General features: G+C 46.0%; 2 pseudogenes; both read right to left on the reverse strand.

Annotated features, from left to right (window-relative positions):
• Positions 1-429: 429 nt before the first annotated feature.
• LOC139419340 (CD5 antigen-like) lies at positions 430-18,406 on the reverse strand (annotated as a pseudogene).
• Positions 18,407-33,496: 15,090 nt separating this feature from the next.
• LOC139419341 (scavenger receptor cysteine-rich type 1 protein M130-like) lies at positions 33,497-57,800 on the reverse strand (annotated as a pseudogene).
• Between the last annotated feature and the right edge of the window lie 14,289 nt (positions 57,801-72,089).

The raw sequence follows: 72,089 nt of genomic DNA on the forward strand, positions 1-72,089 counted from the left end.
AAACCCCATGTTACCCAAAACCCCATGTTACCCAAAACCCCATGTTACCCAAAACCCCATGTTACCCAGTACCCCATGTTACCCAGAACCCCATGTTACCCAGAACCCCATGTTACCCAGAACCCCATGTTACCCAGAACCCCATGTTACCCAGAACCCCATGTTACCCAGAACCCCATGTTACCCAGAACCCCATGTTACCCAGAACCCCATGTTTCTCTGGTGGTAAAAACCAAACTAAATGAATAATGGTGGTTGCAGTCACTCCTTTTAGATTTTTTCCAAGGTTCTAGAAAGAGAAACTAATTCTGAACTTGTTATTAAAATTAGAACCACCTCAAGTTTGTCACCACATTTTAAACACCAGTCCACTGCTGACCATCGATTTAAAACACAAAACTGACTTAAGATCAGCGTGTAGGGTCAGCTTCATTCTACTCCTACTCCGTCCCCTGGGCTGCTCTCTCCTCTCCCGGTCCAGCTTCAGCTCTGGAGCTCAGAGAGACCATCTCCATGGCATTGACATAAAGATCCATGCTGCTCACCCTGTTCACTCTCTTCTGCCTCCTGGTGGGCTAGGGAGACACAGCACCAACAGTCAGACATTTACTCTCTGGTATCTGCAATTCTCTCCCCCTCACCCTCTCCCTCTAGTTTAAATGACTTGTAACTTCTGAGTAAATGTCTTTACCTTGTAGTACAGGTAGGAGGTGGTGATGGCTGTCAGTAGGATCAGCAGCACTACAACGTGTCTGATGATGAAGGCTGGCAGAGGAGAGGCTGCAAACAGAAACACCTTTGATGAGGGGACTGATCATCATCACATAGATCTGTGGGAAATCTGTCAATGACAAAGTTATAAGTCTGGTTCGTGTTCAGTTACCTGTGATGGTGAGGGAGAGGAGCTCACTCTCAGAGGTGAAGTTATGAGAGAAAACATAATTGTCATAAACACAGCTGTAGTTCCCTTGGTGGGAGTCATCTGCAGCAGGGAAGAGGAAGGCAGCAGAGTGATTGACAGCTGGCTGGGTCTGGGTTCTGTTGGAGCCGGTGAATGTGAGGAGGAAGGAGCCTCCTGGGTACTGTGGCTGAGTGGAGCAGGTGATGGTGAAGTTGTAGCCCCTGAACATCTCGGGCCCCTGGTGGCCCCTGAAGACCCCTCCCATTGGGTCAGTCAGGAAGATATCAGGCTGGACCAGGAGATCTGTAACAATAAAAGAGAACAAGAAAAACCTCTTCAACTAGTTTCCTATAGATATGACAATAACATCAGCATGTAACAGTGCTAGCCACCCTCCCTCACAGGGCAACATGAGTAGTGGGCCTACAGTCACTGAGACAACATATGTTGATATCAGGCTGAAGCAGGACATCTGGAACAAGAGGAGAGAAAAATAAAACGTAGCTCCTCAACTACTTTCCTCATTTAGATATGACAATAACATGACATGTGACAGTGGTAGTGAGTAGAGACGTTCACTGAGATAACACTCAAATACAAAAGCATTCTGGGATATTTAAGTTGTATTTGATTCCTACTTGACTGAGTGATCTATTTAGTAAAGCAGACTGACAAGTTAAACAGTCATCATGAGAGGTGCAGAGGAAGTTGTATGAATGAAGGAAATCAGTTGAATATAATGATAATATCTTGATATTTCCTGAGCAGATCACTGTGAGTCCAGGAAGGCGATATAATACATGGACAAAAGTATGTGGAACTCAGCAGTGAGTTTTACAACAGAGGATTATTTTTAGGCTCTACGTGGTTCAACACTCGGTGGTCCGTTCTGTGAGCTTGTGTTGTCTACCACTTCACGGCTGAGCCGTTGTTGCTCCTAGACTTGCCACGTTAAGTCACTGAGATCTTCAGTAAGTCCAATCTACTGGCAATGTTTGTCTATGGAGATTGCATGGCTGTGTGCTCAATTTCAAACACCTGTCAGCAAATGCTGTGGCTGAAATAGCCGAATCCACAAATGTCCACATACTTTTGGCCATATAGTGTATCTTGTTATTACCTGAGCAGATCACTGTGAGCCCAGGATGGAGTTCATACATTCTTCTACACTCCCTCAGTGAAGACTCAGACCCAGGACAGGAAACTCTAATCCCTCCAGTGGTGTTTCCAGGTAGTTCTGAAACAGTGGAGCCACAACCCAGCTGTCTACACACTACTGCAGCTACATCCCTCTGGTTCCTGTCGTCAGTTCCCACAGTCCTCCACTCTCCCTGGTCGTACCACTCCACTCCACCAGCACAGCGACTGCCTCCTCCCACCAGCCTCACATCATCAGGCTCTGAGAAAAGAAAAGAGTGAGACAGTAATCTTACTATTTCTCACTAAAACACACCTATATTGTCTCTCATATTCTTCACTCCAGGTGAGAAACAATGTTGATTGAGTGACAAACTGTTTCTTACCTGAGCAGGTGAGTCCAACAGCATTACCAAGTGGGCAGGTGTTGTGTTTTCTGTCTGAGGTGTCACAGTCCAGGAGAAGGGACTCATTGCCTTTACACTGGAACTCTTTATCCCAGGTCTGACCCTCACCTCCTCCATAGAGCCCCCCCTGTAGAGCTGCAGGAGCCCCACAGCCAAGCTCCCCACAGACTATCTCTGCATCCTGCCGGTCAAAGTCAGCTTCACACACTGAGGCCCAGGACTGATTGGACTTCACCTCCACTCTCCCAGAGCAGAGACCAGCTCCATCAACAAGCCGCACAGACTCTGGAGAAAAAGAGTTGGTTGAACATTCAATCCGTTTTGTTGATGACACTGTCAAGGACTAAACACAAATATGTTGGATAAAAGATTGTAGTTTGCTATGTTTGATACTGTAAGAGGTAGAAATGGGTTCTTAGTCACTCAGGATCGGGTTGGGAATAATGCAGGCAGGAGACAGGAATAAGTTCACTTCACTTTATAGAAAATAAACAGCTGGACATCCATCAGGCAGCTTCACTTCAGTACCATCTGAACTACAATGATCTGCCCATGAACATCTCCCATAAACCAATATGACAAACACAAATATAATGTTTAAATACATCTGACATCTCTCTCTCTATTTAAATGAAATAAAAACACATAAAACATGATACATGGTAATATTGTATAATGTATAAATAAATCTCTCAATATGACCCGTCTCTTACCTGAACAGGTCACATGATGATAATATTTACCATCACAGACACCAGGTGCTCTACTGTTGTCACACTGTCTAATAGAAGACTCATTTCCCCTGCATCTACTATATAGTGTGACTCCTCTTCTTCCATCTTCAACCAGACGTCCTCTAGATTCAGCTACAGGATTCCCACAATCCAGCTCTCTACACACAACCTTAGCCTCTCTCATTATTCTCCACCACCAACTAAAACATAGACCCAACCACTCTCCTCTGTAGAAGACTTCCACTGTCCCAGAACAGGAAGTGGTCCCATCCACCAGTCTGACTGAGAGTTCAGCTGTAAACAGCAGAGAGGAAAACACAGTGGGGAGGACAGATGATGACAGTGATTCTGTTATTCTAACAGCAGTAATGCTTTGTGGTTGACAAGTATTAGTAGTTCCATAAAACACTACTTGTTATTGGGTTTTAGAATGGTTTGTATGGACACATGAATTTCTCCATGTGGGATAATAAAGTTGACTAATATTGAACTGCTATAATCACTGTAGATTTATACTCTACCTACCTGGTGGACTGACACTTTGAGCCTGGAGATCTGAGGAGAAAGAGAGAGACAGAGGAGAAAGAGAGACCGAGGTTAAATGAACATCAACATGAACTTTCATGATGTGATGGGGAAGACAGTCTTATCATGAGGTTTCACATGTGTTTGGTTACATAGTGACCAATGTTCTTCTGAGGGATAAAACAGCAAACATTAAGAGTGTTTACTTATCAGACCCACATATATATTAAATATACTATTCATATACTTTTAGTACTCACACATGAATCATATCCTGTTTGCAGGTCATGTGTTGTTTTGAGCCAGCAGTAAAAACACACTGACAGGACAGTTCCTCTTATGGCCACTAGGTGATAATCTGGTGTCACAGACGCAGGACTGTAGACTAGAAAGAAGCATTGTCCCAATTATCTCTCATTTCTCCTAAAGTGTGCACATGTTCCCTTCACTGAAATGACTGGTAACTAAATATAGTGGAAAAACCCACTTGATAACAGTAGAGTCCTCTGAGTGGAACGGTGGGAGACAAACAGTACCTCCTCTCTTTTCTCTTCCTCTCCCCTTCTCTCATCCTCCTCTTCTCCCCCCTCTCCTCCCCCTTCTCATCTTCTCCTCGTCTCTTCTCCTCTTCTCCCATCTTCTCCCCCTCTTGCCTTCTCCCCCTCTCCTCTTCTCACCCTCTCCACTCCCCTCCTCTCCTCCCCCCTTCTTCTCATCTCCCCCTCTCTCTTATCCTCTTCTCCTCCCTCTCCTCTCCTCCCCCTTTATTCCCCCTCTTCTCCCCCTCTTCCCTTCTCCTCTCCTCCCTACTCTTCTCCTCCTCTATTCCCCCTCATCTTCTCCCGCTCTCCTCTCCTCTCCCCTTCTCCTCTCCCCTCATCTCCTCTCCTCTTCTCTCTTTTCTCTCCTCTTCTCCGCCGCTACTCTCCTCCCCCTCTCCTCCCCCTCTCGCACTTCTCCCACCTCTCCTCTTCTCATTCCTCTACTCTTCTCACTCCTGTCCTCTTCTCCCCGTCTCCTCTCCTCTTCTACCCCTCACCTCTTCTTCTCTGCTCTTCTCCTATTCTGCCCATCTCCTCTTCTCCCCCTCTCGTCTCCTATTCTCCTCCTCTCATCTCACCTCTTCTCCACCCCCCTCTTCTCGTTTCCTCCTCTCCCCCTCTCCTCTCCTCCTCTCCCCCTCTCCTCTTCTCTCCCTCTTCTCCTCCTCTCCCCCTCTCCTCTTCTCCCCCTCTTCTTCTCTTCTCCCCTCTTTACTCTTATTCTGCCCCACCTCATATTCTTCTCCAATTCTCCCCCTCTCCTCTCCTCCTCTCCTCTCCTCTCCTCCTTTCCTCTCCCCCTCTTCACACACTACATTGACACTCTCACACCAGACCCACACACATCCATAAACTACATAGACCACACACACACACACACACACACACACACACACACACACACACACACACTTCTGCATTGATCATTTACTTCTTCTGCTCTGTTCTTTGTGTGTGTGTGTGTGTGTGTGTGTGTGTGTGTGTGTGTGTGTGTGTGTGTGTGTGTGTGTGTGTGTGTGTGTTTGTACTGTATGTGTGTGTGTTTGTGTGCTTGCTATTGAGCCCACTGTGTTCCCACTGCCCACAAACTGAGGTGGAAACTGAGCAGCACTTCCTAACCTCCTGCCAAATGTACAACGATATAGGAGACATATTCTGTCAGACTACAAAGACCCCAAAATAATTTGAAAACAAATATAATATTGACAAGCTCCCGTATCTGTTAGGTGAAATACCACAGTGTGTCATCATGTCAGCAGAATGTGTGACCTGTTGTGATGAGAACAGGGTAACCAGTGGAGAACAAACACCACAGTAAATAAAACCTAGGACTAGATTTATCACTTTAGTTCATATCCCTTGACATTTGTACTTCTACTTTTTGTCCACACAGCTCACGCGCTCCTACACACACCAGCTGGCTGAGAGGGCCCTAGTGGAGCTCTCCTATAGACACCAGCTGGCTGAGAGGACCTTAGTGGAGCCAGCTGACAGTGAGTGCTCTAGTGGAGCCAGCTTGGCTGAGAGGGCCCTAGTGGAGCCAGGTGGCTGAGAGGGCCCTAGTGGAGCCAGGTGGCTGAGAGGGCCCAGGTGGAGCCAGCTTGGCTGAGAGGGCCCAAGTGGAGCCAGGTGGCTGAGAGGGCCCTAGTGGAGCCAGGTGGCTGAGAGGGCCCTAGTGGAGCCAGGTGGCTGAGAGGGCCCTAGTGGAAACAGGTGACTGAGAGGGCCCTAGTGGAACCAGGTGGCTGAGAGGGCCCTGGTGGAGCCAGGTGGCTGAGAGGGCCCTAGTGGAGCCGGCTGGTTGAGAGGGCCCTAGTGGAGCCAGGTGGCTGAGAGAGCCCTAGAGGAGCCAACTGTCTGAGAGGGCCCTAGTGTGCCCTAGTGGAGCCAGCTAGCTGAGAGGGCCCTAGTGGAGCCGGCTGGCTGTGAGGGCCCTAGTGGAGCAGGCTGGCTGAGTGGGCCCTAGTGGAGCCAGCTAGCTGAGAGGGCCCTAGTGTAGCCAGCTGGCTGAGAGGGCCCTAGTGGAGCAGGCTGAATGAGAGGGCCCTAGTGGAGCAGGCTGGCTGAATGGGCCCTAGTGGAGCCAGCTAGCTGAGAGGGCCCTAGTGTAGCCAGCTGGCTGAGAGTGCCCTAGTGGAGCGGGCTGGTTGAGAGGGCCCTAGTGGAGCATGCTGGCTGAGAGGGCCCTAGTGGAGCCAGGTGGCTGAGAGGGCCCTAGTGGAGCAGGCTGGCTGAGAGGGCCCTAGTGGAGCAGGCTGGCTGAGAGGGCCCTAGTGGAGCCAGGTGACTGAGAGGGCCCTAGAGGAGCCAACTGTCTGAGAGGGCCCTAGTGGAGCCAGCTAGCTGAGAGGGCCCTAGTGGAGCAGGCTGGCTGAGAGGGCCCTAGTGGAGCAGGCTGGCTGAGAGGGCCCTAGTGGAGCAGGCAGGCTGAGAGGGCCCTAGTGGAACAGGCTTGCTGAGAGGGCCCTAGTGGAGCAGGCTGGCTGAGAGGGCCCTAGTGGAGCAGGCTGGCTGAGAGGGCCCTAGTGGAGCAGGCTGGCTGAGAAGGCCCTAGTGGAGCAGGCTGGCTGAGAGGGCCCTAGTGGAGCAGGCTGGCTGTGAGGGCCCTGGTTGAGCAGGCTGGCTGAGACGGCCCTAGTGGAGCAGAATGGCTGAGAGGGCCCTAATGGAGCCAGCTGCCTGAGGGGGCCCTAGTGGAGCCGGCTGGTTGAGAGGGCCCTAGTGGACCCAGGTGGCTGAGAGGGCCCTAGTGGAGCAGGCTGGCTGAGAGGGCCCTAGTAGTGCAGGCTGGCTGAGAGGGCCCTAGTGGAGCAGACTGGCTGAGAGTGTCCTAGTGGAGCAGGCAGGCTGAGAGGGCCCTAGTGGAGCAAGCTGGCTGAGAGGGCCTTATTGGAGCAGGCTGGCTGAGAGGGCCCTAGTAGAGCAGGCTGGCTGAGAGGGCCCTAGTGGAGCAGACTGGCTGAGAGGGCCCTAGTGGAGCAGGCTGGCTGAGAGGGCCCTAGTGGAGCAGGCTGACTGAGAGGGCCCTACTGGAGCAGGCTGGCTGTGAGGGCCCTAGTGGAGCAGGCTGGCTGAGAGGGCCCTAGTGGAGCAGGCTGGCAGAGAGGGCCCTAGTGGAGCAGGCTGGCTGAGAGGGCCCTAGTGGAGCTCTTCCTTTACTATTTCTCTCCCCTCCCCCATCTCTTCCCTTCTCTCTCTTTCTCTCTCCTCCACATTTCTCTCTCTCTCCCTCCCCTTCTCTCTCTTTCTCTCTCCTCAACATTTCTCTCTCTCCCTCCCCTTCTCTCTCTTTCTCTCTCCTCCACATTTCTCTCTCTCCCCTCCCCTTCTCTCTACCCTCCGCTTCTCTCTCCTTCTCTCTCCTCCACATTTCTCTCTCTCCCCTCCCCTTCTCTCCGTTACCCTCCTCCCTCCCCTCCCCTCCTTTCTCACCGTCCCTCCTCTGTCCCCTCCCATCCTCTGCTCTCCCCACCCCTCCTCTCTCCTCCCTATCGCTCTGCTCATTTCTTTTGCGCACACGCTCTCTCTCTCTCTCTCTCTCTCTCTTGTTCTCTCTCTTGTTCTCTCTCTCTCTCTCTCTCTCTCTCTTGTTCTCTCTCTCTTCATGACGTATAGTGTTGGACCTGTTGATTTTGACTCAGCTCATAGACCTCTATCATCTCCACCCCTCCCTTCTCCTACTCTAACATAACACCAATATAATATATAATACATAATATATACTCTCATTTACATTGAGACAGATACAATCAATCATTGACACACTGAATATACAACAGTCAGATGCATGACACCATCACAACTTAACTGACATTAGTGCCTGTCCCCAGATGGACAGTTAGACTACAGTAAAGGACATTTACAGGTGATCACATCATTGTCCTGCTTTGAGACACATTTTTACTGTCTGCTTCCAGTTGCATGTTATTTTACTAACCCTGCAAATTATAATATATCTTACAATATCAAATCATATCTCAGTAACTGTCACAAGTGTATATCACTGTAACAGCATCCTACCTGTGCTCCACAACAGGGTCATCAGTACCACTGCAGGTATCATGTCTGCTTCTAACTGGGGCTCCACAGTCTGCTGTCATAAAGAGTGGACTGAAGAGTGAAAAATACTGCTAGGCTATATGACTTCTCTCTCATTACTTTCTTACTTCTATGATGTGAGATTAACTTCTTAGCAACTTATCTTGGATCAGTGGTTGAACACACTACAGCAAACTGATATGTTAAAAAAACTCCACAGGAAACTGCTGACAGAGCAGCAACGTTTCACATAGTGTCCTATAATATCACCTCTAACTTTCTACTGCTTGAGTTCACCTCTTATAGAATATTGGCTTAATGTTCCAGCACCTAAATATAAACAGTACCAGCACCCAAAATGAGTACTGATGAGGTCTCATGTTAGAGCAGGAGAAGGGGGGATGTGGTGTAGAAGCTAGAGGTCTGTTACCCAAGTCAACTCAACAGGCCTGATGCTATATGTCAGGGTCAGGCTGGGCCAAGAGAGGAACAGGTTACTGGTTATGATGACATCACTGGTGAGAAGTCAGTGGTAAAAATATGAAGAGGAGAGGAGAGGAGAGGAGAGAAGAGAAGAGGAGAGGAGAGGAGAGAAAAGGAAAGAGGAGTGGAGAGGAAAGAGGAGAGGAGTGGAGTGGAGAGGAAAGAGGAGAGGAGAGGAGAGGAGTGGAGAGAAAAGGAGAGGAAAGAGGAGAGGAGAGGAGTGGAGAGGAAAGAGGAGTGGAGAGGAAAGAGGAGAGGAGAGGAGAGGAGAGGAGTGGAGAGAAAAGGAGAGGAGAGGAGAGGAGTGGAGTGGAGAGAAAAGGAGAGGAGTGGAGTGGAGAGAAAAGGAGAGGAGAGGAAAGAGGAGAGGAGAGGAGAGGAGAGGAGTGGAGTTGAGAGAAAAGGAGAGGAAAGAGGAGTGGAGTGGAGTGGAGTGGAGTGGAGTGGAGAGAAAAGGAGAGGAGAGGAGAGGAGAGGAGTGGAGAGAGAAAAGAGGAGAAGAGAGGAGAGGAGAGGAAAGAGGAGGAGAGGAGATGGTGGAGAAGGGGAGAGGAAAGAGGAGTGGGGAGAGAAAAGGAGAGGAGAGAGAAAAGAGGAGAAGAGAGGAGATGGTGGAGAAGGGGAGAGGAAAGAGGAGAGGGGCTTGAAAAGAGGAGAGGGGTAGAAAAGAGGAGAGAGATAAGAGGAGAATGGGAGAAGGGGAGAGGAGGTACTGTTTGTCTCCCACCGTTCCACTCAGAGGACTCTACCTTTTGTTATCAAGTGGTTGTTTCCACTATATTTAGTGTACCAGTCATTTCAGTGAAGGGAAGGGAACAAGTGCACACTTTAGGAGAAAGGAGAGATAATTGGGACAATGATTCCATCTGGTCTCCAGTCCTGCGTCTGAGACACCAGATTACCACCTAGTGGCCATAAGAGGAACTGTCCTGTCAGTGTGTTTTTACTGCTGGCTCAAAACAACACATGACCTGCAAACAGGATATGATTCATGTGTGAGTACTAAAAGCATATGATTATAGTATATTTATTATATATGTGGGTCTGATAAGTAAACACTCTTAATGTTTGCTGTTTTATCACTCAGAAGAACAATGTGTCAGGACATACGCCAGAGATGAGAAGCAGGTACGTGGAATCAACATTTAATCAGGAACAGACAAAGACAAGAACAGCGTCAGCACACGGGTACAAAACCACAAACCACAATTAATGCTGAAGCAGAGAACAGATCAGGAACCAGACAGATGTAGGGAAGGTAATGACAGAGGTGACTGAGTCCAGGTCCAATAATCGTTGATGCGCGTGACGGGGGGAGCAGGTGTGTGTAATGATGGTGCAGGATGGAGAGTAATGCTGGTGAGCCTGGGGCCTTCGGGCTCCAGGGGGTGGGAGGGGGGGTAGCAGGTGTGTGTAATGATGGTGCAGGATGGAGAGTAATGCTGGTGAGCCTGGGGCCTTCGGGCTCCAGGGAGGGGAGGGGGGGATCAGGTGTGACACATTGGGCAAGATGTAACCAAACACATGTGAAACCTCATGATATGAGTGATAAGAAGTGTTTAAAAAGGTGAGTTCTGAACCCTGTAGACTACTGCACTACTTCTGAAGAAGACCAGAGTCATTTCAGAATGAAGACTGCTATAGTTCTGATGGTGTTGCTGTTCTGTCTGTCTGGGGCCTGGACTCAGGGAGAGAGTGGAGGGGTGACTAGTAGTTCTCTCTGTCTGTCTGTCTGTCTGTCTGTCTGTCTGTCTGTCTGGGGCCTGGACTCAGGGAGAGAGTGGAGGGGTGACTAGTAGTTCTGTCTGTCTGTCTGTCTGTCTGTCTGTCTGTCTGTCTGTCTGTCTGTCTGTCTGTCTGTCTGTCTGTCTGTCTGTCTGTCTGTCTGTCTGTCTGTCTGTCAGTCAGTCTGTCTGGGGCCTGGACTCAGGGAGAGAGTGGAGGGGTGACTAGTAGTTATCTCTGTCTGCCTGTCTTGTCTGTCTGCCTGTCTTGTCTGTCTGTCTGTCTGTCTGTCTGTCTGTCTGTCTGTCATAACATACTATGTTGTTAGAAACATATATAGGAGACATCATTTTCTCTCAGCATACAAGGACCACAAAATAATTTGAAAAATAATATGTAATATTGACAAGCCCCTGTATCTGTTACCACATTACCACATTGTGTAATCATGTCAGCAGAATGTGTGACCTGTTGTGATGAGAACAGGGGAACCAGTGGACTAGATTTATCACTTTAGTTCATACCCCTTGACAATTTTACTTCTACTTTTTGCACACACAACTCACACTCTCCTACACACACCAACTGGCTGAGAGGGCCCTAGTGGAGCCAGGTGGCTGAGACGTCCCTAGTGGAGCCGGCTGGCTGAGAGGGCCCTAGTGGAGCCAGGTGGCTGAGAGGGCCCTAGTGGAGCCGGCTGGCTGAGAGGGCCCTAGTGGAGCCAGGTGACTGAGAGGGCCCTAGTGGAGCCAGGTGGCTGAGAGGGCCCTAGTGGAGCCAGGTGGCTGAGAGGGTCCTAGTGGAGCCAGGTGGCTGAGAGGGCCCGAGTGGAGCCAGGTGGCTGAGAGGGCCCTAGTGGAGCCAGGTGGCTGAGAGGGCCTTAGTGGAACCAGCTGACTGAGAGGGCCCTAGTGGAGCAGGCTGGCTGAGAAGGCCCTAGAGAAGCCGGCTGGCTGAGAGGGCCCTAGAGGAGCCGGCTGGCTGAGAGGGCACTAGTGGAGCCAACTGAATGAGAGGGCACTAGTGGAGCCGGGTGGCTGAGAGGGCCCTAGTGGAGCCAGCTGGCTGAGAGGGCCCTAGTGGAGCAGGCTGGCTGAGAGGGCCCTAGTGGAGCCGGCTGGCTGAGAGGGCCCTAGTGGAGCTAGCTTGGCTTAGAGGGCCCAAGTGGAGCTAGCTTAGCTGAGAGGTCCCTAGTGGAGCTAGCTTGGCTGAGAGGGCCCTAGTGGAGCAGGCTGGCTGAGAGGGCCCTAGTGGAACCAGGTGGCTGAGAGGGCCCTAGTGGAGCCAGGTGGCTGAGAGGGCCCTAGTGGAACCAGCTGACTGAGAGGGCCCTAGTGGAGCCAGGTGACTGAGAGGGCCCGAGTGGAGCCAGGTGGCTGAGAGGGCCCTAGTAGAGCCAGGTGGCTGAGAGGGCCATAGTGGAACCAGCTGACTGAGAGGGCCCTAGTGGAGCAGGCTGGCTGAGAGGGCCCTAGTGGAGCCGGCTGGCTGAGAGGGCCTTAGTGGAACCAGCTGACTGAGAGGGCCCTAGTGGAGCCAGCTGGCTGAGAGGGCCCTAGTGGAGCTCTTCCTACTATTTCTCTCCCCTCCCCCATCTCTTCCCTCCCCTTCTCTCTCTTTCTCTCTCCTCCACATTTCTCTCTCTCCCCTCCCCTTCTCTCTCCCCTCCCCTTCTCCCTCCCCTTCTCTGTCTTTCTCTCTCCTCTACATTTCTCTCTCTCCCCTCCCCTTCTCTCTCTTTCTCTCTCCGCCACATTTCTCTCTCTCCCCTCCCCTTCTCTTTACCCTCCGCTTCTCTCTCCTTCTCTTTCCTCCACAAATCTCTCTCTCCCCTCTCCTTTTCTCTCCGTTACCCTCCTCCCTCCCCTACCCTCCTGTCTCCCTGTCCCTCCTCTGTACCCTCCCATCCTCTGCTTTCCCCACCCCTCCTCTCTCCTCCCTCTCGCTCTGCTCATTTCTCTTGCACACACTCTCTCTCTCTCTCTCTCTCTCTCTCTCTCTCTCTCATTCTCTCTCTCTCTTCGCGACATATAGTATTGGACCCGTCGATCTTGACTCAGCTCATAGACCTCTATCATCTACACCCCTCCCTTCTCCTACTCTAACATAACACCAATATAATATATAATACATAATATATACTCTCATTCATTTACATAGAGACATATACAATCAATCATTGACACACTGAATATACAACAGTCAGATGCATGACACCATCACAACTTAACTGACATTAGTGCCTGTCCCCAGATGGACAGTTAGACTACAGTAAAGTACATTTACAGGTGATCACATCATTGTCCTGCTTTGAGACACATTTTTACTGTCTGCTTCCAGTTGCATGTTATTTTACTAACCCTGCAAATTATAATATATCTTACAATATTAAATCATATCTCAGTAACTGTCACAAGTGTATATCAATATAACAGCATCCTACCTGTGCTCCACAACAGGGTCATCAGTACCACTGCAGGTATCATATCTGTCTCTAACTGGGGCTCCACAGTCTGCTGTCATAAAGTGTGGACTGAAGAGTGAGAAATACTGCTAGGCTATATGACTTCTATCTCATTACTTTCTTACTTCTATGATGTGACAAACTTAAGCAGATAAGATCAGTTAAACACACCTACAAACAGGAAACACTGACATTAGAAAAACTCCACAGGAAACTGCTGGCAGAGCAGCAAAGTTACACATATAGTGTGTGCTATAATATCACCTCTAACTTTCTACTGCTTCAGTTCACCTCTTATAAGGGTTTACTGGACAACTTGAATAAGGTCTGGATGTCTTATATTGAAAACACTACAACAAAAGGAGTCTGTATTGAAAAGATGCCCACTTCCTGTTTTCAATAGCTGCTGGGTTGTTCAGTCCTGCCCTGGGGGTCTGCTGTCCTGTGGGTTGTCACTCTGGCCTTGACCTAACACACCTGTAACCAATAATGAATGTTTCACTCAGACCCTAAAGCTGAGTGGGATGTGTTGGGTTGGTGCTCTGCAGGGCAGTGGACACATAGGGACAGTACAAGGAGACCCAGCTATATTGTGTGGATGTTAAACAGCTCTACAGTTCTACTGGGTCATATGAGATGAATTATATGGAGGATGTAATGTAGTGTATATTGTGTGGATGTTAAAGAGCTCTACAGTTCTACTAGGTCATATGAGATGAATTATATGGAGGATGTAATGTAGTGTATATTGTGTGGATGTTAAACAGCTCTACAGGACTACTAGGTCATATGAGATGAATTGTGATGTTTCTGTGTTAATGTATGTTTAGGTGTTTCCAATCCTTTCCCTTGGGATAAATATGTAATCAAAAAGTAGGAATGAAATTGTGTTGGAGAGAGAGTTAAGTTATGTACTAGACTGGTGAGGGTCAGGGAGAGAGTTGAGTTATGTACTAGACCGTTGGGTTTCTGCGAGAGATTTGAGTTGTGTACTAGACTGGTGGGGGCCAGGGAGAGATTTGATAAATATACTAGAATAGTGGGGGTCAGGTAAAGAGTTCAGTTATGTACTAGACTGGTGAGGGTCGAGGAGAGATTTGAGTTGTGTACTAGACTGGTGGGGGTCGAGGAGAGATTTGAGTTGTGTACTAGACTGGTGGGGGTCAGGGAGAGAGTTGAGTTATGTACTAGACTGGTGGTGGTCAGGGAGAGAGTTGAGTTATGTACTAGACTGGTGGTGGTCAGGGAGAGAGTTGAGTTATGTACTAGACTGGTGGGGGTCAGGGAGAGATTTGAGTTATTGACAAGACTGGTGGTGGTGAGAGACAGGGAATTGAGTTATGTACTAGACTGGTGGGGGTCGGGGAGAGAGTTGGGTTACGGGGCACGGAACCCCGTGTCACGAGGAGTGATGGGGCGGAATCAAAGAGCAGATGAGGAAGCAGGGATAATGAACCAAATGTTTACTGTAAACAAAGAGATACGGAGTGCTGAACCGGGGAAACTTGGATGAGTAGCAGGAAAACCCGGTTGGAGTTGGCTGAGTTGAACAGGGTAAGCAGGTCTGGAGGGGAATCCAATGTAGTGGTAGGGAGGGAAATCCAACGCAAGGTGGTGTGGTGGTGAGCTGTGGAACGGTAGACAGGAGACAGAGACAGAGCGGTAACTGTAATGAGAGGATTAAACGGTATACGGCAGGGAAACAGGCTCTTGAGTCGTAACTAAAGGCTAGGCTAATGACTGACTGAGCAGAGATTACGATCTGGCAGAGTGGTGGCAGGATTGGGTATTTGTAGAGGTCTTGATTATGGAACGGGTTGCAGCTGGTAGGGATCTGCTCTGACTCCAACACATCTGTCTCCAACCACACAATCACACAAACAGAAAGGGAGGGGGAGAGAGAGTGTACTGGGGAATGGCTGCAGGTAAATGTCAAGTAATTATTTAATCAGTTTTCATAAATTCCAATTATATTTATCGGTCTGATACCCAGAGATTGTAAAGTTCTGGTCTTAAATAAAACAGACAGAATTCCCAGCTCACAATTGATCAGGTCCCAATTTATTTGCGAGAGCTCTCAAGTTTTCACAATTACAGTCCTTCTTATATCATCCTAAACTACGCACAGACATAGACACAAACATGGATTTTCACATGAGTCTAACCACAGTTTATAACCCCTAAACTGACCATTCCAGGCTCCCCCAGACACCATAACCCTGGAGGAGCCCTCCACGTCCTCTCTTATCTCCACGTACATTCCTTTCTTCCTAGGTCCATGCCATGTAACCCTGGAGGAGCCCTCCACGTCCTCTCTTATCTCCACGTACATTCCTTTCTTCCTAGGTCCATGCCATGTAACCCTGGAGGAGCCCTCCCTGTCCTCTCTTATCTCCACGTACATTCCTTTCTTCCTAGGTCCATGCCATGTAACCCTGGAGGAGCCCTCCACGTCCTCTCTTATCTCCACGTCCATTCCTTTCTTCCTAGGTCCATGCCATGTAACCCTTTTCTAATGGACAAACATGATTTAATACTACAAGAAAGACAGGGTAGAATTCTTGCCAGTTATAGTGCAGTATACCTCATTTAGTCATTATTGATAAAAATCCCATAACAATCCACACTTTTGACTAAATATTATACTCACTAGCACACATCTATTTTTATTAGATAACCCTCCACACTTTGATTAAATAGTAAGGATTACACATCTATTTTTATTAGATAACCCTCCACACTTTGATTAAATAGTAAGGATTACACATCTGTTTTTATTAGATAACCCTCCACACTTTGATTAAATAGTAAGGATTACACATCTATTTTTATTAGATAACCCTCCACACTTTGAATAAATAGTAAGGATTACACATCTATTTTTATTAGATAACCCTCCACACTGAATAAATAGTAAGGATTACACATCTATTTTTATTCAAAATCAACCTAACAAATATCAATATAGGTACTAACATTGACTGCTCTGGACCGACATCAGAATCATAACTCTTCTTATCAGGATTTTCGTTATAATCTTCATTAAAGAAACAGTCTTAACATCAAAACAAGGAAACCTAAACATAAAACATGGTCCCATCAAACATAGGCTCCTCCTCCCAATTAAAAGACACAGAGCCTTCTCCTATGCTGGGAAGTCTGTATTCTTCATCCCATTGGTCAGAGCTTTGAATTGTTCCGTATCTCACCATCTGTCGAGTCATCAATCTCTCCAGAGTCCTGGAAATGAGAACTTTCACACACGGAATCAAACCACATCTGCACAAAACGAACACAGTCACACAGGTGAAAGTCGCCCACAACACCGTAATCATGACATTTTTCCATTTGCCAAACATACTGTCAAACCAACTCGTCAGAGAAGTTTCCACCCCAGAGTTTTCTGCCAATTCGTGAGCTAAGGTGGTTAAACCAGCCAGGGCCTTGGTCACTGATCCATCCGGGGCTGTGTTATTTGGGATGAACGTACAGCACATCGACCCGAATAGCACACAAACCCCCCCCCCCCCCCCCCCCCTCACTGCCAATAACATATCTAACGCGATTCTATTCTGCCAAGCTGATTGCTTTAGTCTGCTCTGCCAATCTTTTTATTGCATCTCTGATATAATTGATGAAGCGCTGTTGATTATAATACATATAATTAATCCAGTCCACATTCTTATTGAGAGTGGACCACCAGAAAATACTTGACTCTAATCCTGACAGGATCTGATTTCTAGCTTTGAACTCGTCTGGCACCCCCCGTGGAACCCCAATGTTGTCAATATAAACTCTATCATCAAAAGACCTAGACGGAGTACTTCTTTTCTCCCGTTTGGCCAACTTCATGTCATGGTGTTGAATGAGTGTGAAAGGCATTCCCAAATGAACTAGTACACATATCCCTGTCCAATTAACAGGTCAACTCGGCCATAACGACATTCCCCCACACAACCACCAGATGTCAGCCCTGGGCCTCCTTATCTTACTGAAATCCCCAGATCTCAACCAGCTTGCCAGATCGCTCAGGTTCTCATCAGTAGTAACATTCTCTGTCCTATTGCAGGTACTGACTTCCCCTACATATTTCCCATAAGTACAATACTGGGCCAAACAGTAATAGTCTCATCTTGCCACTGTGAAAGGAGTAAGCCTAGATTTCAGAGGAACATGTGGATATAAATAGTGCAAATCTGTACAACTGTTATTATCTGTCTTTCCTGCTTCCATGAATAGCTTTACCATACATGCCATTCCCTTAGGTGAATTCATTCCATTTAATGGAAAAGGGATGGTTGTCAACTGAGGTTTTGCTGTGGCACAGGCATAGCATTCTTCTTTAGCTACTGATCTGGCCGTATATTGAATCCACTCTAACCAGAGGTTGGAATCTCTAAACCCAGTCTCCAACTCTATCACTTCTTTAAAGTCTTTTGTCTCAACTATTTGCACTGGTCCTTGGCCCTGGATGATTAGACTAGGAATACCAGTTGTGTTAGGGAGACTGATTAAACTCCGGCTGCCCATAGTATCCTTCCCAGCTTTTACCTCTGTGACCTGGAATGGTACCATAGTATCTGTTAAAGACTGATCAAAACCAACATACCATAATCCAAGATCCTGGATCTTTACAGTTTTAATGGTAATTCGTACCTTTATACAATACCACCCCTGCTCCGGAAAACAGCCCAAAACTCCCACCTTTACTAAACTCCATCTGTTCCCATATTGAGTGTGTGGGTTTGCATAGCCACCCTTCTCAGTGTGAGCTATGACTTGATTCCATTAACTACACGGTGATTTACACAAATACCTTCCCCAGTGACCCAATGTTCTAGACTGCCAAGGAGTGAAGGACCCCAATTGGTCTACATAGAACACAACTGAGATATCCTTCCCCAACTTACTATTCAGTTTCAGTGACCTTTTAAAATGCTTTGGTAAAATCGAATTTCCCTCGTCTACCATATGAGTCCAGTTACCCTTTTTGGCCTCCTCGGGGGGTTCATGCTGTATCAGGAATATGGCTCCCACAATCAGACAGCTCAGGATGGCCAGCCCACCTGTGAACCCTCTCCCAGAGAACACATCATCAGCAAGAGGCCAAGACATACTTCCACTTCTATGAACGCTCACAGCAGGGAAAGGTCGGGTATAAGGGAATCTTCAGTAGGAGTGTAACCCCCGTATCCTGTTGATTACGGTTCTGCTCCTACCCCTATGACTGTTCGCCAGTGTCAGTGTGTCCTACCCTCTTACAATGTGTGATGTGCACCCAGGTTGCTCTATCAGCTATCCTCACCGCGAAGGCAGTCACCAGGAGTACTTGGTATGGCCCCTCCCACCGTGGCTGCTTCCAGTTTTTTCTCTTTAGTGATTGGATCCAGACCCAGTCTCCCGGTTGAATCTGGTGTGCCACCTCCTTCTGTAGTTCTCCTGTTGGGCATAAAACCTTTGACATACTGGTTTGGTTAATGAACAACCTTTTCGTGTGATCAACCATTCTGCTTTCTACTTCTATATCTGCTTGTTCCAATTGTCCTAATTGGGGCATCCTATAGGGTCTGCCAAAAACCTTCTCAAATGGAGACAATCCCTCCCTATCAGGGGTTATCCTAATAGTCATCAACACTATGGGAATTTGCGGCAGCCACCACAGTCAGCAAACGTAGTGGCATGGCTTGAGCAACCTCGTCTAAACGGGAGGAATAATAAGCAATACGTTTATTTTCCCCCGTGTTCCTGAGTCAGCACTGACGTCATGTACCCCTCTCTACAGTCTACTGTCTGTGTGAAGGGACGATCACATCTGGGATCCCTAGAACAGTGCTAGACATCATGTACCCCTCTCTACAGTCTACTGTCTGTGTGAAGGGACAATCACATCTGGGATCCCTAGAACAGTGCTAGACATCATGTACCCCTCTCTACAGTCTACTGTCTGTGTGAAGGGACGATCACATCTGGGATCCCTAGAACAGTGCTAGACGTCATGTACCCCTCTCTACAGTCTACTGTCTGTGTGAAGGGACGATCACATCTGGGATCCCTAGAACAGTGCTAGACATCATGTACCCCTCTCTACAGTCTACTGTCTGTGTGAAGGGACGATCACATCTGGGATCCCTAGAACAGTGCTAGACATCATGTACCCCTCTCTACAGTCTACTGTCTGTGTGAAGGGACGATCACATCTGGGATCCCTAGAACAGTGCTAGACATCATGTACCCCTCTCTACAGTCTACTGTCTGTGTGAAGAGACAATCATATCTGGGATCCCTAGAACAGTGCTAGACGTCATTAACTTTTTTATGTTTAGAAACGGTTTCTCAGCTTCTTCCGTCCACTCAGTCTTATCCTTTGCTGCCATAGCTTTACCATAGATTAGCTCACTGAGCCTCCCTGTATGTAATGCAAAGTGGGGTATCCACGCACAACAATAGTTGATCATTCGCAGAAAACTCATCATCTGCTTCTTGTTGAGTGGTTTTGGTGCTTCCATAATGGCTGTCTTCCTGGTGGAATTAAGTGTCCTCCCTTCTCGTGTTTGCGTCCTAAATAAATGACCTGTTCCTGCCAGAGCTGTAACTTCCCCTTTGTGGCTCTCTTCTGCCAAGAATACTAACAGGGCCAGTGTGTCCGCTTTACAGCCCCCCTGAGAGGGATTGGCCACCAATATGTCATCCACATATATCAAAATCTGGCTTTCATTCGGGGGGTCAAACTGGCCTATGTTTCGGGTTAGGACTTGGCTAAAGTTTGTTGGGCTTTCCGTAAATCCCATTGGTAGTCTCGAATACACCCATTTTTCTCCCCAAAATGTAAATCCGAACCACCCCTGACTGTCTGTGTGTACTGGAATGCTCAAAAAAAGCATTTGCTAAATCTATCACTGTGAAGTACGCTTTTCTGGGTTTCAACTGATTCAATAACGTATGGGGGTCTGGCACACATGGAGCTCGTGGGATAATGTTATTATTCACCCCTTGTAAATCTGCTACCATCCTCCAATCTGTACCAGGTGCTGCCTTTTTCACAGGGAAAACTGGTGAATTACAAAACGCTTTGTCCACTGGGACTGTCACTCCTCCTCCTCTCAACTGCTCAAAGGTGGTTATAAAGGTGGGCATAAAGGTGGCATAAAGGTGGTTATAAAGGTGGTTATAAAGGTGGGCATAAAGGTGGTTATAAAGGTGGTTATAAAGGTGGGCATAAAGGTGGTTATAAAGGTGGTTATAAAGGTGGTTATAAAGGTGGTTATAAAGGTGGTTATAAAGGTGGGCATAAAGGTGGTTATAAAGGTGGTTATAAAGGTGGTTATAAAGGTGGGCATAAAGGTGGTATAAACGTGGGCATAAAGGTGGCATAAAGGTGGGCATAAAGGTGGCATAAAGGTGGCATAAAGGCGGGCAATAAAGGTGGTTATAAAGGTGGTTATAAAGGTGGGCATAAAGGTGGGCATAAAGGCGGGCATAAAGGTGGTTATAAAGGTGGGCATAAAGGTGGCATAAAGGCGGGCATAAAGGTGGTTATAAAGGTGGTTATAAAGGTGGGCATAAAGGTGGCATAAAGGCGGGCATAAAGGTGGGTATAAAGGTGGGTATAAAGGTGGTTATAAAGGTGGGCATAAAGGTGGCATGAAGGTGGTTATAAAGGTGGTTATAAAGGTAGGCATAAAGGTGGCATAAAGGTGGTTATAAAGGTGGGTATAAAGGTGGTTATAAAGGTGGGCATAAAGGCGGGCATAAAGGTGGGTATAAAGGTGGTTATAAAGGTGGGCATAAAGGTGGCATAAAGGTGGTTATAAAGGTGGGTATAAAGGTGGGCATAAAGGTGGCATAAAGGTGTTTATAAAGGTGGTTATAAAGGTGGGCATAAAGGTGGCATAAAGGCGGGCATAAAGGTGGGTATAAAGGTGGGTATAAAGGTGGTTATAAAGGTGGGCATAAAGGTGGCATAAAGGTGGTTATAAAGGTGGGCATAAAGGTGGCATAAAGGTGGTTATAAAGGTGGTTATAAAGGTGGGCATAAAGGTGGCATAAAGGTGGTTATAAAGGTGGGTATAAAGGTGGTTATAAAGGTGGGCATAAAGGTGGCATAAAGGCGGGCATAAAGGCGGTTATAAAGGTGGTTATAAAGGTGGGCATAAAGGTGGCATAAAGGTGGGCATAAAGGTGGGCATACAGGTGGGCATACAGGTGGGCATACAGGTGGGCATAAAGGTGGCATAAAGGCGGGCATAAAGGTGGTTATAAAGGTGGGCATAAAGGTGGGCATAAAGGTGGGTATAAAGGTGGCATAAAGGCGGGCATAAAGGTGGTTATAAAGGTGGGCATAAAGGTGGTTATAAAGGTGGGCATAAAGGTGGGTATAAAGGTGGGCATAAAGGTGGGCATAAAGGTGGGCATAAAGGTGGGCATAAAGGTGGGCATAAAGGTGGGTATAAAGGTGGGCATAATGCCTTTTTTACCCCAGGAATACTATTGGCTCTTGGAGAGTAGTTGAGAGCTCTGCTAGTCCCCAACCTACCAAGGTTATTTTTATGGCTAATGTCAGGGCGCATTCCGCTGAGGAAAGCTATTTTCAGCTGCTGATGGTATGCTGTGTTACACCCCTGTGCTACAGGGGGCTCTATTAACCCACTGTTGGTGTTAAACACATCCTTCAGTCTCTCTAAGTACTGACTAATGGTCTCACTATCCCCCTGCCTGCCTTCAGAAACCTTAGAGAAGTCTGCGTGCCGATGATAATAATCCCTCAAATTCCGTACCACACAGAGTAGCAGGTAGAGGGGGGGACACTCTGACTCTGTACCACACAGATTAGCAGGTAGAGGGGGGGACACTCTGACTCTGTACCACACAGAGTAGCAGGTAGAGGGGGACACACTCTGACTCTGTACCACACAGAGTAGCAGGTAGAGGGAGAGACACTCTGACTCTGTACCACACAGAGTAGCAGGTAGAGGGGGGGACACTCTGACTCTGTACCACACAGAGTAGCAGGTAGAGGGGGGGACACTGACTCTGTACCACACAGAGTAGCAGGTAGAGGGGGGGACACTCTGACTCTGTACCACACAGAGTAGCAGGTAGAAGGGGGGACACTCTGACTCTGTACCACACAGAGTAGCAGGTAGAGGGGGGGACACTCTGACTCTGTACCACACAGAGTAGCAGGTAGAGGGAGAGACACTGACTCTGTACCACACAGAGTAGCAGGTAGAGGGGGGGACACTCTGACTCTGTACCACACAGAGTAGCAGGTAGAGGGGGGGACACTCTGACTCTGTACCACACAGAGTAGCAGGTAGAGGGAGAGACACTCTGACTCTGTACCACACAGAGTAGCAGGTAGGAGAGACACTGACCCTGTACCACACAGAGTAGCAGGTAGGAGAGACACTGACTCTGTACCACACAGAGTAGCAGGTAGGAGAGACACTCTGACTCTGTACCACACAGAGTAGCAGGTAGGAGAGACACTCTGACTCTGTACCACACAGAGTGGCAGGTAGGGGGGGGACACTCTGTTGCCAAATGTTGCAGATAAAAACAAGATTCGTTGTTCTGCATGTTTGTTCTACGTAACATATTTCTATCTGAATGTTCCAAAACGTTTTGTCCTGCTGAACTCGCCCCAGGCCTCACTCTTCCTCCTTCCTCTTTCTCTTCTTCTCCTGCTGAACTCGCCCCAGGCCTCACTCTTCCCCCTTCCTCTCTCTCTTCTTCCCCCTCTCTTCTTCCTCTCTCTTCTTCCCTCTCTTCTTCCTCTCTCTCTTCTTCCCCCTCTCTTCTCCTGCAGCAGCCAAAATGATGGTGTTTCTGGACTCTTCTAGAGAAACCAAAGCGTGGAGCTGGCCACCTCACTAGATCCGTCACTCAGCAACAGGAGTATCACTGTACGTGGGAAGTTTTGGTCTTTGTTTGGCTTGGTTTTGTGAATGGCAATCTGTCCAAATACATACATTATTTTGCTGTCGTCTAGTGGGTTGGGTTGTTAATTTATATTGCTGTCGTCTAGTGGGTTGGGTTGTTATGTTGCTGTTGTCTAGTGGGTTGGGTTTTTATGTTGCTGTCGTCTAGTGGGTTGGGTTGTTAATTTACGTTACTGTCGTCTAGTGTGTTGGGTTGTTATGTTGCTGTTGTCTAGTGGGTTGGTTTGTTAATTTACGTTGCTGTCGTCTAGTGTGTTGGGTTGTTATGTTGCTGTCGTCTAGTGGGTTGGGTTGTTATGTTGCTGTCGTCTAGTGGGTTGGGTTGTTAATTTATATTGCTGTCGTCTAGTGGGTTGTGTTGTTAATTTACGTTGCTGTCGTCTAGTGGGTTGGGTTGTTATGTTGCTGTTGTCTAGTGGGTTGGGTTGTTATGTTGCTGTCGTCTAGTGGGTTGGGTTGTTATGTTGCTGTCGTCTAGTGGGTTGGGTTGTTAATTTACGTTACTGTCGTCTAGTGTGTTGGGTTGTTATGTTGCTGTCGTCTAGTGGGTTGGGTTGTTAATTTACGTTACTGTCGTCTAGTGTGTTGGGTTGTTATGTTGCTGTCGTCTAGTGGGTTGGGTTGTTAATTTACGTTGCTGTCTTCTAGTGGGTTGGGTTGTTAATTTATATTGCTGTCGTCTAGTGGGTTGGGTTGTTAATTTATATTGCTGTCGTCTAGTGGGTTGGGTTGTTATGTTGCTGTCGTCTAGTGGGTTGGGTTGTTAATTTATATTTCTGTCGTCTAGTGGGTTGGGTTGTTAATTTAAGTTGCTGTCATCTAGTGTGTTGGGTTGTTATGTTGCTGTTGTCTAGTGGGTTGGGTTGTTATGTTGCTATCGTCTAGTGGGTTGGGTTGTTAATTTACGTTGCTGTCGTCTAGTGGGTTGGGTTGTTAATTTATATTGCTGTCGTCTAGTGGGTTGGGTTGTTAATTTATATTGCTGTCGTCTAGTGGGTTGTGTTGTTAATTTACGTTGCTGTCGTCTAGTGGGTTGGGTTGTTATGTTGCTGTTGTCTAGTGGGTTGGGTTGTTATGTTGCTGTCGTCTAGTGGGTTGGGTTGTTAATTTACGTTGCTGTCGTCTAGTGGGTTGGGTTGTTATGTTGCTGTCGTCTAGTGGGTTGGGTTGTTAATTTACGTTGCTGTCGTCTAGTGGGTTGGGTTGTTATGTTGCTGTTGTCTAGTGTGTTGGGTTGTTATGTTGCTGTTGTCTAGTGGGTTGGGTTGTTATGTTGCTGTCGTCTAGTGGGTTGGGTTGTTAATTTATATTTCTGTCGTCTAGTGGGTTGGGTTGTTAATTTAAGTTGCTGTCATCTAGTGTGTTGGGTTGTTATGTTGCTGTTGTCTAGTGGGTTGGGTTGTTATGTTGCTGTCGTCTAGTGGGTTGGGTTGTTAATTTACGTTGCTGTCGTCTAGTGGGTTGGGTTGTTATGTTGCTGTCGTCTAGTGGGTTGGGTTGTTATGTTGCTGTTGTCTAGTGGGTTGGGTTGTTATGTTGCTGTCTTCTAGTGTATTGGGTTGTTATGTTGCTGTCGTCTAGTGGGTTGGGTTGTTAATTTATATTGCTGTCGTCTAGTGGGTTGGGTTGTTAATTTACGTTGCTGTCGTCTAGTGGGTTGGGTTGTTATGTTGCTGTTGTCTAGTGGGTTGGGTTGTTATGTTGCTGTCGTCTAGTGGGTTGGGTTGTTAATTTATATTGCTATCGTCTAGTGGGTTGGGTTGTTAATTTACGTTGCTGTCATCTAGTGTGTTGGGTTGTTATGTTGCTGTTGTCTAGTGGGTTGGGTTGTTAATTTACGTTGCTGTCGTCTAGTGTGTTGGGTTGTTATGTTGCTGTCGTCTAGTGTGTTGGGTTGTTAATTTACGTTGCTGTCGTCTAGTGTGTTGGGTTGTTATGTTGCTGTTGTCTAGTGGGTTGGGTTGTTAATTTACGTTGCTGTCGTCTAGTGGGTTGGGTTGTTATGTTGCTGTTGTCTAGTGGGTTGGGTTGTTATGTTGCTGTTGTCTAGTGGGTTGGGTTGTTATGTTGCTGTCTTCTAGTGTGTTGGGTTGTTATGTTGCTGTTGTCTAGTGGGTTGGCTTGTTAATTTATATTGCTGTCGTCTAGTGGGTTGGGTTGTTATGTTGCTGTTGTCTAGTGGGTTGGGTTGTTATGTTGCTGTCGTCTAGTGGGTTGGGTTGTTAATTTATATTGCTGTCGTCTAGTGGGTTGGGTTGTTAATTTACGTTGCTGTCGTCTAGTGGGTTGGGTTGTTATGTTGCTGTTGTCTAGTGGGTTGGGTTGTTAATTTACGTTGCTGTCGTCTAGTGTGTTGGGTTGTTATGTTGCTGTCGTCTAGTGGGTTGGGTTGTTAATTTACGTTGCTGTCGTCTAGTGGGTTGGGTTGTTATGTTGCTGTCGTCTAGTGGGTTGGGTTGTTATGTTGCTGTTGTCTAGTGTGTTGGGTTGTTATGTTGCTGTCGTCTAGTGGGTTGGGTTGTTAATTTACGTTGCTGTCGTCTAGTGGGTTGGGTTGTTATGTTGCTGTTGTCTAGTGGGTTGGGTTGTTATGTTGCTGTTGTCTAGTGGGTTGGGTTGTTATGTTGCTGTCGTCTAGTGGGTTGGGTTGTTAATTTATGTTGCTGTCGTCTAGTGCGTTGGGTTTTAATTTATGTTGCTGTTTTCTAGTGGGTTGGGTTGTTATGTTGCTGTTGTCTAGTGGGTTGGGTTGTTATGTTGCTGTTGTCTAGTGGGTTGGGTTGTTATGTTGCTGTTGTCTAGTGGGTTGGGTTGTTATGTTGCTGTCATCTAGTGGGTTGGGTTGTTATGTTGCTGTCGTCTAGTGGGTTTGGTTGTTATGTTGCTGTCGTCTAGTGGGTTGGGTTGTTACGTTGCTGTCGTCTAGTGGGTTGGGTTGTTAATTTATGTTGCTGTCGTCTAGTGCGTTGGGTTTTAATTTATGTTGCTGTCGTCTAGTGGGTTGGGCTGTTATGTTGCTGTTGTCTAGTGGGTTGGGTTGTTAATTTACGTTGCTGTCGTCTATTGGGTTGGGTTGTTATTTTACGTTGCTGTCGTCTAGTGGGTTGGGTTGTTATGTTGCTGTCGTCTAGTGGGTTGGGTTGTTATGTTGCTGTCGTCTAGTGCGTTGGGTTGTTATGTTGCTGTCGTCTAGTGGGTTGGGTTGTTAATTTATGTTGCTGTCGTCTAGTGCGTTGGGTTTTAATTTATGTTGCTGTTGTCTAGTGGGTTGGGTTGTTATGTTGCTGTTGTCTAGTGGGTTGGGTTGTTAATTCACGTTGCTGTCGTCTAGTGGGTTGGGTTGTTAATTTACGTTGCTGGCCAACAACCAGACGTTTTCATATCCTATTTAACAAGGCAGAGTTTTTCTGTCGTTAATCCTTCTTTTGATGACATCATTTGTTATTCCATTTTCTGACTTTTTCAATGTAAAAACAGCAGAACAGAAATGCAGAAACGATAACTAAAGCATTGATTACATAATTTACCTATAATGCCTTTCTCGCTCCCCGTCCTCCAATCAGATCTGCACAGAGGTACTAGAGGCGTTTCGGAATGGAGGATTGGGCGAGTCAAAGGAGCAACAGACAGATGAGACTATTTATGTAATACACTTGGTATTTTTTTACAGGGGAGACTTTTTGACACTCTAAATACAATATTTATTTACTTAACTTATTGAGTGGTTGGTTGGTTGTATGATTTGATTATTTCATATGCACACAGCATACACACACACAATCTATTGTATATCAGACCTGTACGATGTACTTCCTCTGTAACCCACAGATCATAAGAGAATAACATTATCTATATACTACTAACATCATAATCAATATCATAACATTTATAATCAATGACATCATTATCTATATACTACTAACATCATAATCATATCATAACATTTATAATCAATAACATCATTATCTATATACTACTAACATCATAATCAGTATCATAACATTTATAATCAATAACATCATTATCTATATACTACTAACATCATAATCAATATCATAACATTTATAATCAATAACATCATTATCTATATACTACTAACATCATCATAACAATAATCTACATCATAATCAATATCATAACATTTATAATCAATGACATCATCATCTATATACTACTAACAACATCCTAACAATCTACATCATAATGAATGTAACATTTCTGATCTATAACATCATGAGAGAAACTAAACTAGAAAATAAACCAAACCAACTATAATGAATTGTGAAAAATACACTGTAGGGAACATTCAGTACACCTTCCTGAATATGAGGTGCACTCTCCCCCCCCCCTGGTGGTGGTGGCTGCATCATGTTATGGGTATGCCTGTAATTGTTAAGGACTGGGGAGTTTTTCAGGATAAAAATATTCACGGGATGGAGCAAAGCACAGGCAAAATCCTAGAGGGAATCATGGTTCAGTCTGCTTTCCACCAACACTGGGTTACGAATTCATCTTTCAGCAGGACAATAACCTACAACACAAGGACAAATCTACACAAGGTGCTTACCAAGAAAACAGTGAATGTTCCTGAGTGGCCGAGTTACAGTTTTGACTTAAATCTGCTCGAAAATCTATGGCAACACTTGAAAATGGTTGTCTAGTAATGATCAATAACTAATTAGAGGGTTTGAAGAATTTTGGTAAAATTTTGTTAATAATGGGCAAATGTTGCACAATTCAGGTGTGGAAAGCTCTTCTAGATTTACCCAGAAGGCACAGCTGTAATTGCTGACAAATGTGATCCAAACACGTATTGACTCAGAGGGTTGAGTATTTTGTGTAGATCATTGACAAAAAAATTAAATTTTTCTTTTTTTATCCCATTTTATAAGTAAAGGAGTGAATATTTTCTGAAGGCACAACATCATAACAATAATCTGCATCATAAATCAATATCAACATCAGGAGAGATTTATACATCTAAAAGTAAACAAACTACAACAATAAACCACATTGACTTGTGAAAAATATGTCCCCTTTTATTAAAGATGTTTCAAACTACAAAGAATGAACAGATGATTATAATACATGGACTAATAATGGAGACACTTCAACATAAATAATCTAACAGTAGGCTATACTAAATAATACATGGACTAATAATGGAGACACTTCAACATAAAGAATCTAACAGTAGGCTATACTAAATAATATAATAATACATGGACTAATAATGGAGACTCTTCAACATAAAGAATCTAACAGTAGGCTATACTAAATAATACATGGACTAATAATGGAGACTCTTCAGCATAAAGAATCTAACAGTAGGCTATACTAAATAATATAATAATACATGGACTAATAATGGAGACTCTTCAGCATAAAGAATCTAACAGTAGGCTATACTAAATAATATAATAATACATGGACTAATAATGGAGACACTTCAGCATAAAGAATCTAACAGTAGGCTATACTAAATAATATAATAATACATGGACTAATAATGGAGACTCTTCAGCATAAAGAATCTAACAGTAGGCTATACTAAATAATATAATAATACATGGAGTAATAATGGAGACTCTTCAGCATAAAGAATCTAACAGTAGGCTATACTAAATAATATAATAATACATGGACTAATAATGGAGACACTTCAGCATAAAGAATCTAACAGTAGGCTATACTAAATAATATAATAATACATGGACTAATAATGGAGACTCTTCAGCATAAAGAATCTAACAGTAGGCTATACTAAATAATATAATAATACATGGACTAATAATGGAGACTCTTCAGCATAAAGAATCTAACAGTAGGCTATACTAAATAATATAATAATACATGGACTAATAATGGAGACTCTTCAACATAAAGAATCTAACAGTAGGCTATACTAAATAATACATGGACTAATAATGGAGACTCTTCAGCATAAAGAATCTAACAGTAGGCTATACTAAATAATATAATAATACATGGACTAATAATGGAGACTCTTCAGCATAAATAATCTAACAGTAGGCTATACTAAATAATATAATAATACATGGACTAATAATGGAGACACTTCAACATAAAGAATCTAACAGTAGGCTATACTAAATAATATAATAATACATGGACTAATAATGGAGACTCTTCAACATAAATAATCTAACAGTAGGCTATACTAAATAATACAATAATACATGGACTAATAATGGAGACTCTTCAACATAAAGAATCTAACAGTAGGCTATACTAAATAATATAATAATACATGGACTAATAATGGAGACTCTTCAGCATAAAGAATCTAACAGTAGGCTATACTAAATAATATAATAATACATGGACTAATAATGGAGACTCTTCAGCATAAAGAATCTAACAGTAGGCTATACTAAATAATATAATAATACATGGACTAATAATGGAGACTCTTCAACATAAAGAATCTAACAGTAGGCTATACTAAATAATATAATAATACATGGACTAATAATGGAGACACTTCAACATAAAGAATCTAACAGTAGGTTATACTAAATAATACATGGACTAATAATGGAGACACTTCAGCATAAATAATCTAACAGTAGGCTATACTAAATAATACATGGACTAATAATGGAGACTCTTCAACATAAAGAATCTAACAGTAGGCTATACTAAATAATATAATAATACATGGACTAATAATGGAGACACTTCAACATAAATAATCTAACAGTAGGCTATACTAAATAATACATGGACTAATAATGGAGACACTTCAACATAAAGAATCTAACAGTAGGCTATACTAAATAATATAATAATACATGGACTAATAATGGAGACACTTCAGCATAAAGAATCTAACAGTAGGCTATACTAAATAATATAATAATACATGGACTAATAATGGAGACACTTCAACATAAAGAATCTAACAGTAGGCTATACTAAATAATATAATAATACATGGACTAATAATGGAGACACTTCAACATAAAGAATCTAACAGTAGGCTATACTAAATAATATAATAATACATGGACTAATAATGGAGACTCTTCAGCATAAAGAATCTAACAGTAGGCTATACTAAATAATATAATAATACATGGACTAATAATGGAGACTCTTCAACATAAAGAATCTAACAGTAGGCTATACTAAATAATATAATAATACATGGACTAATAATGGAGACTCTTCAACATAAAGAATCTAACAGTAGGCTATACTAAATAATACATGGACTAATAATGGAGACTCTTCAACATAAAGAATCTAACAGTAGGCTATACTAAATAATACATGGACTAATAATGGAGACACTTCAGCATAAAGAATCTAACAGTAGGCTATACTAAATAATATAATAATACATGGACTAATAATGGAGACACTTCAACATAAAGAAACTAACAGTAGGCTATACTAAATAATATAATAATACATGGACTAATAATGGAGACTTCAGCATAAAGAATCTAACAGTAGGCTATACTAAATAATATAATAATACATGGACTAATAATGGAGACACTTCAACATAAAGAATCTAACAGTAGGCTATACTAAATAATATAATAATACATGGACTAATAATGGAGACTCTTCAACATAAAGAATCTAACAGTAGGCTATACTAAATAATACATGGACTAATAATGGAGACTCTTCAGCATAAAGAATCTAACAGTAGGCTATACTAAATAATATAATAATACATGGACTAATAATGGAGACTCTTCAACATAAAGAATCTAACAGTAGGCTATACTAAATAATATAATAATACATGGACTAATAATGGAGACTCTTCAACATAAAGAATCTAACAGTAGGCTATACTAAATAATATAATATATATAATGTATAGAATGCAGTGGAGGCTGGTGGGCGGAGCTATAGGAGGACTGGCTCATTGTATTGGCTGGAAGGGAATGAATGTATAGAATGCGGTGGAGGCTGGTGGGCGGAGCTATAGGAGGACTGGCTCATTGTATTGGCTGGAAGGGAATGAATGTATAGAATGCGGTGGAGGCTGGTGGGAGGAGCTATAGGAGGACTGGCTCATTGTATTGGCTGGAAGGGAATGAATGTATAGAATGCGGTGGAGGCTGGTGGGCGGAGCTATAGGAGGACTGGCTCATTGTATTGGCTGGAAGGGAATGAATGTATAGAATGCGGTGGAGGCTGGTGGGAGGAGCTATAGGAGGACTGGCTCATTGTATTGGCTGGAAGGGAATGAATGTATAGAATGCGGTGGAGGCTGGTGGGCGGAGCTATAGGAGGACTGGCTCATTGTATTGGCTGGAAGGGAATGAATGTATAGAATGCGGTGGAGGCTGGTGGGCGGAGCTATAGGAGGACTGGCTCATTGTATTGGCTGGAAGGGAATGAATGTATAGAATGCGGTGGAGGCTGGTGGGAGGAGCTATAGGAGGACTGGCTCATTGTATTGGCTGGAAGGGAATGAATGTATAGAATGCTGTGGAGGCTGGTGGGAGGAGCTATAGGAGGACTGGCTCATTGTATTGGCTGGAAGGGGATGAATGTATAGAATGCAGTGGAGGCTGGTGGGAGGAGCTATAGGAGGACTGGCTCATTGTATTGGCTGGAAGGGAATGAATGTATAGAATGCGGTGGAGGCTGGTGGGAGGAGCTATAGCAGGACTGGCTCATTGTATTGGCTGGAAGGGAATGAATGTATAGAATGCGGTGGAGGCTGGTGGGAGGAGCTATAGGAGGACTGGCTCATTGTATTGGCTGGAAGGGAATGAATGTATAGAATGCGGTGGAGGCTGGTGGGAGGAGCTATAGGAGGACTGGCTCATTGTATTGGCTGGAAGGGAATGAATGTATAGAATGCGGTGGAGGCTGGTGGGAGGAACTATAGGAGGACTGGCTCATTGTATTGGCTGGAAGGGAATGAATGTATAGAATGCGGTGGAGGCTGGTGGGAGGAGCTATAGGAGGACTGGCTCATTGTATTGGCTGGAAGGGAATGAATGTATAGAATGCGGTGGAGGCTGGTGGGAGGAGCTATAGGAGGACTGGCTCATTGTATTGGCTGGAAGGGAATGAATGTATAGAATGCGGTGGAGGCTGGTGGGAGGAGCTATAGGAGGACTGGCTCATTGTATTGGCTGGAAGGGAATGAATGTATAGAATGCGGTGGAGGCTGGTGGGAGGAGCTATAGGAGGACTGGCTCATTGTATTGGCTGGAAGGGAATGAATGTATAGAATGCGGTGGAGGCTGGTGGGAGGAGCTATAGGAGGACTGGCTCATTGTATTGGCTGGAAGGGAATGAATGTATAGAATGCGGTGGAGGCTGGTGGGAGGAGCTATAGGAGGACTGGCTCATTGTATTGGCTGGAAGGGAATGAATGTATAGAATGCGGTGGAGGCTGGTGGGAGGAGCTATAGGAGGACTGGCTCATTGTATTGTCTGGAAGGGAATGAATGTATAGAATGCGGTGGAGGCTGGTGGGAGGAGCTATAGGAGGACTGGCTCATTGTATTGGCTGGAAGGGAATGAATGTATAGAATGCGGTGGAGGCTGGTGGGAGGAGCTATAGGAGGACTGGCTCATTGTATTGGCTGGAAGGGAATGAATGTATAGAATGCGGTGGAGGCTGGTGGGAGGAGCTATAGGAGGACTGGCTCATTGTATTGGCTGGAAGGGAATGAATGTATAGAATGCGGTGGAGGCTGGTGGGAGGAGCTATAGGAGGACTGGCTCATTGTATTGGCTGGAAGGGAATGAATGTATAGAATGCGGTGGAGGCTGGTGGGAGGAGCTATAGGAGGACTGGCTCATTGTATTGGCTGGAAGGGAATGAATGTATAGAATGCGGTGGAGGCTGGTGGGAGGAGCTATAGGAGGACTGGCTCATTGTATTGGCTGGAAGGGAATGAATGGAACAGTATCAAACAGATCAAGTGTTTGACTCCGTTCCACCTACTCCGTTTCAGCCATTACAATGATCCAGGTTTCTGAGGCTCCTCCCACCTTCCTCCACGGGTGGAATGCAAAACAGACCTAATTGAGCTAGTTTCTGAAATGAACCGAAACCCCATGTTACCCAGAACCCCATGTTACCCAGAACCCCATGTTACCCAGAACCCCATGTTACCCAGAACCCCATGTTACCCAGAACCCCATGTTACCCAGAACCCCATGTTACCCAAAACCCCATGTTACCCAAACCCCATGTTACCCAGAACACCATGTTACCCAAACCCCATGTTACCCAAAACCCCATGTTACCCAGAACCCCATGTTACCCAAACCCCATGTTACCCAAAACCCCATGTTACCCAAACCCCATGTTACCCCAAACCCCATGTTACCCAGAACCCCATGTTACCCAAAACCCCATGTTTCTCTGGTGGTAATAACCAAACTAAATGAATAATGGTGGTTGCAGTCACTCCTTTTAGATTTCTTCCAAGGTTCTAGAAAGAGAAACTAATTCTGAACTTGTTATTAAAATTAGAACCACTTCAGGTTTGTCACCACATTTTAAACACCAGTCCACTGCTGACCATCGATTTAAAACACAAAACTGACCTAAGATCAGCATGTATGGTCAGATTAATTCTACTCCTACTCCGTCCCCTGGGCTGCTCTCTCCTCTCCCGGTCCAGCTTCAGCTCTGGAGCTCAGAGAGACCATCTCCATGGCATTGACATAAAGATCCATGCTGCTCACCCTGTTCACTCTCTTCTGCCTCCTGGTGGGCTAGGGAGACACAGCACCAACAGTCAGACATTTACTCTCTAGTATCTCCATTCTCTCCTTCCCTCTCCCCCTCACCCTCTAGTTTAAATGACTTGTAACGTCTGAGTAAAGGTCTTTACCTTGTAGTACAGGTAGGAGGTGGTGATGGCTGTCAGTAGGATCAGCAGCACTACAACGTGTCTGATGATGAAGGCTGGCAGAGGAGAGGCTGCAAACAGAAACACCTTTGATGAGGGGACTGATCATCATCACATAGATCTGTGGGAAATCTGTCATTGACAAAGTTATAAGTCTGGTTCATGTTCAGTTACCTGTGATGGTGAGGGAGAGGAGCTCACTCTCAGAGGAGAAGTTATGAGAGAAAACATAATTGTCATAAACACAGCTGTAGTTCCCTCGGTGGGAGTCATCTGCAGCAGGGAAGAGGAAGGCAGCAGAGTGATTGACAGCTGGCTGGATCTGGGTTCTGTTGGAGCTGGTGAACGTGAGGAGGAAGGAGCCTCCTGGGTACTGTGGCTGAGTGGAGCAGGTGATGGTGAAGCTGTAGCCCCTGAACATCTCGGGCCCCTGGTGGCCCCTGAAGACCCCTCCCATTGGGTCAGTAAGGAAGATATCAGGCTGGACCAGGAGATCTGTAACAATAAAAGAGAACAAGAAAAACCTCTTCAACTAGTTTCCTATAGATATGACAATAACATCAGCATGTAACACTGCTAGCCACCCTCCCTCACAGGGCAACATGAGTAGTGGGCCTACAGTCACTGAGACAACATATGTTGATATCAGGCTGAAGCAGGACATCTGGAACTAGAGGAGAGAAAAATAAAACGTAGCTCCTCAACTACTTTCCTCATTTAGATATGACAATAACATGACATGTGACAGTGGTAGTGAGTAGAGACGTTCACTGAGATAACACTCACATACAAAAGCATTCTGGGATATTTAAGTTGTATTTGATTCCTACTTGACTGAGGGATCTATTTAGTAAAGCAGACTGACAAGTTAAACAGTCATCATGAGAGGTGCAGAGGAAGTTGTATGAATGAAGGAAATCAGTTGAATATAATTATAATATGTTGATATTTCCTGAGCAGATCACTGTGAGTCCAGGAAGGAGATATAATACATGGACAAAAGTATGTGGAACTCAGCAGTGAGTTTTACAACAGAGGATTATTTGTAGGCTCTACGTGGTTCAACACCCGGCGGTCCGTTCTGTGAGCTTGTGTTGTCTACCACTTCACGGCTGAGCCGTTGTTGCTCCTAGACTTGCCACGTTAAGTCACTGAGATCTTCAGTAAGTCCAATCTACTGGCAATGTTTGTCTATGGAGATTTCATGGCTGTGTGCTTAATTTTATACACCTGTCAGCAAAAGGTGTGGCTGAAATAGCCGAATCCACTAAAGTCCACATACTTTTGGCCATATAGTGTATCTTGTTATTTATTACCTGAGCAGATCACTGTGAGTCCAGGACAGAGATAATCCATTCTCCAACAATCCCTCAGTGAAGACTCAGACTCAGGACAGTAAACTCTAATCCCTCTAGTGGTGTTTCCAGGTAGTTCTGAAACATTGGAGCCACAACCCAGCTGTCTACACACTACTGCAGCTACATGCTTCTGGTCCCTGTCCTCAGCTCCCACAGTCCTCCACTCTCCCTGGTCGTACCACTCCACTCCACCAGCACAGCGACTGCCTCCTCCCACCAGCCTCACATCATCAGGCTCTGAGAAAATAAAAGAGAGAGACAGTAATCTTACTATTTCTCACTAAAACACACCTATATTTTCTCTCATATTCTTCACTCCAGATGAGAAACAATGTTGACTGAGTGACAAACTGTTTCTTACCTGAGCAGGTGAGTCCAACAGCATTACCAGGTAGGCAGGTGTTGTTCTCTCTGTCTGAGGTGTCACAGTCCAGGAGAAGGGACTCATTGCCTTTACACTGGAACTCTTTATCCCAGGTCTGACCCCCACCACCTCCATAGAGCCCCCCCTGTAGAGCTGCAGGAGCCCCACAGCCAAACTCGCTACAGACTACCTCTGCATCCTGCCGGTCAAAGTCAGCTTCACACACTGAGGCCCAGGACTGATTGGACTTCACCTCCACTCTCCCAGAGCAGAGACCAGCTCCATCCACAAGCCGCACAGACTCTGGAGAAAAAGAGTTGGTTGAACATTCAATCAGTTTTGTTGATGACACTGTCAAGGACTAAACACAAATATGTTGGATAAAAGATTGTAGTTTGCTATGTTTGATACTGTAAGAGGTAGAAATGGGTTCTTAGTCACTCAGGATCGGGTTGGGAATAATGCAGGCAGGAGACAGGAATAAGTTCAGAAAATAAACAGCTGGACATCCATCAGGCAGCTTCACTTCAGTACCATCTGAACTACAATGATCTGCCCATGAACATCTCCCATAAACCAATATGACAAACACAAATATAATGTTTAAATACATCTGACATCTCTCCCTCTATTTAAAGAAATAAAAACACATAAAACATGATACATGGTAATATTGTATAATGTATAAATAAATCTCTCAATATGACCAGTCTCTTACCTGAACAGGTCACATGATGATAATATCCACCATCACAGACACCAGGTTCTCCTCTACTTTTGTCACACTGTTTAATAGAAGACTCATTTCCCCTGCAAATACTATATAGTCTGACTCCTATTCTTCCATCTTCAATCAGAGGTCCTCTAGATGCAGCTACAGGATTCCCACAGCCCTGCTGTCTACACACAACCGTAGCCTGTCTCATCATGCTCCAAAACCACCTAAAACATAGACCTGACCACTCTCCTTCATGGAAGGCTTCCACTGTCCCAGAACAGGAAGTGGTCCCATTCACCAGTCTGACTGAGAGTTCAGCTGTAAACAGCAGAGAGGAAAACACAGTGGTGAGGACAGATGATGACAATGATTGTGTTATTCTAACAGCAGTAATGCTTTGTGGTTGACAAGTATTAGTAGTTCCATAAAACACTACTTGTTATTGGGTTTTAGAATGGTTTGTATGGACACATGAATTTCTCCATGTGGGATAATAAAGTTGACTAATATTGAACTGCTATAATCACTGTAGATTTATACTCTACCTACCTGGTGGACTGACACTTTGAGCCTGGAGATCTGAGGAGAAAGAGAGAGACAGAGGAGAAAGAGAGACCGAGGTTAAATGAACATCAACATGACCATTCATGATGTGATGGGAAGACAGTCTTATCATGATGTTTCACATGTGTTTGGTTACATAGTGACCAATGTTCTTCTGAGGGATAAAACCGCAAACATTAAGAGTGTTTACTTATCAGACCCACATATATAATAAATATACTATAATATACTACATTCAGGTGCTTTTAGTACTCACACATGAATTATATCCTGTTTGCAGGTCATGTGTTGTTTTGAGCCAGCAGTAAAAACACACTGACAGGACAGTTCCTCTTATGGCCACTAGGTGGAAATATGGTGTTACAGACGCAGGACTGGAGACGAGAAAGAAGCATTGTCCCAATTATCTCTCCTTTCTCCTAAAGTGTGCACTTGTTCCCTTCACTGAAATGACTGGTAAACTAAATATAGTGGAAACGCCCACTTGATAACAGTAGAGTCCTCTGAGTGGAGCGGTGGGAGACAAACAGTACCTCCTCTCTTCTCTTCCTCTTCCCTTCTCTCATCCTCCTCTCCTCCCCCTCTCCTTTCCCAGCTACTCCCCTCTCTCTCTCCTCTCCACTCCTCTCCCCTCTCCTATCCTCCCCTCCTCCTCTCCTCTCCTCTTCTCCCCCTTTCTTCTCCCATTCTCATCTCCTCTTTCCCCCACTCCCCTTCTCCGCTTCTCCTCTGCTCTTCCCTCCCACTCCCCTTCTCCCATTCTCCTCTCCTCTTCCCCCCGACTCCTCTTCTCTTCCATCTTCTCCCCAATTATACTTGTTTCTTAATATCCACTCTACTCTTCTCCACTGTCTCATCTTCTCCCCCCCTCTCTCATCCTCTTCTCCTCTTCTCGTCTCCCCCTCTTTTTCCCTTTCTGCCCCTCCCCTCTCCTCTCCTCCCCTCTCCTCTCCTCCCCCTTTATTCCCCCTCTTCTCCCCCTCTTCCCTTCTCCTCTCCTTCCTACTCTTATCCCTCTTTCTTCTCCTCTTCTCCCCCTCCCCTCTTCTCCCCCTCTCTTCTCCTCCCCCTCTCCTCTTCTCCTCCTCTATTCCCCCTCATCTTCTCCCGCTCTCCTCTCCCCTTCTCCTCTCCCCTCCTCTCCACTATCCTCTCCTCTCCCCTCTCCTCTTTACCCCTCATCTCCTCTCCTCTTCTCCCTTGTCTCTCCTCTTCCCTCTCCTCTCCTCTTCTTCCCTTTTCTCTCCTCTTCCACTCTCTTCTCCCCTCTCGTTTCCTCTACTCCCCCCTCTCTTCCCCCTCTCTTCTCCTCTTCTCACTTCTCCTCATCTCCCCCGTCCTCTTCTCCGCCACTACTCTCCTACCCCCTCTCGCACTTCTCCCACTTCTCCTCTTCTCACTCCTCTCCTCTTCTCACTCCTCTCCTCTTCTCACTCCTCCTCTCTCCTCCCCCTCTCCTCACCTCTTCTCCCCCCCTCTTCTTCTCTTCTCCCCCTCTTTACTCTTATTCTGTCCCACCTCATATTCTCCTCTCTCCTCTCCTCCTCTCCTCTTCTCCTCCTCTCCCCCTCTCTTCTCATCCTCTCCCCCTCTCCTCTTCTCCACCTATCTTCTCCTCCCCCTCTCCTCTTCTCCTCCCCCTCTCCTCTTCTCCTCTCCCCCTCTCCTCTCCTCCTCTCCTCCTCTCCTCCTCTCCCCCTCTCCTCTTCTCCTCCTCTCCCCCTCTCCTCTTCTCCTCCTCTCCCCCTCTCCTCTTCTCCTCCTCTCCACCTCTCCCCCTCTCCTCTTCTCCACCTATCTTCTCCTCCCCCTCTCCTCCTCTCCTCTTCTCCCCCTCTTCTCCTCTTCTCCCCCCTCTTTACTCTTATTCTGCCCCACCTCATATTCTTCTCCAATTCTGCCCCTCTCCTCTTCTCTCCCTCTCTTCCCCCCATTTCTCATCTTCTACCCCCTCTCCTCTCCTCCTTTCCTCTCCCCCTCATCTCACACTACATTGACACTCTCACACCAAACCCACACACATTCATAAACTACATAGGCTACACACACACACACACACACACACACACACACACACACACACACACTTCTGCATTGATCATTTACTTATTCTGCTCTGTTCATGTGTGTGTGCGTGTGTGTGTGTGTAGAAAACACATGTTGACTCCCCCATTGTAGAGAAACACCATCCTCCTCTTTCATGTGTCCTACACGTCTATGACTCTGTCTTACAGGACTCCATTTTAGTTATTTTTCTCCTAAGGTACCTGGATAAAATGCGTGCTGGAATAACTTCCTGACATGGGCAACGATGTGTCAGGCCAGCTAGTTAACATTAACCTACTACATCTAGCTACAGTACATGTTGAACTTCCATCCTCTCAGGCCAGCTAGTTAACATTAACCTACTACATCTAGCTACAGTACATGTTGAACTTCCATCCTGTCAGGCCAGCTAGTTAACATTAACCTACTACATCTAGCTACAGTACATGTTGAACTTCCATCCTCTCAGGCCAGCTAGTTAACATTAACCTACTACATCTAGCTACAGTACATGTTGAACTTCCATCCTGTCAGGCCAGCTAGTTAACATTAACCTACTACATCTAGCTACAGTACATGTTGAACTTCCATCCTCTCAGGCCAGCTAGTTAACATTAGCCTACTACATCTAGCTACAGTACATGTTGAACTTCCATCCTCTCAGGCCAGCTAGTTAACATTAGCCTACTACATCTAGCTACAGTACATGTTGAACTTCCATCCTGTCAGGCCAGCTAGTTAACATTAGCCTACTACATCTAGCTACACTACATGTTGAACCTCCATCCTCTCAGGCCAGCTAGTTAACATTAACCTACTACATCTAGCTACAGTACATGTTGAACTTCCATCCTGTCAGGCCAGCTAGTTAACATTAACCTACTACATCTAGCTACAGTACATGTTGAACCTCCATCCTCTCAGGCCAGCTAGTTAACATTAACCTACTACATCTAGCTACAGTACATGTTGAACTTCCATCCTCTCAGGCCAGCTAGTTAACATTAGTCTACTACATCTAGCTACATGTTGAACTTCCATCCTCTCAGGCCAGCTAGTTAACATTAGTCTACTACATCTAGCTACATGTTGAACTTCCATCCTCTCAGGCCAGCTAGTTAACATTAACCTACTACATCTAGCTACATGTTGAACCTCCATCCTCTCAGGCCAGCTAGTTAACATTAACCTACTACATCTAGCTACATGTTGAAGCTAGCTAGCCAGCTAGCCAGCTAGTTAACATTAGCCACAATGAGATGCATTCATGTTTCTGTAAATGATGTTTGACTTGTGATGTGATAGGTCTGAAGCCAAATCCAAACTGGCTTCCCTTTACACTTTTATTTGGTGCACCAGGACCATTCACAGCTGAGCTCACTCAGTTTAGCTCAATGCTGATTGGCTAATAATTAATAAAACATAACCTCCTGCCAAACGTACAACGATATAGGAGACATATTCTGTCAGACTACAAAGACCCCAAAATAACTTGAAAACGTTTTGTACACACAGATCACAGCTGGCTGAGAGGGCCCTAGTGGAGCCAGGTGGCTGAGAGGGCCCTAGTGGAGCCAGGTGGCTGAGAGGGCCCTAGTGGAGCCAGGTGGCTGAGAGGGCCCTAGTGGAGCCAGGTGGCTGAGAGGGCCCTAGTGGAGCCAGGTGGCTGAGAGGGCCCTAGTGGAGCCATGTGGCTGAGAGGGCCCTAGTGGAGCCATGTGGCTGAGAGGGCCCTAGTGGAGCCAGGTGGCTGAGAAGGCCCTAGTGGAGCCAGGTGGCTGAGAGGGCCCTAGTGGAGCCAGGTGGCTGAGAGGGCCCTAGTGGAGCCAGCTGGCTGAGAGGGCCCTAGTGGAGCCAGCTTGGCTGAGAGGGCCCTAGTGGAGCAGGCTGGCTGAGAGGGCCCTAGTGGAGCCAGGTGGCTGAGAGGGCCCTATTGGAGCCAGGTGGCTGAGAGGGCCCTAGTGGAGAAAGGTGGCTGAGAGGGCCCTAGTGGAGCAGGCTGGCTGAGAGGGCCCTAGTGGAGCAGACTGGCTGAGAGGGCCCTAGTGGAGCAGGCTGGCTGAGAGGGCCCTAGTGGAGCAGACTGGCTGAGAGGGCCCTAGTGGATCAGGCTGGCTGAGAGGGCCCTAGTGGAGCAGGCTGGCTGAGAGGGCCCTAGTGGACAGGCTGGCTGAGAGGGCCCTAGTGGAACAGGCTGGCTGAGAGGGCCCTAGTGGAGCAGGCTGGCTGAGAGGGCCCTAGTGGAGTAGGCTGGCTGAGAGGGCCCTAGTGGAGCAGGCTGGCTGAGAAGGCCCTAGTGGAGCAGGCTGGCTGAGAGGGCCCTAGTGGAGCAGACTGGCTGTGAGGGCCCTGGTTGAGCAGGCTGGCTGAGAGGGCCCTAGTGGAGCAGGCTGGCTGAGAGGGCCCTAGTGGAGCAGGCTGGCTGAGAGGGCCCTAGTGGAGCAGGCTGTCTGAGAAGGCCCTAGTGGAGCAGGCTGGCTGAGAGGGCCCTAGTGGAGCAGACTGGCTGTGAGGGCCCTGGTTGAGCAGGCTGGCTGAGAGGGCCCTAGTGGAGCAGAATGGCTGAGAGGGCCCTAGTGGAGCCAGGTGGCTGAGAGGGCCCTAATGGAGCCAGCTGGCTGAGGGGGCCCTAGTGGAGCCGGCTGGTTGAGAGGGCCCTAGTGGAGCCAGGTGGCTGAGACGGCCCTAGTGTAGCAGGCTGGCTGAGAGGGCCCTAGTGGAGCAGGCTGGCTGAGAGGGCCCTAGTGGAGCAGACTGGCTGAGAGGGCCCTAGTGGAGCAGGCTGGCTGAGAGGGCCCTAGTGGAGCAGGCTGGCTGAGAGGGCCCTAGTGGAGCAGGCTGGCTGAGAGGGCCCTATTGGAGCAGGCTGGCTGTGAGGGCCCTAGTGGAGCAGGCTGGCTGAGAGGCTCCTAGTGGAGCAGGCTGGCTGTGAGGGCCCTAGTGGAGCAGGCTGGCTGAGAGGGCCCTAGTAGAGCAGGCTTGCTGAGAGGGCCCTAGTGGAGCAGGCTGGCTGAGAGGGCCCTAGAGGAGCAGGCTGGCTGAGAGGGCCCTAGTGGAGCAGGCTGGCTGAGAGGGCCCTAGTGGAGCAGGCTGGCTGAGAGGGCCCTAGTGGAGCAGGCTGGCTGAGAGGGCCCTAGTGGAGCAGGCTGGCTGAGAGGGCCCTAGTGGAGCTGGCTGGCTGAGAGGGCCCTAGTGGAGCAGGCTGGCTGAGAGGGCCCTAGTGGAGCAGGCTGGCTGAGAGGGCCCTAGTGGAGCAGGCTGGCTGAGAGGGCCCTAGTGGAGCAAACTGGCTGAGAAGGCCCTAGTGGAGCAGGCTGGCTGAGAGGGCCCTAGTGGAGCATACTGGCTGTGAGGGCCCTGGTTGAGCAGGCTGGCTGAGAGGGCCCTAGTGGAGCAGGCTGGCTGAGAGGGCCCTAGTGGAGCAGGCTGGCTGAGAGGGCCCTAGTGGAGCCCTTCCTTTACTATTTCTCTCCCCTACCCCATCTCTTCCCTTCTCTCTCTTTCTCTCTCCTCCACATTTCTCTCTCTCTCCCTCCCCTTCTCTCTCTTTCTCTCTCCTCCACATTTCTCTCTCTCCCCTCCCCTTCTCTCTACCCTCCACTTCTCTCTCCTCCACATTTCTCTCTCTCCCCTCCCCTTCTCTCCGTTACCCTCCTACCTCCCCTCCCCTCCTTTCTCACCGTCCCTCCTCTGTCCCTTCCCCTCCTCTCTCCTCCCTCTCGCTCTGCTCATTGATTTTGTGCACACTCTCTCTCTCTCTCTCTCTCTCTTGTTCTCTCTCTCTTCGTGACGTAGTGTTGGACCTGTTGATTTTGACTCAGCTCATAGACCTCTATAATCTCCACCCCTCCCTTCTCCTACTCTAACATAACACCAATATAATATATAATATATTCTCTCATTTACATTGAGACAGATACAATCAATCATTGACACACTGAATATCCAACAGTCAGATGCATGACACCATCACAACTTAACTGACATTAGTGCCTGTCCCCAGATGGACAGTTAGACTACAGTAAAGTACATTTACAGGTGATCACATCATTGTCCTGCTTTGAGACACATTTTTACTGTCTTCTTCTAGTTGCATGTTATTTTACTAACCCTGCAAATTATAATATATCTTACAATATCAAATCATATCTCAGTAACTGTCACAAATCTATATAAGTGTAACAAAATCCTACCTGTGCTCCACAACAGGGTCATCAGTATCACTGCAGGTATCATATCTGTCTCTAACTGGGGTTCCACAGTCTGCTATCATAAAGAGTGGACTGAAGAGTGGAAAATACTGCTAGGCTATATGACTTCTCTCTCATTACATCCTAACGTCAATGATGTGAGATTAACTTCTTAGCAACTTATCTTGGATCAGTGGTTGAACACACTACAGCAAACTGATATGTTAAAAAAACTCCACAGGAAACTGCTGACAGAGCAGCAACATTTCACATAGTGTGTCCTATAATATCACCTCTAACTTTCTACTGCTTGAGTTCACCTCTTATAGAATATTGGCTTAATGTTCCAGCACCTAAATATAAACACTTATCTTGGCCAGGTCGCAATTGTAAATGAGAACTTGTTCTCAACTTGCCAACCTGGTTAAATAAAGGTGAAATTAAAAAAAAATGTCCTTGCTTCAGGGCCTGAGTTACAGGCAGTTAGATTTGAGTTTGTCATTTTAGGCGAAAATTGAAAAAAAGGGGCCAATCCTTAAGAGTTTCAGAGATTAAGAGTCTCTACTTAAGAGTCTCTCTCGCCATAGGCAGAGAGAATACAGGCTATGTGCCCAGTGCCCACAAAATAAGGTGGAAATTGAGCTGCACCTCCTAACCTCCTGTTTAATGTAGTACGATATAGGGAGACATATTCTGTCAGATTACAAAGACCCCAAAATAATTTGAAAAATAATATGTAATATTGACAAACTCCTGTTTCTGTTAGGTGAAATACCACAGTGTGTAATCATGTCAGCAGAATGTGTGACCTGTTGTGATGAGAACAGGGTAACCAGTGGAGAACAAACACCACAGTAAATAAAACCTAGGACTAGATTTATCACTTTAGTTAATAACCCTTGACATTTGTACTTCTACTTTTTGCACACACAACTCACACTCTCCTACACACACCAACTGGCTGAGAGGGCCCTAGTGGAGCCAGGTGGCTGAGAGGTCCCTAGTGGATCCAGCTGTCTGAGAGGGCCCTAATGGAGCCAGCTGGCTGAGAGGGCCCTAGAGGAGCCAGGTGGCTGAGAGGGCCATAGTGGAGCCAGGTGGCTGAGAGGGCCCTAGTGGAGCAGGCTGGCTGAGAGGGCCCTAGTGTAACCAGATGGCTGAGAGGGCCCTAGTGTAACCAGATAGCTGAGAGGGCCGTAGTGTTGCAGGCTGGCTGTGAGGGCCCTAGAGGAGCCAGCTGACTGAGTGGGCCCTAGTGTTTCCAGATGGCTGAGAGGGCCCTAGTGGTGCATGCTTGCTGTGAGGGCCCTAGAGGAGCCAGCTTAGCTGTGAGGGCCCTAGAGGAGCCAGCTTGGCTGAGAAGGCCCTAGAGGAGCAGGCTGGCTAAGAGTGCACTAGTGGAGCCAGATGGCTGAGAGGGCCCTAGTATAACCAGATGGCTGAGAGGGCCCTAGTGGTGCAGGCTGGCTGAGAGGGCCCTAGAGGAGCCAGCTTGGCTGAGAGGGCCCTACTGGAGCAGAATGGCTGAGAGGGCCCTAGTGGAGCAGGCTGGCTGAGAGGGCCCTAGTGGAGCAGACTGGCTGAGAGGGCCCTAGTGGAGCAGGCTGGCTGAGAGGGCCCTAGTGGAGCAGGCTGGCTGAGAGGGCCCTATTGGAGCAGGCTGGCTGAGAGGGCCCTAGTGGAGCAGGCTGGCTGAGAGGGCCCTAGTGGATCAGGCTGGCTGAGAGGGCCCTAGTGGAGCTGGCTGGCTGAGAGGGCCCTAGTGGAGCAGGCTGGCTGAGAGGGCCCTAGTGGAGCCCTTCCTTTACTATTTCTCTCCCCTCCCCCATCTCTTCCCTTCTCTCTCTTTCTCTCTCCTCCACATTTCTCTCTCTCCCTCCCCTTCTCTCTCTTTCTCTCTCCTCCACATTTCTCTCTCTCCCCTCCCCTTCTCTCTACCCTCCGCTTCTCTCTCCTTCTCTCTCCTCCACATTTCTCTCTCTCCCCTCCCCTTCTCTCCGTTACCCTCCTACCTCCCCTCCCCTCCTTTCTCACCGTCCCTCCTCTGTCCCCTCCCCTCCTCTCTCCTCCCTCTCGCTCTGCTAATTTATTTTGCGCACACGCTCTCTCTCTCTCTCTCTCTCTCTCTCTCTTGTTCTCTCTCTCTTCGTGACGTATAGTGTTGGACCTGTTGATTTTGACTCAGCTCATAGACCTCTATAATCTCCACCCCTCCCTTCTCCTACTCTAACATAACACCAATATAATATATAATATATTCTCTCATTTACATTGAGACAGATACAATCAATCATTGACACACTGAATATACAACAGTCAGATGCATGACACCATCACAACTTAACTGACATTAGTGCCTGTCCCCAGATGGACAGTTAGACTACAGTAAAGTACATTTACAGGTGATCACATCATTGTCCTGCTTTGAGACACATTTTTACTGTCTTCTTCTAGTTGCATGTTATTTTACTAACCCTGCAAATTATAATATATCTTACAATATCAAATCATATCTCAGTAACTGTCACAAATCTATATAAGTGTAACAAAATCCTACCTGTGCTCCACAACAGGGTCATCAGTATCACTGCAGGTATCATATCTGTCTCTAACTGGGGTTCCACAGTCTGCTATCATAAAGAGTGGACTGAAGAGTGGAAAATACTGCTAGGCTATATGACTTCTCTCTCATTACATCCTAACGTCAATGATGTGAGATTAACTTCTTAGCAACTTATCTTGGATCAGTGGTTGAACACACTACAGCAAACTGATATGTTAAAAAAACTCCACAGGAAACTGCTGACAGAGCAGCAACATTTCACATAGTGTGTCCTATAATATCACCTCTAACTTTCTACTGCTTGAGTTCACCTCTTATAGAATATTGGCTTAATGTTCCAGCACCTAAATATAAACACTTATCTTGGCCAGGTCGCAATTGTAAATGAGAACTTGTTCTCAACTTGCCAACCTGGTTAAATAAAGGTGAAATTAAAAAAAAATGTCCTTGCTTCAGGGCCTGAGTTACAGGCAGTTAGATTTGAGTTTGTCATTTTAGGCGAAAATTGAAAAAAAGGGGCCAATCCTTAAGAGTTTCAGAGATTAAGAGTCTCTACTTAAGAGTCTCTCTCGCCATAGGCAGAGAGAATACAGGCTATGTGCCCAGTGCCCACAAAATAAGGTGGAAATTGAGCTGCACCTCCTAACCTCCTGTTTAATGTAGTACGATATAGGGAGACATATTCTGTCAGATTACAAAGACCCCAAAATAATTTGAAAAATAATATGTAATATTGACAAACTCCTGTTTCTGTTAGGTGAAATACCACAGTGTGTAATCATGTCAGCAGAATGTGTGACCTGTTGTGATGAGAACAGGGTAACCAGTGGAGAACAAACACCACAGTAAATAAAACCTAGGACTAGATTTATCACTTTAGTTAATAACCCTTGACATTTGTACTTCTACTTTTTGCACACACAACTCACACTTTCCTACACACACCAACTGGCTGAGAGGGCCCTAGTGGAGCCAGGTGGCTGAGAGGTCCCTAGTGGATCCAGCTGTCTGAGAGGGCCCTAATGGAGCCAGCTGGCTGAGAGGGCCCTAGAGGAGCCAGGTGGCTGAGAGGGCCATAGTGGAGCCAGGTGGCTGAGAGGGCCCTAGTGGAGCAGGCTGGCTGAGAGGGCCCTAGTGTAACCAGATGGCTGAGAGGGCCCTAGTGTAACCAGATAGCTGAGAGGGCCGTAGTGTTGCAGGCTGGCTGTGAGGGCCCTAGAGGAGCCAGCTGACTGAGTGGGCCCTAGTGTTTCCAGATGGCTGAGAGGGCCCTAGTGGTGCAGGCTTGCTGTGAGGGCCCTAGAGGAGCCAGCTTAGCTGAGAGGGCCCTAGAGGAGCCAGCTTGGCTGAGAAGGCCCTAGAGGAGCAGGCTGGCTAAGAGTGCCCTAGTGGAGCCAGATGGCTGAGAGGGCCCTAGTATAACCAGATGGCTGAGAGGGCCCTAGTGGTGCAGGCTGGCTGAGAGGGCCCTAGAGGAGCCAGCTTGGCTGAGAGGGCCCTACTGGAGCAGAATGGCTGAGAGGGCCCTAGTGGAGCAGGCTGGCTGAGAGGGCCCTAGTGGAGCAGACTGGCTGAGAGGGCCCTAGTGGAGCAGGCTGGCTGAGAGGGCCCTAGTGGAGCAGGCTGGCTGAGAGGGCCCTATTGGAGCAGGCTGGCTGAGAGGGCCCTAGTGGAGCAGGCTGGCTGAGAGGGCCCTAGTGGATCAGGCTGGCTGAGAGGGCCCTAGTGGAGCTGGCTGGCTGAGAGGGCCCTAGTGGAGCAGGCTGGCTGAGAGGGCCCTAGTGGAGCCCTTCCTTTACTATTTCTCTCCCCTCCCCCATCTCTTCCCTTCTCTCTCTTTCTCTCTCCTCCACATTTCTCTCTCTCCCTCCCCTTCTCTCTCTTTCTCTCTCCTCCACATTTCTCTCTCTCCCCTCCCCTTCTCTCTACCCTCCGCTTCTCTCTCCTTCTCTCTCCTCCACATTTCTCTCTCTCCCCTCCCCTTCTCTCCGTTACCCTCCTACCTCCCCTCCCCTCCTTTCTCACCGTCCCTCCTCTGTCCCCTCCCCTCCTCTCTCCTCCCTCTCGCTCTGCTAATTTATTTTGCGCACACGCTCTCTCTCTCTCTCTCTCTCTCTCTCTCTCTTGTTCTCTCTCTCTTCGTGACGTATAGTGTTGGACCTGTTGATTTTGACTCAGCTCATAGACCTCTATAATCTCCACCCCTCCCTTCTCCTACTCTAACATAACACCAATATAATATATAATATATTCTCTCATTTACATTGAGACAGATACAATCAATCATTGACACACTGAATATAAAACAGTCAGATGCATGACACCATCACAACTTAACTGACATTAGTGCCTGTCCCCAGATGGACAGTTAGACTACAGTAAAGTACATTTACAGGTGATCACATCATTGTCCTGCTTTGAGACACATTTTTACTGTCTTCTTCTAGTTGCATGTTATTTTACTAACCCTGCAAATTATAATATATCTTACAATATCAAATCATATCTCAGTAACTGTCACAAATCTATCTATATAAGTGTAACAAAATCCTACCTGTGCTCCACAACAGGGTCATCAGTATCACTGCAGGTATCATATCTGTCTCTAACTGGGGTTCCACAGTCTGCTATCATAAAGAGTGGACTGAAGAGTGGAAAATACTGCTAGGCTATATGACTTCTCTTTCATTACATCCTAACGTCAATGATGTGAGATTAACTTCTTAGCAACTTATCTTGGATCAGTGGTTGAACACACTACAGCAAACTGATATGTTAAAAAAACTCCACAGGAAACTGCTGACAGAGCAGCAACATTTCACATAGTGTGTCCTATAATATCACCTCTAACTTTCTACTGCTTGAGTTCACCTCTTATAGAATATTGGCTTAATGTTCCAGCACCTAAATATAAACACTTATCTTGGCCAGGTCGCAATTGTAAATGAGAACTTGTTCTCAACTTGCCAACCTGGTTAAATAAAGGTGAAATTAAAAAAAAATGTCCTTGCTTCAGGGCCTGAGTTACAGGCAGTTAGATTTGAGTTTGTCATTTTAGGCGAAAATTGAAAAAAAGGGGCCAATCCTTAAGAGTTTCAGAGATTAAGAGTCTCTACTTAAGAGTCTCTCTCGCCATAGGCAGAGAGAATACAGGCTATGTGCCCAGTGCCCACAAAATAAGGTGGAAATTGAGCTGCACCTCCTAACCTCCTGTTTAATGTAGTACGATATAGGGAGACATATTCTGTCAGATTACAAAGACCCCAAAATAATTTGAAAAATAATATGTAATATTGACAAACTCCTGTTTCTGTTAGGTGAAATACCACAGTGTGTAATCATGTCAGCAGAATGTGTGACCTGTTGTGATGAGAACAGGGTAACCAGTGGAGAACAAACACCACAGTAAATAAAACCTAGGACTAGATTTATCACTTTAGTTAATAACCCTTGACATTTGTACTTCTACTTTTTGCACACACAACTCACACTCTCCTACACACACCAACTGGCTGAGAGGGCCCTAGTGGAGCCAGGTGGCTGAGAGGTCCCTAGTGGATCCAGCTGTCTGAGAGGGCCCTAATGGAGCCAGCTGGCTGAGAGGGCCCTAGAGGAGCCAGGTGGCTGAGAGGGCCATAGTGGAGCCAGGTGGCTGAGAGGGCCCTAGTGGAGCAGGCTGGCTGAGAGGGCCCTAGTGTAACCAGATGGCTGAGAGGGCCCTAGTGTAACCAGATAGCTGAGAGGGCCGTAGTGTTGCAGGCTGGCTGTGAGGGCCCTAGAGGAGCCAGCTGACTGAGTGGGCCTTAGTGTTTCCAGATGGCTGAGAGGGCCCTAGTGGTGCAGGCTTGCTGTGAGGGCCCTAGAGGAGCCAGCTTAGCTGAGAGGGCCTAGAGGAGCCAACTTGGCTGAGAAGGCCCTAGAGGAGCAGGCTGGCTAAGAGTGCCCTAGTGGAGCCAGATGGCTGAGAGGGCCCTAGTATAACCAGATGGCTGAGAGGGCCCTAGTGGTGCAGGCTGGCTGAGAGGGCCCTAGAGGAGCCAGCTTGGCTGAGAGGGCCCTACTGGAGCAGAATGGCTGAGAGGGCCCTAGTGGAGCAGGCTGGCTGAGAGGGCCCTAGTGGAGCAGACTGGCTGAGAGGGCCCTAGTGGAGCAGGCTGGCTGAGAGGGCCCTAGTGGAGCAGGCTGGCTGAGAGGGCCCTATTGGAGCAGGCTGGCTGAGAGGGCCCTAGTGGAGCAGGCTGGCTGAGAGGGCCCTAGTGGATCAGGCTGGCTGAGAGGGCCCTAGTGGAGCTGGCTGGCTGAGAGGGCCCTAGTGGAGCAGGCTGGCTGAGAGGGCCCTAGTGGAGCCCTTCCTTTACTATTTCTCTCCCCTCCCCCATCTCTTCCCTTCTCTCTCCTCCACATTTCTCTCTCTCCCCTCCCCTTCTCTCTACCCTCCGCTTCTCTCTCCTTCTCTCTCCTCCACATTTCTCTCTCTCCCCTCCCCTTCTCTCCGTTACCCTCCTACCTCCCCTCCCCTCCTTTCTCACCGTCCCTCCTCTGTCCCCTCCCCTCCTCTCTCCTCCCTCTCGCTCTGCTAATTTATTTTGCGCACACGCTCTCTCTCTCTCTCTCTCTCTCTCTCTTGTTCTCTCTCTCTTCGTGACGTATAGTGTTGGACCTGTTGATTTTGACTCAGCTCATAGACCTCTATAATCTCCACCCCTCCCTTCTCCTACTCTAACATAACACCAATATAATATATAATATATTCTCTCATTTACATTGAGACAGATACAATCAATCATTGACACACTGAATATACAACAGTCAGATGCATGACACCATCACAACTTAACTGACATTAGTGCCTGTCCCCAGATGGACAGTTAGACTACAGTAAAGTACATTTACAGGTGATCACATCATTGTCCTGCTTTGAGACACATTTTTACTGTCTGCTTCCAGTTGCATGTTATAATTATAATATATCTTACAGTATCAAATCATATCTCAGTAACTGTCACAAGTGTATATCAACATAACAGCATCCTACCTCTGCTCCACAACAGGGTCATCAGTACCACTGCAGGTATCATGTCTGCTTCTAACTGGGGCTCCACAGTCTGTTGTCATAAAGAGTGGACTGAAGAGTGAAAAATACTGCTAGGCTATATGACTTCTCTCTCATTACGTCCTAACTTCAATGATGTGAGATTAACTTCTTAGCAACTTATCTTGGATCAGTGGTTGAACACACTACAGCAAACTGATATGTTAAAAAAACTCCACAGGAAACTGCTGACAGAGCAGCAACATTTCACATAGTGTCCTATAATATCACCTTTAACTTTCTACTGCTTGAGTTCACCTCTTATAGAATATTGGCTTAATGTTCCAGCACCTAAATATAAACAGTACCAGCACCCAAAATGAGTACTGATGAGGTCTCATGTTAGAGCAGGAGAAGGGGGGGTGTGGTGTAGAAGCTAGAGGTCTGTTACCCAAGTCAACTCAACAGGCCTGTCAGGGTCAGGCTGGGCCAAGAGAGGAACAGGTTACTGGTTATGATGACATCACTGGTGAGAAGTCAGTGATAAAAACATGAAGAGGAGAGGAGAGGAGAGGAGAGGGGGAGAGGAAAGCAGAGAGGAGAGGAGAGGGGGTTGAAAAGTTGAAAATAGAGTTGAAAAGAGGAGAGAGAAGAGGAAGATGGGAGAAGGGGAGAGGAGGTACTGTTTGTCTCCCACCGTTCCACTCAGAGGACTCTACTGTTATCAAGTGGGCGTTTCCACTATATTTAGTTTACCAGTCATTTCAGTGAAGGGAACAAGTGCACACTTTAGGAGGAGGATAATTGGGACAATGATTCCATCTGGTCTCCAGTCCTGCGTCTGTGACACCAGATTACCACCTAGTGGCCATAAGAGGAACTGTCCTGTCAGTGTGTTTTTACTGCTGGCTCAAAACAACACATGACCTGCAAACAGGATATGATTCATGTGTGAGTACTGAAAGCATATGAATATAGTATATTTATTATATATGTGGGTCTGATAAGTAAACAGTCTTAATGTTTGCTGTTTTATCACTCAGAAGAACATTGGTCACTATGTAACCAAACACATGTGCAACCTCATGATATGAGTGATAAGAAGTGTTTAAAAAGGTGAGTTCTGAACCCTGTAGACTACTGCACTACTTCTGAAGAAGACCAGAGTCATTTCAGAATGAAGACTGCTATAGTTCTGACGGTGATGCTGTTCTGTCTGTCTGGGGCCTGGACTCAGGGAGAGAGTGGAGGGGTAACTAGTAGTTCGTTCGTTCTGTCTGTCTGTCTGTCTGTCTGTCTGTCTGTCTGTGGCATGGACTCAGGGAGAGAGTGGAGGGTGACTAGTAGTTCTGTCTGTCTGTCTGGGGGAGAGGTCACTAAGGGTCAAGGTGCTGAGCTGGATCTATGGGCTGAGATGATGTCAGGTGTCACTGATGGAATCACTAATGATCAATAACCCTTTGATCACAGGGAAATAAAACACTGGAGGGGAAATCACACAAGACTGACAGTGAGTTTATTAAAACATTCAGTGACTCCATGACAGTTTAGAGAACAACAGGTGTTTATCTGGAAAGAGTAAATAACATCACAGCAGCATCATCTGAACTCACATCAACTGTACACTGAGTGGACAAAACATTAGGAACACCTTCCTGATATTCAGTTGAACCCCCACCCTTTGACCTCAGAACATGTTGACTCCAAAGCTTCCTACACTTCACTTGTCCAGTCGGCTGGATGTGGAGGACCATTCTTGATACACATGGGGTTTTCTAGAACCCTAAATAAGATAAAGAATCTAAGAGACACTAAATAAGATAAAGAATCTAAGAGACACTAAATAAGATAAATAATCTAAGAGACACTAAATAAGATAAAGAATCTAAGAGACACTAAATAAGATAAAGAATCTAAGAGACACTAAATAAGATAAAGAATCTAAGAGACACTAAATAAGACAAAGAATCTAAAAGGCACTAAATAAGATAAAGAATCTAAGAGACACTAAATAAGATAAAGAATCTAAGAGACACTAAATAAGATAAAGAATCTAAGAGACACTAAATAAGATGAAGAATCTAAGAGACACTAAATAAGATAAAGAATCTAAGAGACACTAAATAAGATAAAGAATCTAAGAGACACTACATAAGATAAAGAATCTAAGAGACACTAAATAAGATAAAGAATCTAAGAGACACTAAATAAGACAAAGAATCTAAGAGACACTAAATAAGATAAAGAATCTAAGAGACACTAAATAAGATAAAGAATCTAAGAGACACTAAATAAGATAAAGAATCTAAGAGACACTAAATAAGATAAAGAATCTAAGAGACACTAAATAAGATAAAGAATCTAAGAGACACTAAATAAGATAAAGAATCTAAGAGACACTAAATAAGATAAAGAATCTAAGAGACACTAAATAAGATGAAGAATCTAAGAGACACTAAATAAGATGAAGAATCTAAGAGACACTAAATAAGATAAAGAATCTAAGAGACACTAAATAAGATAAAGAATCTAAGAGACACTAAATAAGATAAAGAATCTAAGAGACACTAAATAAGATAAAGAATCTAAGAGACACTAAATAAGATAAAGAATCTAAGAGACACTAAATAAGATAAAGAATCTAAGAGACACTAAATAAGATAAAGACATGAAGACAAAAGCAAAAATCTAAACATTCTGGACACAAAACAGATGTAATTGAGCTACTCTCTTAAAATAATCAAAACCCCATGTTACCCAGAACCCCATGTTACCCAAACCCCATGTTACCCAGAACCCCATGTTACCCAAACCCCATGTTACCCAAAACCCCATGTTACCCAGAACCCCATGTTACCCAGAACCCCATGTTACCCAGAACCCCATGTCACCAGAACCCCATGTTACCAAAAACCCCATGTTACCCAAACCCATGTTACCCTGAACCCCATGTCACCAGAACCCCATGTTACCAAAAACCCCATGTTACCCAAACCCCATGTTACCAAAAACCCCATGTTACCCAAACCCCATGTTACCCAGAACCCCATGTTACCAAAAACCCCATGTTACCCAAACCCCATGTTACCCAGAACCCCATGTTACCCAAACCCCATGTTACCCAGAACCCCATGTTACCCAAAACCCCATGTTACCGAGAACCCCATGTTACCAGAACCCCATGTTACCCAGAACCCCATGTTACCCAGAACCCCATGTCACCAGAACCCCATGTTACCCAGAACTCAATGTTACACAAACCCCATGTTACCCAGATCCCCATGTTACCCAGAACCCCATGTTACCAGAACCCCATGTTACCCAGAACTCAATGTTACCCAAAACCCCATGTTACCCAGAACCCCATGTTACCAGAACCCCATGTTACCCAGAACTCAATGTTACCCAAAACCCCATGTTACCCAGAACCCCATGTTACCAGAACCCCATGTTACCCAGAACTCAATGTTACCCAGAACCCCATGTTACCCAGAACCCCATGTTACCCAGAACCCCATGTTACCCAAATCCCTATGTTACCACAACACCATTTTACCAGAACCCCATGTTACCCAAAACCCCATGTTACCCAAAACCCCATGTTACCCAGAACCCCATGTTACCCAAACCCCATGTTACCCAGAACCCCATGTTACCAAAACCCCATGTTACCAAAACCCCATGTTACCCAAAACCCCATGTTACCACAACCCATGTTACCACAACCCATGTTACCAGAACCCCATGTTACCCAGAACCCCATGTTACCCAAACCCCATGTTACCCAAAACCCCATGTTACCACAACCCATGTTACCACAACCCATGTTACCAGAACCCCATGTTACCAAAACCCCATGTTACCCAGAACCCCATGTTACCAGAACCCCATGTTACCCAGAACCCCAGGTTTCTCTGGTGGTAAAAACCAAACTAAATGAATAATGGTGGTTGCAGTCACTCCTTTTAGATTTCTTCCAAGGTTCTAGAAAGAGAAACTAATTCTGAACTTGTTATTAAAATTAGAACCACTTCAGGTTTGTCACCACATTTTAAACACCAGTCCACTGCTGACCATCGATTTAAAACACAAAACTGACCTAAGATCAGCATGTAGGGTCAGATTCATTCTACTCCTACTCCGTCCCCTGGGCTGCTCTCTCCTCTCCCGGTCCATCTTCAGCTCTGGAGCTCAGAGAGACCATCTCCATGGCATTGACATAAAGATCCATGTTGCTCACCCTGTTCACTCTCTTCTGCCTCCTGGTAGGCTAGGGAGACACAGCACCAACAGTCAGACATTTACTCTCTCATTTCTCCATTCTCTCTCCCTCCCCCTCACCCTCTCCCTCTAGTTTAAATGACTTGTAACGTCTGAGTAAATGTCTTTACCTTGTAGTACAGGTAGGAGGTGGTGATGGCTGTCAGTAGGATCAGCAGCACTACAACGTGTCTGATGATGAAGGCTGGCAGAGGAGAGGCTGCAAACAGAAACACCTTTGATGAGGGGACTGATCATCATCACATAGATCTGTGGGAAATCTGTCATTGACAAAGTTATAAGTCTGGTTCATGTTCAGTTACCTGTGATGGTGAGGGAGAGGAGCTCGCTCTCAGAGGAGAAGTTATGAGAGAAAACATAATTGTCATAAACACAGCTGTAGTTCCCTTGGTGGGAGTCATCTGCAGCAGGGAAGAGGAAGGCAGCAGAGTGATTGACAGCTGGCTGGATCTGGGTTCTGTTGGAGCCGGTGAACGTGAGGAGGAAGGAGCCTCCTGGGTACTGTGGCTGAGTGGAGCAGGTGATGGTGAAGTTGTAGCCCCTGAACATCTCAGGCCCCTGGTGGCCCCTGAAGACCCCTCCCATTGGGTCAGTCAGGAAGATATCAGGCTGGACCAGGAGATCTGTAACAATAAAAGAGAACAAGAAAAACCTCTTCAACTAGTTTCCTATAGATATGACAATAACATCAGCATGTAACAGTGCCAGCCACCCTCCCTCACAGGGCAACATGAGTAGTGGGCCTACAGTCACTGAGACAACATATGTTGATATCAGGCTGAAGCAGGACATCTGGAACAAGAGGAGAGAAAAAGAAAACGTAGCTCCTCAACTACTTTCCTCATTTAGATATGACAATAATATAATAATAATAATATGAATGAAGGAAATCAGTTGAATATCACTGAGTCACTGAGATCTTCAGTAAGTCCAATCTACTGGCAATGTTTGTCTATGGAGATTGCATGGCTGTGTGCTTAATTTTAAACTCCTGTCAGCAATGGGTGTGGCTGAAATAGCCGAATCCACAAATGTCCACATACTTTTGGCCATATAGTGTATGTTGTTATTACCTGAGCAGATCACTGTGAGTCCAGGACGGAGATCATACATTCTTCTACACTCCCTCAGTGAAGACTCAGACCCAGGACAGATAACTCTGATCCCTCTAGTGGTGTTTCCAGGTAGTTCTGAAACATTGGAGCCACAACCCAACTGTCTACACACTACTGCAGCTACATCCCTCTGGTCCCAGTCCTCAGCTCCCACAATCCTCCACTCTCCCTGGTCGTACCACTCCACTCCACCAGCACAGCGACTGCCTCCTCCCACCAGCCTCACATCATCAGGCTCTGAGAAAAGAAAAGAGAGACAGTAATCTTACTATTTCTCACTAAAACACACCTATATTGTCTCTCATATTCTTCACTCCAGGTGAGAAACAATGTTGATTGAGTGACAAACTGTTTCTTACCTGAGCAGGTGAGTCCAACAACATTACCAGGTAGGCAGGTGTTGTTCTCTCTGTCTGAGGTGTCACAGTCCAGGAGAAGGGACTCTTTGCCTTTACACTGGAACTCTTTATCCCAGGTCTGACCCTCACCTTCTCCATAGAGCCCCCCCTGTAGAGCTGCAGGAGCCCCACAGCCAAACTCCACACAGACTACCTCTGCATCCTGCCGGTCAAAGTCAGCTTCACACACTGAGGCCCAGGACTGATTGGACTTCACCTCCACTCTCCCAGAGCAGAAACCAGCTCCATCCACAAGCCGCACAGACTCTGGAGAAAAAGAGTTGGTTGAACATTCAATCAGTTTTGTTGATGACACTGTCAAGGACTAAACACAAATATGTTGGATAAAAGATTGTAGTTTGCTATGTTTGATACTGTAAGAGGTAGAAATGGGTTCTTAGTCACTCAGGATCGGGTTGGGAATAATGCAGGCAGGAGACAGGAATAAGTTCACTTCACTTTATAGAAAATAAACAGCTGGACATCCATCAGGCAGCTTCACTTCAGTACCATCTGAACTACAATGATCTGCCCATGAACATCTCCCATAAACCAATATGACAAACACAAATATAATGTTAAAATACATCTGACATCTCTCCCTCTATTTAAATGAAATAAAAACACATAAAATATGATACATGGTAATATTGTATAATGTATAAATAAATCTCTCAATATGACCCGTCTCTTACCTGAACAGGTCACATGACGATAATATCCACCATAACAGAAACCACGTCCTCCATCTATGATGTCACACTGTCTAGTAGAAGACTCATGTCCCCTGCAACTACTATATAGTCTGACTCCTATTCTTCCATCTTCAATCAGAGGTCCTCTAGATGCAGCTACAACATTCCCACAGTCCAGCTCTCTACACACAACATTAACCTCTCTCATCATGCTCCACCACCTAATACAAAGACCCAACCACTCTCCTTCATAGAAGACTTCCACTGTCCCAGAACAGGAAGTGGTCCCATTCACCAGTCTGACTGAGAGTTCATCTGTAAACAGCAGAGAGGAAAACACAGTGGTGAGGACAGATGATGACAGTGATTCTGTTATTCTAACAGCAGTAGTGCTTTGTGGTTGACAAGTATTAGTAGTTCCATAAAACACTACTTGTTATTGGGTTTTAGAATGGTTTGTATGGACACATTAATTTCTCCATGTGGTATAATAAAGTTGACTAATATTGAACTGCTATAATCACTGTAGATTTATACTCTACCTACCTGGTGGACTGACACTTTGAGCCTGGAGATCTGAGGAGAAAGAGAGAGACAGAGGAGAAAGAGAGAGAAAGAGACAGAGAGATAGAGAGAAACAAAGGAGAAAGGGAGGAGTCAGAGGAAGAGAGAGACAGAGGTTAAATGAACATCAACATGACCTTTCATGATGTGATGGGAAGACAGTCTTATCATGAGGTTTCACATGTGTTTGGTTACATAGTGACCAATGTTCTTCTGAGTGATACAACAGCAAACATTAAGAGTGTTTACTTATCAGATCCACATATATAATAAATATACTATAATATACTACATTCAGGTGCTTTTAGTACTCGCACATGAATCATATCCTGTTTGCAGGTCATGTGTTGTTTTGAGCCAGCAGTAAAAACACACTGACAGGACAGTTCCTCTTATGGCCACTAGGTGGTAATCTGGTGTCACAGACGCAGGACTGTAGACCAGATGGAATCATTGTCCCAATTATCTCTCCTTTCTCCTAAAGTGTGCACTTGTTCCCTTCACTGAAATGACTGGTAAACTAAATATAGTGGAAACGCACACTTGATAACAGTAGAGTCCTCTGAGTGGAACGGTGGGAGACAAACAGTACTTCCTCTCTCTTCTCTTCATCTCCCCTTCTCTCATCCTCCTCTTCTCCCCCCTCTCCTCCCCCTTCTCATCTCCCTCTCTCCTCTCCTCCCCCTTCTCCTCTCCTCTCTCCTCCCCCCTTCTCCTCTCCTCTCCCTCTCCTCCCCCTCCCCCTTCTCCTCTCCTCTCCCATTCCCTCTTCTCCCCCTCTCCTCTTCTCACCCTCTCCCCCTCTCCTCTCATACCCCCGCTCCTCTCCACTCCTCTCCCCTCTCCTATCCTCCCCTTCTCCTCTCCTCCCCCCTTCTCCTAATCTCCTCTTCTCCCCCTTTCTTCTCCCATTCTCATCTCCTCTTCCCCCCCACTCCCCTTCTCCCATTCTCCTCTCCTCTTCCCCCCCACTCCTCTTCTCTCCCCTCTTCTCCCCAATTATACTCGTCTCTTCTATCCACTCTACTCTTCTCCACTGTCTCATCTTCTCCCCCTCTCTTCTCTTCCCCCTCTCTCTTCTCTCCTCCCCTCTCTTATCCTCTTCTCCTCACTCTCCTCTTTTCCTCCTCTCGTCTCCTCCTCTCCCCCTCTTCCCTTCTCCTCTCCTCCCTACTCTTCTCCCCCTTTCTTATCCTCTTCTCCTCACTCTCCTCTTCTCCCCCTCTCTTCTCCTCTCCCCCTCTCTTCTCCTCTTCTCCTCTCGTCTCTCCCCCCCTCTCCTCTCCTCTCCTCTCCTCCCCCTTTATTCCCTCTCATCTCCTCCCGCTCTCCTCTCCCCTCTCCCCTTCTCTCCTCTCCTCTCCTCTCCTCCCCTCTCCTCCCCTCTCCTCTCCTCTCCTCCCCCTTTATTCCCTCTCATCTCCTCCTGCTCTCCTCTCCCCTCTCCCCTCCTCTCCTCCCCTCTCCTCTCCTCCCCTCTCCTCTCCTCTCCTCTCCTCTCCTCCCCCTTTATTCCCTCTCATCTCCTCCCGCTCTCCTCTCCCCTCTCCCCTTCTCTCCTCTCTTCTCCCCTCTCCCCTTCTCCTCTATCCTCTCCTCTCCCCTCTCCCCTTCTCCTCTCCTCTCCTCCCCTTCTCCTCTCCCTCCTCTCCCCTCTCCCCTTCTCCTCTCCCCTCCTCTCCACTATCCTCTCCTCTCTCCTCTCCCCTTCTCCTCTATCCTCTCCTCTCCCCTCTCCCCTTCTCCTCCCCTCTCCTCTCCTCCCCTCTCCTCTCCTCTCCTCTCTCCTCTCCCCTTCTCCTCTATCCTCTCCTCTCCCCTCTCCCCTTCTCCTCCCCTCTCCTCCCCTCTCCTCTCCCCTCTCCCCTTCTCCTCTATCCTCTCCTCTCCCCTCTCCCCTTCTCCTCCCCTCTCCTCTCCTCCCCTCTCCTCTCCTTTTCTCTCCTCTCCTCTCCTCTCCCCTTCTCCTCTATCCTCTCCTCTCCCCTCTCCCCTTCTCCTCCCCTTCTCCTCCCCTCTCCTCTCCTCCGCTTCTCCTCTCCTCTCCCCTCTCCTCTTTACCCCTCCCCTCCTCTCCGCTATCCTCTTTACCCCTCATCTCCTCTCCTCTTCTCCCTTTTCTCTCCTCTTCCCTCTCCTCTCCTCTTCTTCCCTTTTCTCTCCTCTTCCACTCCCTTCTCCCCTCTCCTCTCCTCTACTCCCCCCTCTCCTCCACCTCTCTTCTCCTCTTCTCACTTCTCCTCATCTCCCCCTGTCCTCTTCTCCGCCACTACTCTCCTCCCCCTTTCCTCCCCCCTCTCGCACTTCTCCCACCTCTCCTCGTCTCCTCTCCTCTTCTCCCCGTCACCTCTCCACTCCTTCTCTCCCCTCTCCTATTCTGCCCCTCTCCTCTTCTCCCCCTCTCGTCTCCCTCTCCTATTCTCCCCCTCTCATCTCCTCTTCTCCTCCTCTCCTCTCATCTCCTCTCCTCTCCTCTTCTCCTCTCCTCTTCTCCCCCTCTCCTCACCTCTTCTCCACCCCCCTCTTCTCTTCTCCCCCTCTCCTCACCTCTTCTCCACCCCCCTCTTCTCCCCCTCTCCTGTTCTCTCCCTCTCTTCCCCCCCTTTCCTCTCCTCTCCTCTCCTCCTCCCCTCTCCTCCTTTCCTCTCCCCCTCATCTCACACTACATTGACACTCTCACACCAAACCCACACACATTCATAAACTACATAGACTACACACACACACACACACACACACACACACACACACAGACACACACACACACACACACAATGGGTCATTTACTTCTTCTGCTCTGTTGACTCACCCTACTTGTAGAGAAATACCAAAGCCATCCTCCTCTTTCATGTATCCTACAGGACTCCATTTTAGTTATTTTCTCCAAAGGTACCTGGCTAAAATGCTTGCTAGCTAGCATAACTTCCTGACATGGGCAACAATGCGCCAAGCCAGCTAGTTAATTAGCCTACTACATCTAGCTACAGTACATGTTGAACTTCCATCCTCTCAGGCCAGCTAGTTAACATTAGCCTACTACATCTAGCTACAGTACATGTTGAACTTCCATCCTCTCAGGCCAGCTAGTTAACATTAACCTACTACATCTAGCTACATGTTGAACTTCCATCCTGTCAGGCCAGATAGTTAACATTAACCTACTACATCTAGCTACAGTACATGTTGAACTTCCATCCTCTCAGGCCAGCTAGTTAACATTAGTCTACTACATCTAGCTACATGTTGAACTTCCATCCTGTCAGGCCAGCTAGTTAATTAGCCTACTACATCTAGCTACAGTACATGTTGAACTTCCATCCTGTCAGGTCAGCTAGTTAACATTAACCTACTACATCTAGCTACAGTACATGTTGAACTTCCATCCTGTCAGGCCAGCTAGTTAATTAGCCTACTACATCTACCTACAGTACATGTTGAACTTCCATCCTCTCAGGCCAGCTAGTTAACATTAACCTACTACATCTAGCTACAGTACATGTTGAACTTCCATCCTCTCAGGCCAGCTAGTTAACATTAACATACTACATCTAGCTACAGTACATGTTGAACTTCCATCCTGTCAGGCCAGCTAGTTAACATTAGTCTACTACATCTAGCTACATGTTGAACTTCCATCCTCTCAGGTCAGCTAGTTAATTAGCCTACTACATCTAGCTACAGTACATGTTGAACTTCCATCCTCTCAGGCCAGCTAGTTAACATTAGTCTACTACATCTAGCTACAGTACATGTTGAACTTCCATCCTCTCAGGCCAGCTAGTTAACATTAGTCTACTACATCTAGCTACATGTTGAACTTCCATCCTGTCAGGCCAGCTAGTTAATTAGCCTACTACATCTAGCTACAGTACATGTTGAACTTCCATCCTGTCAGGTCAGCTAGTTAACATTAACCTACTACATCTAGCTACAGTACATGTTGAACTTCCATTCTTTCAGGCCAGCTAGTTAACATTAACCTACTACATCTAGCTACAGTACATGTTGAACTTCCATCCTGTCAGGCCAGCTAGTTAACATTAGTCTACTACATCTAGCTACATGTTGAACTTCCATCCTCTCAGGTCAGCTAGTTAACATTAGCCTACTACATCTAGCTACAGTACATGTTGAACTTCCATCCTGTCAGGCCAGCTAGTTAACATTAACCTAATACATCTAGCTACAGTACATGTTGAACTTCCATCCTGTCAGGCCAGCTAGTTAACATTAGCCTACTACATCTAGCTACATGTTGAACTTCCATCCTGTCAGGCAGGGTAGTTAACATTAGCCTACTACATCTAGCTACATGTTGAACCTCCATCCTCTCAGGCCAGCTAGTTAACATTAACCTACTACATCTAGCTACAGTACATGTTGAACTTCCATTCTTTCAGGCCAGCTAGTTAACATTAACCTACTACATCTAGCTACAGTACATGTTGAACTTCCATCCTGTCAGGCCAGCTAGTTAACATTAGTCTACTACATCTAGCTACATGTTGAACTTCCATCCTCTCAGGTCAGCTAGTTAACATTAGCCTACTACATCTAGCTACAGTACATGTTGAACTTCCATCCTGTCAGGCCAGCTAGTTAACATTAACCTAATACATCTAGCTACAGTACATGTTGAACTTCCATCCTGTCAGGCCAGCTAGTTAACATTAGCCTACTACATCTAGCTACATGTTGAACTTCCATCCTGTCAGGCAGGGTAGTTAACATTAGCCTACTACATCTAGCTACATGTTGAACCTCCATCCTCTCAGGCCAGCTAGTTAACATTAACCTACTACATCTAGCTACATGTTGAACCTCCATCCTCTCAGGCCAGCTAGTTAACATTAGCCTACTACATCTAGCTACATGTTGATCTTCCATCCTCTCAGGCCAGCTAGTTAACATTAACCTACTACATCTAGCTACATGTTGAACCTCCATCCTCTCAGGCCAGCTAGTTAACATTAGCCTACTACATCTAGCTACATGTTGAACTTCCATCCTCTCAGGCCAGCTAGTTAACATTAACCTACTACATCTAGCTACATGTTGAACCTCCATCCTCTCAGGCCAGCTAGTTAACATTAGTCTACTACATCTAGCTACATGTTGAACTTCCATCCTGTCAGGCCAGCTAGTTAACATTAGCCTACTACATCTAGCTACAGTACATGTTGAACTTCCATCCTGTCAGGCCAGCTAGTTAACATTAGTCTACTACATCTAGCTACATGTTGAACTTCCATCCTGTCAGGTCAGCTAGTTAACATTAACCTACTACATCTAGCTACAGGACATGTTGAACTTCCATCCTGTCAGGCCAGCTAGTTAACATTAGTCTACTACATCTAGCTACAGTACATGTTGAACTTCCATCCTCTCAGGCCAGCTAGTTAACATTAACCTACTACATCTAGCTACAGTACATGTTGAACTTCCATCCTGTCAGGCCAGCTAGTTAACATTAGTCTACTACATCTAGCTACATGTTGAACTTCCATCCTCTCAGGCCAGCTAGTTAACATTAACCTACTACATCTAGCTACATGTTGAACCTCCATCCTCTCAGGCCAGCTAGTTAACATTAACCTACTACATCTAGCTACATGTTGAACTTCCATCCTCTCAGGCCAGCTAGTTAACATTAGCCTACTACATCTAGCTACATGTTGATCTTCCATCCTCTCAGGCCAGCTAGTTAACATTAACCTACTACATCTAGCTACATGTTGAACCTCCATCCTCTCAGGCCAGCTAGTTAACATTAGCCTACTACATCTAGCTACATGTTGAACTTCCATCCTCTCAGGCCAGCTAGTTAACATTAACCTACTACATCTAGCTACATGTTGAACCTCCATCCTCTCAGGCCAGCTAGTTAACATTAGCCTACTACATCTAGCTACATGTTGAACTTCCATCCTGTCAGGCAGGGTAGTTAACATTAGACTACTACATCTAGCTACATGTTGAACCTCCATCCTCTCAGGCCAGCTAGTTAACATTAGCCTACTACATCTAGCTACATGTTGAACTTCCATCCTCTCAGGCCAGCTAGTTAACATTAGCCTACTACATCTAGCTACATGTTGATCTTCCATCCTCTCAGGCCAGCTAGTTAACATTAACCTACTACATCTAGCTACATGTTGAACCTCCATCCTCTCAGGCCAGCTAGTTAACATTAGCCTACTACATCTAGCTACATGTTGAACTTCCATCCTCTCAGGCCAGCTAGTTAACATTAACCTACTACATCTAGCTACAGTACATGTTGAACTTCCATCCTGTCAGGCCAGCTAGTTAACATTAGTCTACTACATCTAGCTACATGTTGAACTTCCATCCTCTCAGGTCAGCTAGTTAACATTAGCCTACTACATCTAGCTACAGTACATGTTGAACTTCCATCCTGTCAGGCCAGCTAGTTAACATTAACCTAATACATCTAGCTACAGTACATGTTGAACTTCCATCCTGTCAGGCCAGCTAGTTAACATTAGCCTACTACATCTAGCTACATGTTGAACTTCCATCCTGTCAGGCAGGGTAGTTAACATTAGCCTACTACATCTAGCTACATGTTGAACCTCCATCCTCTCAGGCCAGCTAGTTAACATTAACCTACTACATCTAGCTACAGTACATGTTGAACTTCCATTCTTTCAGGCCAGCTAGTTAACATTAACCTACTACATCTAGCTACAGTACATGTTGAACTTCCATCCTGTCAGGCCAGCTAGTTAACATTAGTCTACTACATCTAGCTACATGTTGAACTTCCATCCTCTCAGGTCAGCTAGTTAACATTAGCCTACTACATCTAGCTACAGTACATGTTGAACTTCCATCCTGTCAGGCTAGCTAGTTAACATTAACCTAATACATCTAGCTACAGTACATGTTGAACTTCCATCCTGTCAGGCCAGCTAGTTAACATTAGCCTACTACATCTAGCTACATGTTGAACTTCCATCCTGTCAGGCAGGGTAGTTAACATTAGCCTACTACATCTAGCTACATGTTGAACCTCCATCCTCTCAGGCCAGCTAGTTAACATTAACCTACTACATCTAGCTACATGTTGAACCTCCATCCTCTCAGGCCAGCTAGTTAACATTAGCCTACTACATCTAGCTACATGTTGATCTTCCATCCTCTCAGGCCAGCTAGTTAACATTAACCTACTACATCTAGCTACATGTTGAACTTCCATCCTCTCAGGCCAGCTAGTTAACATTAACCTACTACATCTAGCTACATGTTGAACCTCCATCCTCTCAGGCCAGCTAGTTAACATTAGTCTACTACATCTAGCTACATGTTGAACTTCCATCCTGTCAGGCCAGCTAGTTAACATTAGCCTACTACATCTAGCTACAGTACATGTTGAACTTCCATCCTGTCAGGCCAGCTAGTTAACATTAGTCTACTACATCTAGCTACATGTTGAACTTCCATCCTGTCAGGTCAGCTAGTTAACATTAACCTACTACATCTAGCTACAGGACATGTTGAACTTCCATCCTGTCAGGCCAGCTAGTTAACATTAGTCTACTACATCTAGCTACAGTACATGTTGAACTTCCATCCTGTCAGGCCAGCTAGTTAACATTAGTCTACTACATCTAGCTACATGTTGAACTTCCATCCTGTCAGGTCAGCTAGTTAACATTAACCTACTACATCTAGCTACAGTACATGTTGAACTTCCATCCTGTCAGGCCAGCTAGTTAACATTAGTCTACTACATCTAGCTACATGTTGAACTTCCATCCTCTCAGGCCAGCTAGTTAACATTAACCTACTACATCTAGCTACATGTTGAACCTCCATCCTCTCAGGCCAGCTAGTTAACATTAACCTACTACATCTAGCTACATGTTGAACTTCCATCCTCTCAGGCCAGCTAGTTAACATTAGCCTACTACATCTAGCTACATGTTGATCTTCCATCCTCTCAGGCCAGCTAGTTAACATTAACCTACTACATCTAGCTACATGTTGAACCTCCATCCTCTCAGGCCAGCTAGTTAACATTAGCCTACTACATCTAGCTACATGTTGAACTTCCATCCTCTCAGGCCAGCTAGTTAACATTAACCTACTACATCTAGCTACATGTTGAACCTCCATCCTCTCAGGCCAGCTAGTTAACATTAGCCTACTACATCTAGCTACATGTTGAACTTCCATCCTGTCAGGCAGGGTAGTTAACATTAGCCTACTACATCTAGCTACATGTTGAACCTCCATCCTCTCAGGCCAGCTAGTTAACATTAGCCTACTACATCTAGCTACATGTTGAACTTCCATCCTCTCAGGCCAGCTAGTTAACATTAGCCTACTACATCTAGCTACATGTTGATCTTCCATCCTCTCAGGCCAGCTAGTTAACATTAACCTACTACATCTAGCTACATGTTGAACCTCCATCCTCTCAGGCCAGCTAGTTAACATTAGCCTACTACATCTAGCTACATGTTGAACTTCCATCCTCTCAGGCCAGCTAGTTAACATTAACCTACTACATCTAGCTACATGTTGAACCTCCATCCTCTCAGGCCAGCTAGTTAACATTAGTCTACTACATCTAGCTACATGTTGAACTTCCATCCTGTCAGGCCAGCTAGTTTACATTAGCCTACTACATCTAGCTACAGTACATGTTGAACTTCCATCCTCTCAGGCCAGCTAGTTAACATAAGCCTACTACATCTAGCTACATGTTGAACTTCCATCCTGTCAGGCCAGCTAGTTAACATTAGTCTACTACATCTAGCTACAGTACATGTTGAACTTCCATCCTGTCAGGCCAGCTAGTTAACATTAGTCTACTACATCTTGCTACATGTTGAACTTCCATCCTGTCAGGTCAGCTAGTTAACATTAACCTACTACATCTAGCTACAGAACATGTTGAACTTCCATCCTGTCAGGCCAGCTAGTTAACATTAGTCTACTACATCTAGCTACAGTACATGTTGAACTTCCATCCTCTCAGGCCAGCTAGTTAACATTAACCTACTACATCTAGCTACAGTACATGTTGAACTTCCATCCTGTCAGGCCAGCTAGTTAACATTAGTCTACTACATCTAGCTACATGTTGAACTTCCATCCTCTCAGGCCAGCTAGTTAACATTAACCTACTACATCTAGCTACATGTTGAACCTCCATCCTCTCAGGCCAGCTAGTTAACATTAACCTACTACATCTAGCTACATGTTGAACTTCCATCCTCTCAGGCCAGCTAGTTAACATTAGCCTACTACATCTAGCTACATGTTGATCTTCCATCCTCTCAGGCCAGCTAGTTAACATTAACCTACTACATCTAGCTACATGTTGAACCTCCATCCTCTAAGGCCAGCTAGTTAACATTAGCCTACTACATCTAGCTACATGTTGAACTTCCATCCTCTCAGGCCAGCTAGTTAACATTAACCTACTACATCTAGCTACATGTTGAACCTCCATCCTCTCAGGCCAGCTAGTTAACATTAGCCTACTACATCTAGCTACATGTTGAACTTCCATCCTGTCAGGCAGGGTAGTTAACATTAGCCTACTACATCTAGCTACATGTTGAACCTCCATCCTCTCAGGCCAGCTAGTTAACATTAACCTACTACATCTAGCTACATGTTGAACTTCCATCCTCTCAGGCCAGCTAGTTAACATTAGCCTACTACATCTAGCTACATGTTGATCTTCCATCCTCTCAGGCCAGCTAGTTAACATTAACCTACTACATCTAGCTACATGTTGAACCTCCATCCTCTCAGGCCAGCTAGTTAACATTAGCCTACTACATCTAGCTACATGTTGAACTTCCATCCTCTCAGGCCAGCTAGTTAACATTAGCCTACTACCTCTAGCTACATGTAGAACCTCCATCCTCTCAGGCCAGCTAGTTAACATTAGTCTACTACATCTAGCTACATGTTGAACTTCCATCCTGTCAGGCCAGCTAGTTTACATTAGCCTACTACATCTAGCTACAGTACATGTTGAACTTCCATCCTGTCAGGCCAGCTAGTTAACATTAGTCTACTACATCTAGCTACATGTTGAACTTCCATCCTCTCAGGCCAGCTAGTTAACATTAACCTACTACATCTAGCTACATGTTGAACCTCCATCCTCTCAGGCCAGCTAGTTAACATTAACCTACTACATCTAGCTACATGTTGAACTTCCATCCTCTCAGGCCAGCTAGTTAACATTAGCCTACTACATCTAGCTACATGTTGATCTTCCATCCTCTCAGGCCAGCTAGTTAACATTAACCTACTACATCTAGCTACATGTTGAACCTCCATCCTCTAAGGCCAGCTAGTTAACATTAGCCTACTACATCTAGCTACATGTTGAACTTCCATCCTCTCAGGCCAGCTAGTTAACATTAACCTACTACATCTAGCTACATGTTGAACCTCCATCCTCTCAGGCCAGCTAGTTAACATTAGCCTACTACATCTAGCTACATGTTGAACTTCCATCCTGTCAGGCAGGGTAGTTAACATTAGCCTACTACATCTAGCTACATGTTGAACCTCCATCCTCTCAGGCCAGCTAGTTAACATTAACCTACTACATCTAGCTACATGTTGAACTTCCATCCTCTCAGGCCAGCTAGTTAACATTAGCCTACTACATCTAGCTACATGTTGATCTTCCATCCTCTCAGGCCAGCTAGTTAACATTAACCTACTACATCTAGCTACATGTTGAACCTCCATCCTCTCAGGCCAGCTAGTTAACATTAGCCTACTACATCTAGCTACATGTTGAACTTCCATCCTCTCAGGCCAGCTAGTTAACATTAGCCTACTACATCTAGCTACATGTAGAACCTCCATCCTCTCAGGCCAGCTAGTTAACATTAGTCTACTACATCTAGCTACATGTTGAACTTCCATCCTGTCAGGCCAGCTAGTTTACATTAGCCTACTACATCTAGCTACAGTACATGTTGAACTTCCATCCTCTCAGGCCAGCTAGTTAACATAAGCCTACTACATCTAGCTACATGTTGAACTTCCATCCTGTCAGGCCAGCTAGTTAACATTAGTCTACTACATCTAGCTACAGTACATGTTGAACTTCCATCCTGTCAGGTCAGCTAGTTAACATTAACCTACTACATCTAGCTACAGTACATGTTGAACTTCCATCCTATCAGGCCAGCTAGTTAACCTTAGCCTACTACATCTAGCTACAGTACATGTTGAACTTCCATCCTGTCAGGCCAGCTAGTTAACATTAGTCTACTACATCTAGCTACATGTTGAACTTCCATCCTGTCAGGTCAGCTAGTTAACATTAACCTACTACATCTAGCTACAGAACATGTTGAACTTCCATCCTGTCAGGCCAGCTAGTTAACATTAGTCTACTACATCTAGCTACAGTACATGTTGAACTTCCATCCTCTCAGGCCAGCTAGTTAACATTAACCTACTACATCTAGCTACAGTACATGTTGAACTTCCATCCTGTCAGGCCAGCTAGTTAACATTAGTCTACTACATCTAGCTACATGTTGAACCTCCATCCTCTCAGGCCAGCTAGTTAACATTAACCTACTACATCTAGCTACATGTTGAACTTCCATCCTCTCAGGCCAGCTAGTTAACATTAGCCTACTACATCTAGCTACATGTTGATCTTCCATCCTCTCAGGCCAGCTAGTTAACATTAACCTACTACATCTAGCTACATGTTGAACCTCCATCCTCTCAGGCCAGCTAGTTAACATTAGCCTACTACATCTAGCTACATGTTGAACTTCCATCCTCTCAGGCCAGCTAGTTAACATTAACCTACTACATCTAGCTACATGTTGAACCTCCATCCTCTCAGGCCAGCTAGTTAACATTAGCCTACTACATCTAGCTACATGTTGAACTTCCATCCTCTCAGGCCAGCTAGTTAACATTAACCTACTACATCTAGCTACATGTTGAACTTCCATCCTCTCACGCCAGCTAGTTAACATTAGCCTACTACATCTAGCTACATGTTGATCTTCCATCCTCTCAGGCCAGCTAGTTAACATTAACCTACTACATCTAGCTACATGTTGAACCTCCATCCTCTCAGGCCAGCTAGTTAACATTAGCCTACTACATCTAGCTACATGTTGAACTTCCATCCTCTCAGGCCAGCTAGTTAACATTAGCCTACTACATCTAGCTACATGTAGAACCTCCATCCTCTCAGGCCAGCTAGTTAACATTAGTCTACTACATCTAGCTACATGTTGAACTTCCATCCTGTCAGGCCAGCTAGTTTACATTAGCCTACTACATCTAGCTACAGTACATGTTGAACTTCCATCCTCTCAGGCCAGCTAGTTAACATAAGCCTACTACATCTAGCTACATGTTGAACTTCCATCCTGTCAGGCCAGCTAGTTAACATTAGTCTACTACATCTAGCTACAGTACATGTTGAACTTCCATCCTGTCAGGTCAGCTAGTTAACATTAACCTACTACATCTAGCTACAGTACATGTTGAACTTCCATCCTATCAGGCCAGCTAGTTAACCTTAGCCTACTACATCTAGCTACAGTACATGTTGAACTTCCATCCTGTCAGGCCAGCTAGTTAACATTAGTCTACTACATCTAGCTACATGTTGAACTTCCATCCTGTCAGGTCAGCTAGTTAACATTAACCTACTACATCTAGCTACAGAACATGTTGAACTTCCATCCTGTCAGGCCAGCTAGTTAACATTAGTCTACTACATCTAGCTACAGTACATGTTGAACTTCCATCCTCTCAGGCCAGCTAGTTAACATTAACCTACTACATCTAGCTACAGTACATGTTGAACTTCCATCCTGTCAGGCCAGCTAGTTAACATTAGTCTACTACATCTAGCTACATGTTGAACCTCCATCCTCTCAGGCCAGCTAGTTAACATTAACCTACTACATCTAGCTACATGTTGAACTTCCATCCTCTCAGGCCAGCTAGTTAACATTAGCCTACTACATCTAGCTACATGTTGATCTTCCATCCTCTCAGGCCAGCTAGTTAACATTAACCTACTACATCTAGCTACATGTTGAACCTCCATCCTCTCAGGCCAGCTAGTTAACATTAGCCTACTACATCTAGCTACATGTTGAACTTCCATCCTCTCAGGCCAGCTAGTTAACATTAACCTACTACATCTAGCTACATGTTGAACCTCCATCCTCTCAGGCCAGCTAGTTAACATTAGCCTACTACATCTAGCTACATGTTGAACTTCCATCCTCTCAGGCCAGCTAGTTAACATTAACCTACTACATCTAGCTACATGTTGAACCTCCATCCTCTCAGGCCAGCTAGTTAACATTAACCTACTACATCTAGCTACATGTTGAACTTCCATCCTCTCAGGCCAGCTAGTTAACATTAGCCACAATGAGATGCATTCATGTTTTTTTTCTGTAAATGATGATGTTTGACTTGTGATGTGATAGGTCTGAAGCCAAATCCAAACTGGCTTCCCTTTACACTTTTATTTGGTGCACCAGGACCATTCACAGCTGTGTTCACTCAGTTTAGCTCAATGCTGATTGGCTAATAATGAATAAAACATAACCTCCTGCCAAACGTACAACGATATAGGAGACATATTCTGTCAGACTACAAAGACCCCAAAATAACTTGAAAACAAATATAATATTGACAAGCTCCTGTATCTGTTAGGTAAAATACCACAGTGTGTCATCATGTCAGCAGAATGTGTGACCTGTTGTGATGAGAACAGGGTAACCAGTGGAGAACAAACACCACAGTAAATAAAACCTAGGACTAGATTTATCACTTTAGTTCATTTCCCTCAACATTTGTACTTCTACTTTTTGCACACACAGCTCACACTCTCCTACACACACCAGCTGACTGAGAGGTCCCTAGTAGAGCCAGGTGGCTAAGAGGGCCCTAGTGGAGCCAGCTGGCTGAGAGGGCCCTAGTGGAGCCAGGTGGATGAGAGGGCCCTAGTGGAGCCAGGTGGCTGAGAGGGCCCTAGTGGAGCCAGGTGGCTGAGAGGGCCCTAGTGGATCCAGGTGGCTGAGAGGGCCCTAGTGGAGCAAGGTGGCTGAGAGGGCCCTAGTGGAGCCAGGTGGCTGAGAGGGCCCTAGTGGAGCCAGGTGGCTGAGAGGGCCCTAGTGGAGCCAGGTGGCTGAGAGGGCCCTAGTGGAGCCAGCTGGCTGAGAGGGCCCTAGTGGAGCCAGGTGGCTGAGAGGGCCCTAGTGGAGCCAGGTGGCTGAGAGGACCCTAGTGGATCTGGCTATCTGAGAGGGTCCTAGTGGTGCTGGCTATATGAGAGGGCCCTAGTGGAGCCATGTGGCTGAGAGGGCCCTAGTGGAGCCAGGTGGCTGAGAGGGCCCTAGTGGAGCCAGGTGGCTGAGAGGGCCC

Source organism: Oncorhynchus clarkii, chromosome 10 (assembly GCF_045791955.1).
Source record: "Oncorhynchus clarkii lewisi isolate Uvic-CL-2024 chromosome 10, UVic_Ocla_1.0, whole genome shotgun sequence".
NCBI classification, from domain to species: domain Eukaryota; kingdom Metazoa; phylum Chordata; class Actinopteri; order Salmoniformes; family Salmonidae; genus Oncorhynchus; species Oncorhynchus clarkii.